Source organism: Jaculus jaculus, chromosome 17 (assembly GCF_020740685.1).
Source record: "Jaculus jaculus isolate mJacJac1 chromosome 17, mJacJac1.mat.Y.cur, whole genome shotgun sequence".
Taxonomy (NCBI): Eukaryota; Metazoa; Chordata; class Mammalia; order Rodentia; family Dipodidae; genus Jaculus; species Jaculus jaculus.
Genome location: NC_059118.1, coordinates 36,525,374 through 36,597,462, shown reverse-complemented (window position 1 = coordinate 36,597,462; position 72,089 = coordinate 36,525,374).

Genomic DNA, 72,089 nt, shown 5'->3' with positions numbered 1-72,089 from the left:
TGGAGGGAACTGGTTTAGGCTTCCATGTGAAGTTGTTCACAGCACTCTATTATTTTCAGTACTTTTGTCAAATGACTCACAGTAAACAAAATAGATTAGTCATCAAAGTTTGATTATGTGGCACATAAAACAAAAAGGATAATCCATCCACAGAGTGGCAGGAGATATTGACCACAGTGTCTATATCCAGGAAAAATAAAATGGTCCATAACTTTCACAAAAGATTTCAAGATGCAAATGGTAATCACCTAAATATAGAACAGATGATGGAGCACAACACATAAATTTGGATATTACTTGCTCACAGCTCAAAATGCTAATATATACACAATCAGTGGAAAGCTCACATCATGTGATGTTGGTCTCACCACATTAAGCATTAATTTGTTCAGTCTGGAAAACTCCTGGAATAACATTGTCAGTTTGAAAAATGCCTATAGATAAACATCATCTGAAACAAGACAATCTCAGCACTCAGAGATTTGGAGAGAGGCATCATGGATTCTGGACAGATCAATTAGACAATAATGGAGAGGCTGTCAGATTTTGAAAATATTTTAAAATTCTTATATTTACCCAGAGGATGAGAATAAAGGAAAATATTCTATGACAAACATTTTGTCTATCAGAAAAAAAACATCTTTAATAGTTAGCATTTTAAAATGAAGTTCATAATGAATGAAGTTTCATAATAGGTGTTCTATAGTTGATAATCATGTAGTAGAGATGGGTCTAAAAATGCCTTTTTCTAAGCTTCATACTTGTTCTTGAAATTTTCTGATAAATGAGCAATATTTCCCTTGATTGTACATTGGCTCTATACTAGCCTGGAATGACCATGATCCCGAATTAGCCCACTTATGGTGTTACTTTTATTTTCACACGGTGTTTTCATTGAGGTATAAACATGTATAGATAAAACCCAGAGGTACATGCTATTTTTTCTTAACAGAGATTGCCATTCAAAGTCACAAAGTGCCTACAGAAGTCCATACAATAGTCAAGAAAGACAGAGGGTGTTATTCCTCCCTCAGTGTTCAGTATTATATGGTCAAATTATGGCTTTACAGTTCTATGTACAAATCTGTGCTCTTTCATCTATCTACCAAGGAGTATTTGAGAAATGAATATTTTCCAGGCATAACCCAAATTGGAAATGCAGAGTGTTCTTTGTTTCTTCAGCTTTTGAAGGAAGGGCCTATTTTAAAATCCTGTAGCTTCTCATCCTTCAGTTTGCACACTTGAGAAAAGCTTTTCATTTTGCTGCAAAATGTCACCAGTGTTGATAAGGCCAGCTGTTGCTTCCTGAATTGCTTATCCTTTTGCTCCAAAGAGCAACAGGTTATAAAAGTAATGGAACTTTTAATAGGCTTTAAATATTTATATTTTATAGGGATTTTTTAAAACTCTATCTATAGTGAATAGATCTAACTGTATGACATTTTATAAACACCTAGACACCAATCCATTCATACCAATGATAGTTTTGCTTGCTTCATCAATGTTAAGCCACACAGGCTATGTCAAAAGTATATTTAAATGTATGAGGTTACACTATTTAGATTAGTGGATGCTTTGTATTCTTTTAATTTTCTAGAGCATATATCTTTTTAAAAATCATATATACTCATGATCATACATTCTTTATTTTTTTTCTGGAAATGAAAGCAATGCTACTGAATACAGTGCTAATTTTTGTATATTGCATTTTTTTATATTTGCATCTAATTTTATATTTGTTAATCATGAATATTGTGGGTCTAGAGTGAGATGAAAACAAGCAGAAACTATCCAGGGATTGTTATCATTCAGAGCCAGCTCCACCATAACATGCATTTGTCAGAAACCCAAGGCAAGTTAGGAAGTGAGAAAGCTCTGTGGTGGGATAAAGAAATGATGTTTCAGGTGTGCTGAGATTGAACGTTTGGCAGAAAGAAGCCAGGGCAGCCAAATAGCACCAGGGCTCCCAGCTGGTTACTTGTGGTTCAGAGTCTAAGGCCAGGAAACAGTAGTTAAGCCAGTTAAGTGATCAAATGTGAATGGTTCAAATTGATTTATATAGACACTATGGTTGGGTTTCTAGGTCTGCTTGTCATAAGTTTGTATGTCAGAACCCATTTTAAGGGGGTTCCTGGGGTGATGGCTCCGTCAGTAAAGTATTTGTCACACAGCATGAGGACCTGAGTTTGATCCTCAGAGCCCACATTAAAAGCTAGGTGTGGTAGCATGCACTTGTGCACTGGCAAGTGACAGCTGGATCCCCAGCGCTTGCCGGCCTGCCAGTATAGCTTAACTGGGCAAGATACAGGCCTGTTTGAGACACTGTCAGAAAATGCAGACAATGATCTGAGAAATAATACAAGATCCTCTGACCCCCACAGGCCTGTGCCCCCCACACACATACACACATGCCATCATACACATACACACATGATCCATGTGTGAACTTAGTCTCAATATTGCATCAGAGTAAAGTTGTCTTGATAAAGGACATTTTAGTTTAGTAAGGGCCAGGAAATACATCTGAATAATGTACTACTGAGAGACAGTGTTCCTGGGTCTACTTAGATTTCTGCTCATTTTATGGACAAAAGCAGTTTTATTTATTTTTTTTTAATTTCAGACTATTTTCTAAGGATGTATACATGGGTAATTACTTTGTAAGGTAGAAATGGCAGCTTTTTCTGGGTTCACTGTATAATATAATAAAGATATGTCACTACTGGGCAGCTATTAGAGAGGTCAGCTTTTAAAAACATTCAAACAACTTAAGTTTATGGATATTTAGCTATGATATAAAACCCCTGGGCTTGGTAAGTGTATAACACTGAGCTAGACCCCCAGCCCAATAACACTGCTGTGGATACAACATTACACTGGGCATTGCATATGTCCTCATTGGACTGTGAGTCATGGTGCAGAGGTCAGCAAGAGTCTCTTGCATACATGTTGTAAGAAATAAAGTCTGGCATTTCTGACTTTGAAGCATCTCCCTCTATCAATATCTTTAACATGATGGCAAGATAATTTGCTAGCTCAAAGTGGATAAAATTCCAGATTCTCCAATTCTTTACAATTAATTTAAATGTAAAAAAAAAGTTAATTATGTGAGGCTGCCTGTTTCTACTTCTGATTTTGGTAAATAACAGATTACAAGAGTTTTGAATAAAGAAGTTAAAGGCACTCTAGAAAACACATAAATTAGTTCAGATTGTTTATGTAAATGTAAAGTAATAGTGTCCTCAAAGACAGGAGGGGCCAGTAAAATAAGGTCTCTGATGTTTGTAATCCTTTTCCCCAGGTGGCTTATATCTAAAGACAGCCAATCGTCAACACTGAGAAGAATGTAAAAAGATCACAGAAAATGCTGAGGCTTAGTGTATGTTTAAGGCTTATTCTCCATCTTTCTTGAGATGTCATAAAACACAACTACAGCAAAGACAGCATCTCACTTGGTGATATAATGTCAGTGCCCCTGGCATTGTCAGATAGCTTCCTTATAATTTGCCAACATTTTATCCCAATGAAAATATGTCTGACTAGAAAAAAAAATATGCTCGATATATATATATAGCAATAGATTTGAAAAAAATAGGTTATCCCATTTAAAATGAACTAACTAGGTAAACACCTTTCAAGTCTCTGTGGTATGGCTAGAACAGATGAGCACAGCCACATTTGCAGTCTCATGACACACAGCCAGGGATCCTTACCACAGACAGGTTCAGATTATTACTGGAAAATAGTTTAGGAATCTACTGTTTTATTCATTAAGAATTTGTAGATAAATTCTTTTAACTTATTCAATAATAAAGTAAGATAAGAGATATATTACATGTCTTTGGAAGAATGACCTATAGTTCAGATAAGAACACTCAGCTTCAAGAGTTTATAGTGCGTGCTAAGCCCCAGAGGCAAGGGCATTTCTAAATCTGCCAGGGCTGCATGTGCCTTGTGAGAAGTAGGGCCATTATGCTTTAAACTTCAAGGCAGGCCACTTTTCAAACTAAGAACTCAGGGTATGAAAAATAAGTGAATTACCTTAAAAACAGCCATTACATACCATGTTTCTTCCTTGAGAGTGTGAAATGGGGTATATCAATGCTCATCTTTAGGAATTAGAGACAACTTCAGACAATAGGTCTTATTGAAAGTAGAAAAGGCAGTAATCACATTTCCAAAGGCAAGATGTGCAATTGTGTTTTGGACCCAAATGTCAAGGAACTTATCAAGAAGTCAGGTGACATTGCAAAGTCCTGTCCATATTCTTAAGGAAATGCATTGCTTATGATCCAGGCTGTTTTAACATATGTGGCATACTGCAAATGGACTCTAGAATGAGAAAGTGAAATATATTCATTCTGAGGATTGTTCTGGGAGAAAGCATACAGGCATACTCAACCTGCAGCCTGTGAGCCACATGTGCCCCAGAATAGATATTAGTGAGGCTTACCACGTTTGAAGATGGCACCTTTCATAATGGCTCCCCCCCTACAAACACTTTCATTTAATTTGGCATAAACACCTCCGATATGAATCAACAATTCCATGTCCCATAATGTGATGAAAAACTTTGAGCATCTATTGTATCTTATAGTTACCCCTCTGATATGTGCATTAGACTCTTAAAGAGCAGAAGGAGTGACCTTCATGGTCTCTCTAGCTTGTGCCAAGCAATCTAAAGTGTGTCTGTTTCATCTCTTACCTCACTATATATTTACCTTGCAGAATCTGAAAACCTTTAAATATTATTAGCATTTTCTCATCCAAAAAGTTGAGCAACAGATCCTTAGGAGTGGTGATTGTTATGCCCAGTTCTTGGCACCCCCAGTGACCACCAAGGAGAACCAAACATGTATTCAAGGGCAAGGAGCTTTAATTGAGGCTTAAGCTCAGTCTCTTGACTTCACCAATGCAGTGGGTCTGTACAAGAGCCCCGAGCAGTGGCAGGGTAGGAATTTTATAGGGATTTGAACATAGAAGAAGGGGATGGGTACATGGATTTGAACATGGAAGAAGAGGATGGGTACATGATTGGTTGATTTAAATAGTATACTCTTCTAGTTGGCTTAGGATTTTGGCGGGCAAAGTTGGTGTGCTGGAGCTAGGGAAATTGAGCTCATCCATGACTAGGGGAATGTCTCATGACTTCAGGAATGTATGGGATAATCAGTTTAACTGCTATGCCTACCCTTACGACAAGGTCTGTGGGCTGGAGCTAGGGGAATTGAACTTTATGACTTCAGGAATGTATGGCATAATCAGTTTCCAGTAACTGTTAAGTCCATCCTTACTGGAAAATCAAAACTTAGACCTTGCCAGAAAACAGAAACTTAGGCCTACTGAGGACTCTGAAGCCTGTCATGGTGTCCATCTGGTTCCTGAGCCTTCGGTGACCCTACTCAATTCCTGCTGGGAGACTGGCTTAGTCAGCCCATGTGTTCATAGTTACAGGCACTTACAGGTGAAGTGTTGTATAAAACATCTTCTGTACTTTGGCTTAAAACACAGAAAAGGAAGTTAGAAGTATAAAGAAAGCTCTAAACGAAAATCTAACCCTTCTTCTCACTAGGCCTAAAGGAGAATAATGACCTACAAACTTGAAGGCCTGATATAGAGAGAGACTATGTCCTGGGAAAACCATGAGGAAAGGCTGGGGAAGCCGTGTCCACCTCTAGTCAAGGAGTGAAGGAAAAGCCCTGCCAAGTCATTGAGCAATTAGGATGCCCAAGGTAGTAAATTGTTGCCTTGAGTCAGATTCAACTGTAGTCAAATGAGTTAGGAAGGGCACCCTCTAGCAAGAATATAGTAAAGATGTAAGTAAAGCTTGCTGTTTCCAGAAAATTCCAATAAATTGGAAATGGTTGTCATCAAAGACAGTTACTGCAGATAATTATTTGGGAAATAGGGTGGGTATAATTTCACAGGAGTAAAACATTGAGTGGAACTGTTTTTACAGCCCTGTAGGATGCTCAGTTTAAAAGAGGTGAGACATGACAAGACCCTCGGTTTGATCCCCAGTACTGAAAAAAAAAAAGTTATTGAAGTGAATCCATCAGTATTCTGTTCTAATACTTGGAGTATGACCTTCATGTTTATATATGTCCTTTGTTTCCACTGTACAATGGTAAATCCAGGAAATGTTTTCTTTTTTGATGAAAACAATTTTTTATTTGTAAAATGTTTGTAATAATGTAAAAGTGGATCTTATACATGTCCAATAAAAAGTAATATCTCAAAAAAAAATAAAAATAAATAAATAAATAAATAAATAAATAAATAAATAAAAGAGGTGAGACATGAATTCTAAGCAAGGCTCACACTATGATGTCACAAAACCTAGTTAATGCTTTTTAATACAGCCAAAGAAATCAGATGAAACAGGCATTTCCTTCTACACATTTGCTGCCTTATAATTGATTATTCAGTTTTATTTATTGTCTTTTCTGTTTTCCAACCTGTTTTATACTCAGACTGTAGTCTCCCTTGACTTCAACTTTATTTTGACTTGTGAACTGAATTTTTATATTCTGATTACTACAGCTTCTTCTGAGCCTATGGAATCTGCTGTCATATTCTGCATTTCAGTTCCTGATTCCTCTGCATTTAATAGTTGTGCCTCATGATACCTGATCCCAAATCTGCTTCAAGTGCTGCTCCCATTGCAAAGAAGCAGGGTTACACAGACCACTAACAAAGATTACATACAGGAAGAAAACAGAGGCCTTGTTTCTAGAATTATAAATCTAAAGTAAATGAGTTATTTACCATGATATACATAATAGTCTTGATGGTTCATAAACCTCATCTGGTACATGACAAGATTCCTCTGCATTATTTCCTATTTTTTGTATTTCTAAGAATGCTGTTCTCATTGTTGGTTAGAGAAACTATTTTTACAGGGGACCCAAGACTCATCAAAATGACAAAAGAAAGCTAAGTGCCCAATCATCTCCATATTATATATCCATGGCTGTGAATTATGGAAATTGAAAATAGACCATGAAAACACAAATAATATTTTGATAAGTTATCATGAAAATGGATTTATAGATTGATGAAAGTTGCTTAAAATATAAAATTGCGTGCATATATATATATATATATATATATATATATATATATATAAAATATATATGGAGAGAGAGAGAGAGAGAGAACTAAAATCTAAGTAGCTGTGACTTTGAAATATATATTTTATGATTTCAAACTATGAAGTAACTATATGCAAATCTCTGTATAATTTTACATTTCAAACAATATTTGTTTTTTAAAATCATTTATTTTTTGGGCTGGAGAGATGGCTTAGCGGTTGAGCGCTTGCCTGTGAAGCCTAAGGACCCCGGTTCGAGGCTCGGTTCCCCAGGTCCCACGTTAGCCAGATGCACAAGGGGGCGCACGCGTCTGGAGTTCGTTTGCAGAGGCTGGAAGCCCTGGTGCGCCCATTCTCTCTCTTTCCCACTATCTGTCTTTCTCTCTGTGTCTGTCGCTCTCAAATAAATAAATAAATAATTTTAAAAAAATCATTTATTTTTTATTTGCAAGCATGGAGAGCTAGAAGGCAGACAGAGAGAATGGGCATACTAGGGCCTCAAGCAGCTATGAATGAACTCCAAATGCATGCCCCACCCTGCGCATCTGGCTTTACATGGGTACTGGGGAATCGAACCTGGGTCCTTTGGTTTTGCAGGCAAATGTCTTAACTACTGAGCCATCTCTCCAGCCCTATTTGTTTTTAATAGTTCTTTAAAATTAGTATGTGAAATAATGGACACACTATGAAATTTTATATACACACTGTTCTTGCTTATCCACTCTTCTCCAATACCTATTCCCTCTTCTGATTCCTCCAACAGTCTTCTTTCTGTTTTCTGCTTTTATGTCAGATGCTTTCTGTTACCCTTCTTCTTCCTCTACTCCTCTAACTACTCCCTCTATATCTTCCTCATCTCCATCTTCTCCCCTCTAAAACCATCCCTTAGAATTTCTTTTCCCCTCTCATTGTTCCCTTCTAGTTTTGTGATCTATACCCCCATGTATAACAATTAAAATGAAGGGTCCACATATGGAAAAAAAAGCAGGTAGTATTTTTCTTTCTGAATCTTGGTATTTCACCTGAGGTAATCTTCCATTGCATCCATTTTCATGCACATATCATAATTTAATTTTTCTTTCTACCCAAGGCAAATTACACTGTACATATATACCACATTTTCATTATCCATTCATCTTTTGAGTGCATCTAATCTGGTTCCATGGATCAGCAATGAACATGAATGTACAAGTGTCTCTGAGATAGGACTTAGAATCCAGTTGGTATATACTCAAGAGTGGTAAAGCTGGGTCACATGGCATCTTTTAGTTCTTTTAAGACCTCTAAACTGATTTCCTTAGTACTTAGCATAATTTAAACCTCCACTAGTAACTTACAAGTATCACTGTCCCTAATTCCCTGCTACACTTTTATCTTTCAGCTTCTTGATGTTAAGCATTCTGATTGGGATCAGATGAAATCTAAGTAGTTTAATTTCTATTTCTTTGATGGATAAAGATGTCAAACACCTTTAAATGTTTATTTGTCTTTCTTTTTTCATTTTTGGAGAACCATCTTTTCAGATCCTTGGACTATTTGTGATAATGAAATGGGAGAAAACTTTTGTTAGCTACATGATAGACAAGGGGTTTTTGAATCTAAAAAAAACTAAATACACAATATGTGGGCTAATGAATTCAAACTACTATGTTTAAAAGCATCTAAAACTTTTCATTAGCTAAGATATAACTGCCATTTTCATTATAATTTCAATATTCCATGTGTTTTTATATTCAAAGTACATATTAGCACAATCAGATTGCAAGTCTGCTTTATGTGATTACAACTAAAGAAGAGGCACAATGAGTTCATACATTTTTTAAAATTACATAGCAAATAAATATTGATCTGAGATGGGATGTAGCTAAGCTTCATTCATGTCCAAAGTCCACGTGCTTTCTATAGTGCTGCACTGTGTTCCTGTAACAGTTTTCTGCTAAGAAATTTATTTACTTAATATCAAATTTAAAAATGCAGAAATGACCTTAAAACTTGAGTTGTGGATTCTCCCTCTATTGTGAATTGCATCTGTAATAATGGCTCCTAAGGGACATAATATCTGAAAATGTTCAGAGCATGTTACCATATTACATATTCATGGCTGTGAATTATGGAATTTGAAAGTAGATCACAAAAATACAAACAAGAGTTTGGTAATTCATCGTGAAAAATGGCTTTTAGATTGATGAAAAGTTGCTTAGAATATAAAACTGTATACATAAAACAGTGTGACCTTGCATTGCTGATTACATTAATTCTTTCTGATGGGCTGAGAAAAAAATGTAAGCAGACAGGCATCTTTGTGACACAGAGCACATCATAAGAATTTAACTGAATTTTTCACTTGATTTGGCCTGCATAAATTTCTATCTCAGATTTTCCTTGGAGACACCACAGTGAAGACCCCACAGACTCCCAATTACCCAAACAGGAGCTCAGCCAGAGCATGGCTTTGGTGGGCATGTCACGAAGGAAGGTGTCCACTGGTGATATCGGTGCTTGTGCACAGGTAGCTTCTCAGTTCCTGTCTTCCCATCTTCTCTTAGGAGCAAGTTGCTGCCTTCATTCTAGTTAGTAATTTGCATTGCTAAATTCCCAGTCCTCTCTGCAGCATAACAAGTAAAAACTACAGGGAAGCTTAGGAGAAAGAGCTTTCACAACCAGAGGCAGACAGAGCATGTAGATGCCTGCTGCCTAACTCTATCTCCTATCTGAAACACAGGAATGGTGGTTGTGATCCTATTAGACACACAGATCTAAAGACTATTCTAAATGTGGACTTATGCAAAAACTGACAAAATAAGCAGATGAAACCTAAATCCTTCATTAAAATAATGCTAACGCAGTGCAAATGGCTCTGGATTGTGTGTTTATAATCTTTCTGTATGAAAGAATTAAATTTCTACCACATTTAACTATTATTCTGGTCCTTATTTCTTGTAACCAGATGAAATTCTAAGCCAATATAGTTGCCCGTTTTTCCATAGACAACTGTTAATTCAATAGAAAAATATTACCTAAGTAGACATTTCCTGAGAACTTGACTTCATCATTTTAACATCTAATTTTTGATCTATCTTATGACATTCCTGGTTACTTGAAATTTGCATAATTATTTCAAACTGAATTACATTAATATGGAAATTAATTTGAGATGAAATTAGCAGTCAACAAAGTATAATGGGGAGACCCTGAGATTTGAATTCAGTGAGTTTTGCTTTTAAATTCCAACTTTGAAGCTAATCAATCACAAGCCTTTTTCCATTCAACATGGTTTCCTTAATAATAAAATGGGAATAATAAGCAACTCAAACAACGTATGTTTAACATAATGCTGTAAAATACAGTGATGTCCAATAGTAGTGTATATCATTTCATTATTTAATAGCAATTATAAATTCTATGTACATCTTAGTGAGAGATTATTGTGGCTTCAATAAAGTTCTGTAACATTATTAGTTTTAATAAACCATTATTTGATCATTCATAAGAACTAACTGCAATACATGTTGTAATATGTGTTTAACCTGTAAATTCTAAGTTGACTATATATATAGGAATTACAGGGCTCAGGAGATGGCTTAGCTGTTAAAGGCAATGTCTTGAAAAGCCTGCTGGCCTGTCTTCATTCCCCAGTACTCACATAAAGCCAGATGCACGTAAAGTAGGAGTTACAATGTACTTTGAAAATAACCTTAAGTTGGGTTGACTGGGAGGAGTGGCCACCATATTTAAAATATTGGTTCACAATAAAGGAAATAAAGGAAGCAATTATCCTTTGGTGAATTCATCAATTTTCTTAAGTTAATAAATGAAAATTATATATAGATAGATAGATATAGATACATATATATATATTTATATATATATGCCATTATATATAATATATATGCTTATATAAATTATTTTATGAAAAATTATGTGTATATATATATATATATGCATATATATATATATATTAGAAAAACAATAAAATAAAATCAAGTCAGCACTATATCCCTCATGTTGGTAAAGATTTGGGCTGTACACATCATTTAAAAGCGACTTCTACAATGTGTATCCAACATGTGTTTGTTTATTTATTTATTGGTTTTTTGAGGTAGGGTCTTGATCTAGGCTGATCTGGAATTCACTATGTAGCTTCAGGCTGGCCTCGAATTCACAGCAGTCCTCCTACTTCTACCTCCCAAGTGTTCAGATGAAAGGCATAAAGACATGTGCCACTGCACCCAGCCAACATGTGTTTATGTGTTTTGTTTTCTTTCTTTCTTTTTTTTTTTTTTTCTTCTTTCCAGATAGGGTTAGCTCAGGTTGTCCTGGAATTCACTCTGCATTCTCAGGGTGGCCCCTGAACTCACAGCAATTCTTCTACCTCTGCCTCCCAAGTGCTGGGATTAAAGCCGTGTGCCACAGCACCTAGTCAACATGTGATTTAATGCAAGTATCCTTTAGCTAATCTTCAACTGTAGGTGAAATTTCAACTAACACAACAGGTAGAGTAGACAGTCTCATGTCACTGAGATGAACTTCCAGACCAGGCAGTTATGGAGGAAGGGATTTATAGCATGTAGAGGGGAAATTCCAAAATGGCAAAAGAAGTTGGCCGGCCACTAGCAAACAAACACCCTTCAGAAACTCCAGGCAGAGCTCAAGCACTTTGCATATTTTTAGCCTGGAATTCCAAATCCACTACCACAACTTAGGGCTGGACCCTAAGATCTGCCCACTGATCTTCTAGTCAGGTGGTTACAGATCCAATTTACAAACTTTAAGAAAATCCTGAATATATTGGGGGCCATCTATTTAAACTACCACGACAGGGTAAGGTACAAAAGAAGTCAAGTTTTCAACCAAATGTGGGACTTTCTTAACAACACCATACTCCACCCAGAAAAGGTGCAAAAGGAGGAAAACAGACACATATTTTTGGCAATATATATAGATTTCAAATATTGCTTTGAGTTAAATAGGTTAATGTCAGCCTAATCAAGAAATAGAAGTGAAGTTAATTTTTTGAAATATGCTTCCTATGAAATTCTTTCCAGTAAGATAAACATTTAGGAAACCATGAGATTCTTATTCTGGACTCATCATAACTCTGAGCTAGTTTGATATCTTAAATACATTATCATGAAGATATGCAACATCCTCAATGATTGAACACCGGGTAGCAAAACATTTCTGCAGAATGTCACTGTTATGCAGGACCGTGCTCAGAGCAAAGGACCTAACACGGTGGCCATGCCCGCCAATAACCCTATCACCCACATTCCTGAGCATGATGAGGACCAGCAGTTTCAAGACTCCCTGCCGGCCAACTGCTGCCCCCCTCCCTAGTTGGACCCTGATAAGGAGACCTCTGCTTTCCTCCATCCTTGAAATAGTTACTTTCCTCATACTGCCCTCGGTTTGTGGCTAACTCGTCATCTCTCCCCGCCCTCCCGTTTAAAAGACCTGCACCTTCCACCTTGGTCCGGATGTGACTCCCGGCCTCACTTAGTGGGACCAGTGAACCTCGCCGGAGAGCGTGCCAATAAGCCTGGACTAGCTTTGCTGATCTGGTCTGACCTGGTTCCTTTCTTCAGGTGCTGAAAGCCGGGGTGGAGCTGAGCCCCCAGCCCAGGGGCCAGCCTCCGGGTGACTGTTGGTGGCGGTGGACCTGAAGCAATCAGTCGCCTTCTGATTCACGCTAAGTTGCCTCTTTTAGCCTCCGCCCCCAGGGGCCCTGTCGAAGTCACCGCACGCCGGGACAAGCCCTCCCGCTTCTCGCCGCTGCCAGGCAGCCGGGCACCCAAGGCGCGGAGACTCTCCTCCTAGGCCTTCGTCCCTCTCTCACTTCTGGGCCCAGGCCACAGTGAGGGACGGCTCGCTCTGCTGTCTGGACCAGCTCAGCGCCTCGGGCCTCGGCTTTAAAATGGGCAACTCTGAATAAAAACTGGACCCCAGCCGCCTCTGGGTTGTCTGTTACAAAACATATCCAAGTTAGAGCTCTCCCAATCCATAAAACCTAAACACCTGATTTTTTTACTCTCAGAAAAACTGGCCTTTTTATGAACTCAACAACCACTAACACTGGCCTCCAGATGGCAGTCTAGATTTCAATGTCCTCTGTGATTTGGAAAACATTTGTCATCACACCAGCAAATGGGCTGAACTCCCTTATGTTCAGGCTTTTTGGGAACTGCTTTCTTTTCCTCCCCTCCGCAGCCAGTGTTCCTCAACTGACAGTTCAGGTAACGAACAAGCAGCCTATGCTGTGGTCACACTTACTGATGTCGCCTTACTGCTGCTCGCCTGCCGATAGGTGCCACCTCCCAAAGGCTGAATTGATTGCACTAACTTGGGTCCTACATAGCTCAAAAGGTGTAAGAACTAATATCTATCCAGATTCTAAATATGCGTTCTCTATAGCTCACACTCATTGGTCTGCAAGCAGAAAGGATTCCTCACTATTAAAAGTACCCCAATTATTAATGGGCCCCTCATAGGCAAGCTTCTGGAGGCTCTCCAACTCCCAGCAGAGGTGGCCATTACCCACTGCCGAGGACACCAGACCTCTAAAGACCCAAGAGCCCAAGGCAACGCCAGGGCTGACTCTGTAGCACGAAAACCAGCCCTGTCTTCTGGCCCCAACACACGCCTATCTGTTTCCTGTCCCTGACATACCAACCCAATTACTTGCCAGACAAAGAAAATGAACTCCTCAAAAAGGGGGCCACCTGAAATAGGGATGGCTGGATTTTTTAAAGCAATTGGCTAATTCTCCCCCCAAAAACAGGCCACCACAATTATCTCTGACATTCACCAAACTTTACATATTGTCCCTAAAGCCCTTTACAGGTACCTGGAACCCCTGCTGGACACAAATGGCCTCCGAACACACATCTCACAGGTCTAGTCCACCTACTGGGTATGCGCTCAAGACAATCCACAAGGGATCCTGCACCTCAGTCAGCCCCTGAACCAGTTATGGAAACAGCAGCAGGCGAAGATTGGCAGATAGACTTTGTCCTTATGCCACCCCACAAGAACTCTGTTATCTCCTTACTCTACTTGATACTCTTACAGGCTGGATCAAGGCTTTCCCATCTTCTGAGGAGACTGCTGATGTCATGGCCCGGATACTTCTAGAACACATCATACCAAGATTTGGGGTCCTGTTGACCATCCAGACATTGTCCCACCCTTCACTTCTAAGATTGTCTCACAGTTATCAGAGGCACTCACCATGTCCTGGAAACTACACACCCCTTATCATCCTCAGTCATCAGGTAAAGTAGATTGGGCCAACAGTCTTACTAAACAGCAGCTCACCAACCACTCTATTGAATGAACTTAAGCTGTCCTGGCCCTCCCTTTTCCCAGTTGCTCTAACCTGCTTAGAGCTGCCCCTTGCTCCCCCACCGGGCTTAGCTCTTTTGAGTTACAGGAGACCATTTCTGCTCTCTAATCAACTTCCTACCCACTGGATAACTAACTCCCCTATCTCTCCCTTCCGGGCTCCCTTCTCCGTTCACATGTAGATTGATCCCTACCTGCTCCACTGACCAGGACACATCAGGGACTACCCTTGCTACCTCAGACCCTATCTCACTTGGGGATCAAGTCTTTCTTAAGCAGCTCGACTCCAGACCTCTAGAACCCAGGTGGGATGGACCCTACACTGTGTTCCTCACCACTCCCTTGGCAGCTAAACTTCTGGCAAACTCCTGATGGTACCACATCTCCAGGCTTAAATGAGCTTCAGGATGAAATGGCTGGTCTGTGCCACAAACAGGCCTACCTCCCTTAAATTCTCTCACCATCCTGCCCTTACTTAGCCTAGCTCCCACCCCCTGGGCTACTGACTGCACTTCACCTCCTTGTGAGTTCCAATTTCAGGTCTGGTCCTTAGGTGACAGACCACCCTACTCAACTCATGCCCTTTTGGTTCCTGCAATACAGTTCACTTAACTTTTAATGCTGTTTCTATGTGCTGTCTCTAATACTCCAATCCCGAGCACCTGGCAGAGCTGATAGCAGCAGTCAGATTTTACTACTTTCTGGGTCACATCGGAGGGCATCAGCTCAGGCCTGGCAGGTGGATGCCTAGGGCACAGCCTGATGACAGCTCAACACTCGTCACAAGAGCTAACTGACCTAACTAAAAGGCTCTCAGAAGCAATGCAGACAGCTCCAGCTGCCATCGCCAGCACAGGTAACTCTACAGAACAGATGGGCTCTAGACCTACTAACCACAGGAAAAAGGGGAAACATCTCTTTCTCAGGAAGGAATGTTGCTACGATATAAATGAATTGGGCCTGATAGAGACCCAAATAAAAACATTCCAGACACTGGGTGAAGACCCCAAATGCTGCTTCTCTTACCAGGCATCCTCCCCAAGGTGGTGGCAATCCATGCCTCTACCCTGGCTTACCCCACTTATGAATCCACTAATCATGATTTGTTTTCTTCTTCTTCTAACAGTCCCTTGCCTCCTCCAGGAGAGCATCTGGAAAGTTTCACCATCAACCAGATGCTTTTACACTCATATGTTCCCTTGAAAATGAACCCACCAACTTCTGACCCCCCCCCCACGTCATCCCCAACCAGCTTGAAGTAGCTAAGACTTGAGTTGGCATCCATATACACAAAAGGTTGAAATGTTAGGCTGGACGGTCCTCAGAACAAAGGACCTCACAAGATGGCCATGCCCACCAATAACCTATCAGCCACATTCCTGAGCATGATCAGGACCAGCAGTTTCAAGACTCCCCTGCAGGCCAACCTCCCTAGATGAAACCTTATATACCTCTGCTTTCCCCCATCCTTGAAATAGTTACTTTCCTCAGCCTGCCCTTGGGTTGTAGCTAATTTATCATCTCTCCCTGCCCTCTCCTTTAAAAGACCTACACCTTAGGTCTTGGATGTGACTTCCCTGGCCTTACATCTTGGGCCCAGTGAATCTTGCCCAAGAGCTGTGCCAAAAATCCTAAACTAGCTTTACTAATCTGTTCTGATATGGTTCCTTATGTCGGTCAAGCCTTCCAGTCACCATTAAAGGAGCTAATCTTTAATTATTATCCTTACCCCTACCACAAAGCACGTGAAGGCATAGATTTTGGGAAGTTATACCCATCAGTTCTACCCTGTCCACTAGTCCCTATAAGTTCAGCACCCTTGTGAGGACATGCCACTATAGCCACAGGTTACTGTGACTTCATTCCCATATGTGAAGGATCCATCTTTCACCGCCAGTCACTATGAGCTTGCTTTCTGTGGAAGGAGGCACTAACTCTGCCAAACGCACACTGAGTTTATCTGACCTAGGAGACTCTGCCTTTGTTCCCTAGGAACTATTAGCCTGCCACTCTCATGAGGAGGTTCTGCCTCCGCCCAGCAGTCACAGGGAGTATAGCAGCCCAGGACAAGGCTCTGCATCTGCCTACTGGTGGCCATGAGCTCAGCATCCTCTCTGGGTTCCAATCTTTCCATGAATCACCTTTAATCCTTGAAGGCTGCTCTTAATCGAGATACAGCCCAGGAAATTTCTCCTGACTCTATTAAAAAAAAGAAAAGAAAGAAATAAAGATACAACAACATGGTTATCCCTCCCTCCCCCCACTTTTTTTCTTGATTGTTATTGGCTTGTTTGTTGGTTGGTGGGTTCTGTATGTATGTTTCTATATATGTTTTTAAATTTTAAATTTTAATTTTTTTTTATTTTGTAGTCAGTGAATACAGTCAAGTTGCTACCATTGCCAGCCTCCTCCCTGTCCTCCCTCTCCACAGGGGCCCTCCCTATTGGGGTATGTGGAGAGTGCATTGTGGGGTTAGCATTTAGTTTTGGGTAGGAGGAAATGTCTCTGCATGTGTTTTTAGGTTTTTGAGTTTCTTGTAGGTTCTTGAAATTAGGCCTCTGTCAGTTGGATATTCAGCAAATATTTTCTCCCATTCTTTGGGTAGTCTATTGGCTCTGCTTATTGTATGTCTGTGAAGAAACTTTTCAGTTTCATAAGATCCCACTGATTGAGTGATTGTTTAAGGTCCTGTGCTACTGGGGTTTTGTTCAGGAAGTCTTCCCATTCCTAAATCATGAAATGTTCCTCCTAACTTTTCTTCCTATATTAGCCGAGTTTCTGGTGTTATAGTGAGGTCTTTGATCCATTTGGACTAGATTGTTGTGCATGGCAAGATGTGTGGATCAAGTTTCAATTTCATGCATATGGTTATCCAGTTTGTCCAACACCATTTGTTGAAGATGCTATCTTTTTTCCAGCCTATATTGTTAGGGCCTTTGCCTAATATCAAGTAGCTGTAGTTACTTGACCCAAAGCCTGGGTCCTCAATTCTATTCTATTGGTCTATACTCCTGTTTTCATGCTAGTACCATGCTGTTTTTATTACCATGGCTTTTTTTTTTTTTTTTTTTTTTTTTTTTTGGTTTTTCGAGGTAGGGTCTCACCCATGGCTTTTCAATATAGCTTACATCAGGTATGGTGATACCTCCAGAGGTGTTTCTTTTGCTGAGGATATGCTTGGATATACAAGACCTTCTTCTTTACCATATGAATTTTGAGATCAATTTTTCTATCTCTGTGAAGAACAATGTTGGGATTTTGATGGGAATTGCATTAAATCTGTAGATTGCCTTTAGAAGGATTAGCATTTTCACAATGTTTATTCTACCTATCCAGAAGCATGGGAGGCCTTTACATTATCTTTATTCCTCCTCAATTTCTTACTTGAGGTTTATTTTAATGTTTTCATTGCATAGATCTTCCGCTTCTTTGGTTAATATTATTCCAAGGTACTTTTGTTGTTGTTGCTATTGAAAATGGGATAATGCCACTTATTTCTTTCTCTGTATCTTTGTCATTTGCATACAGAAAGGCTACTGACTTTTTTGCATTGATTTTGTATCCTGCTACTTTGCTGAAGGAGTTTATCACATTTAAGAGTTTTGCAATGGAGGCTTTTGGGTCTCTTACATATAGAATCATGTCATCTACAAATAGTGTTAACTTTACTTCTTCCTTTCCAAATTGTATCCATTTATTTCTTTCCCCTATCTTATTGCTTGAGCTAGGACTTCCAGTACTATATGAAAGAATAGTGGTGAGAATGGACACCCCTGTCTTGTTCTTGATGTCAATTGTAATTCTTTCAGTCTCTCTCCATTAAGTTTTATTTGGGCTTTAGGAGCTTTGTATATAGCCTTTATTGTGTTAAGATATACACAAACAATGTCAATTCTTTCCAATATTTTGATCATGAAGTGATGTTGTATTTTGTCAAAGGCCTTTTCTGCATCTATCTAAATGACCATGTGGTTTTTGTGTTTAACCTTGTTTATATGGTGAATTACATTGACAGATTTCCATATGTTGAATCACCCCTGCTTTCCTCGATGAAGCCCATTTGATCAAGATGGATAATGGATTTGATGTGTTGTTGAATTTGGTTTTATTACTGAGTAGGTTTTGCTTTATGAATTGTGGTGTTCCTGTGTTTGTTGCATAAAGATTGATGATTGTAATATCCTCTTGCTGGATTGTTCCCTTGATTAGTAGGAAGTTGCCTTATTTGTCTCTTTTTTATTATTTTTGGTTTAAAGTCTATTTTATCTGATATTAGTATAGCTACACCTGCTTGTTTCTTATTCCTATTTGCTTGGAATATTTTTTCTTACCCTTTCACCCTGAGCAGGTGTCTGTCTTTAGTGATGAGGTGGGTTTCTTGAAGACAACAGATTGCGGAGTTTATTTTTCTGATCCACCCTGTTAGCTTGTGTCTCTTGATGAGTGAATAAGACCATTGATATTTAGGATAATGACTGTGAGGTTTGATTTGATTCCTGCCATAATATGTTGGTTTATGTAGTTTGGTGTTTTCATGGATGTTGAAGTGTGCCTTCTCTGAGTTAGGTTATTGTGATCTGCTTCTTGTAGGTACTTGAGGTTGATTATTTAATTTTTATGTGTGGAGAATTTCCTGTACTGCTCTCTGTATGTTTGGCTTTGCATTCATATAGTTGTAAAGCTGAGATTGGTCATGGAAGGTTTTTCTTTCACCATCTAATATGAGGGATACTTTTGCTGGGTAGAGTAGTTTGGGTTGGAAGCCATAGGTTCCTAGACTTTGCAGTGTTTCATTCCAGGCCCTTTTGGCTTTCAGGGTTTCCATTGAGAAGTCTGAAGTGATTCTGATGGGGTTGCCTTTAAATGTGATGTGTTGTTTTTCCCTACCTGCTTTTACGACTTTTTCTTTGATGTCAATATTTAGAGTCTTTTTTATGAATATGCATAATTTTATTATAATTTTTAAAAAAATGTTTAGAGTCTTAATGACAATGTGTCTTAGAGAATTTCTCCTTTGGTCCAATCTGTTTGGAGTTCTGTTAGCTTCCTGTATCTTGATGGGCCTTTCTTTTGAAAGAGTGGGAAAGTTTTCTTCAATTATTTTGTTGAATAAGTTCTCCATGCCTTTGGTCTGAATTTCTTCCCCTTCTGGTATTCCCATGATCTGAATGTTAGGATATTTTAGGGTATTCCACATTTCCCTCATGTTCTGTTCAAAGAAAATTTTGAACTTATTGAAACTTTTGTACTCCTGAACTATCTCTTCTGTTTTTCTTCCAGATCTGAGCTTCTATCCTCCACATGGCTGACTCTACACTTGAGAGCCTCTAAGGAGTTTTGGGCTTATTCAATTAGCTTTACTTTAGTTTTTTTTTTTTTTAATTTTTTTTGTTTATTTTTATTTATTTATTTGAGAGTGACAGAGAGAGAAAGAGGGAGAGAGAAAGAGAGAGAGAGAATGGGCACACCAGGGCTTCCAGCCACTGCAAACAAACTCCAGACAGGTGTGTACCCTCGTGCATCTGGCTAACATGGGTCCTGGTGAATCAATCCTTGAACCAGGGTCTTTAGGCTTCACAGGCTAACGCTTGACCACTAAGCCATCTCTCAAGACCAATTTCTTACTACTTTTCTATGCATGGTTTTCTTCTATCAAGTTCCCTTTTCACATCATTTTCTGATTTTTTGCTGCTTCTTAGAATTCATTCTTACATTTCTTTATGCCTTCATTTGTAGGGAGCCAATGCAGACGCCATTACAAAATGGCACTGGCTTCCTGCCAGTCTTGAGGTAAACAATTCCTGTAGGGAGCTAATGCAGAGGCCATTACAAAATGGCGCTAGCTTCCTGCCAGTCTTGAGGTAAACAATTCCTTATTTGGGCAGCACCTTGTCCTGAGCCTATCCCGTGGCTCCTGTTGGGCGGGTGAGCCTATGGCAGCCAATCAGCAGGCGCCCCATAGTATTCTGCCCTATAAAAGCAGCTACACTCCTGCGCCCCTCCCCATCAGCTTTCCTGTTAACCAAGAGGCTCTCCAATAAAGTGTGATCAAGAAGGATCTTCGTTTGCTGGTCGTTCTTCTCCTGCTGGTCAGGGGGTTCCCGGCATTCATTTAGCATCACAAGCAGGTTTTTTAGGTATTCTCCCCCCCCCCCCATGCTTTCCTTTATATCCATTAACTGTGTTTGGAGCCCTTCTATTTTCTTATCTATTTGGTTTAGTCTAGTGATGACAGCATCCACATGATTATAAGTCCTTTGTTGCTTCTGTGCAAGTTCTACCAATAGGATGGTAAGGGTTGCACTGATCCTAACTTCATTTTGTGTTTCTAATCCTATTGTCTCTTCTATATTTTGATTAGAGAATTCCATGGTAGGACTGGGAGATCTTATTGGATTTACCTGCATTTGATTTATGTTACTTCTTTTGCATTGTGGTCTGCCCATCACCGTGTGGGAACAGTGAGAATGTGACTGTGGTCCAGATGGGCAGGGAAAGTGGTGCAACTTTGCAAGGGAGGAGGGGGCGGGAAGGGAGTGGGGGCAAAGGTGGACCATGGGGGCACCTTGTCTAGACAGAGTGGGGAGGGTCAAGACTTGCTTGGTCAGGGGTGGAGCAGAGGAAGTCTGAATTTGCAGGGGGCTGGGGCAGAGCAGAGCAGAGCAGGTCTGAAGTACTGGGCATTGGGGGTGGAGCAGAGGGATGGGGGTCAGAATTCGCGTGGGGTCAGGGCTGAGTGATTCGGGTCTGAAGTCCCAGGGTCAGGTGTGGGGCCTCGGAGCAGGTCAAAGGAAGTCACAGGGGGCGGGGCTCTGTGGGTGTAAGTCGAGGGAGGGCTTGGGTAGACTGGGAGCAATTCCAAAGTCGCCATGGTCATGGGTGGAGCCCAGGAGCTTGTCTCATGGGGACAGAGTGGAGAAGGTCAGGACTCACCTGGGAGAAGGGTGTGAATTCGCAAGGGTAGGGCTGAGCAAAGAAGGGCGTGTCAGAACTCGTGTAGGCCAGAGCCAAGTTGGTTGGATCGGAAGTCCTGGGGTGGGGACGGGCCCAAGACGAATGGATGGAAGGAAGTCACAGGGCCGGTGGAGTGGGTGGAAGCAGAGGGGCATCTGGGCTGATTGGAACGATTCCAAATCCGCAGCGGGCAGGAGTGGGTCGTGGAAGCCTGTGGCAAGGGGACACAGTGGGGAGGGTCAAGACTCACCTGGGGACCGGGCAGGGGGAGGAGCGCAGAGCAGGTCTGAAGTCGCCGGTGACAGAAGCTGAGCAGAGCCGAGGTGGTGATCTCGTGGGGCAGGGCCTAGCAGGTTGAATCAGAAGTCCCCGGGCGGACCGGAGCAAGCCGGGCAGGTCAAAGGACGTCAGTGGGATGGGGCAGCGTGGAGTGATTCTGAAGACAAGGTGGGCGGGGGAAGAGGCGGGCGGAGAGGGAACAAAGTGGGGGGGTCTGAAGACACGCAGGGGCTCTGTGACCATGCAGGGAGGGGTGTGGATCCCAGCAACGGGCAGTCACCTGTGCGTGGGGGCGCAGGTGGGACTTCTGGTCTGGGTCTCCTGCGTACGGTTACTGCAGGAGTAGCCTGAGTGTGGGACTCTGGTTAGGATAGCCGCTTGGGGTGATTGGGGGACTGTTTGGTGGGGATCAGCCGATTCCCTTTTCTGCCCCCCTGCACCCTCCTACTGGTGATCTATTAGAGATTCCTCTCCCCTAAAAGTCCCAATGACCCCCTGATTCCTTGCCTTTCTTTGCCGGGAGTTGTGGTGCAGTTAGTTAACCGGAAGCCAAATTTTTATTGTTTTTTTTTTAAGTATGTGGTATCTGTTTCTATTTTCATCTTTATCTCTAATATTTTTGTAGTTTAATTTCTCTTGCCTTTTTTTGAGGTAGGGTCTGAATGTTACTATTTATATCATCTGATATTTTTTATTAATTATGGACATATTTAATATGGAAAGATCATATATTGGTATCATCCTTTCCCTTATCCCCGCCCCCTTCCTAAAGGGAGCTGTCATCATTGGGTTAGAAGGCTATCTCATGGACATTGTAGGAGCAGCAGTCAGTTATTGTGGAGAGACAGTGCCTCTAGGCAAGATGTCTCAACTTGTGACTCTCATAATCTTTTTGCTCCCACTTCTGTAAAATTCCCTGATCCATGTTGAGTGTATTCTATCAGTGATGAGCCCTTAAGGGCCTCTGCTTTGGTAGGTATTGAGTGTCCTCAGTGTCTGTCTCCTTGTGGTGCTTATCAGGTTCACCATGGAAGCAGCACTCTTGCTCATCTCTCCAATTCCTCTGTGGTATCGGCTGGGACTTGGCTGAAATGTGAAAGGTAGTTTATCTCCTATCTGGAAAAGAGAAGCAGGATAAACAAAAAGATAGAAGCAACATAAAGTGAACTCCACTCAAGTTAAATGGGATAAGCACTAGTAATTTAAAGAAAAATTGATGAATGTAGTCTCTCTTTTAGCCTAATATCAGTGGGAGCTTGACATTGGTGAACAAAATTATTGCCTGGCTGATTATTCTGACCTGTTCTCAGTTCCACATATGAGTTTCTTTCCACTGAGTGGATCTCTTAGCCAATCAGAAAGCTATTAGTTACCCACCAAGTTTATGTGCCACTATTGCACATGTGTGTACATTGCATTAGGATGTTTGTTTCTGAGTAACTTAGACCTCAAGTTGCTTGGATAGTTTTGGCAACTTTCCCACAGTAGTTTATCTAGCACCTTCCACCACTAGACAGGCTAAGTGTCTGGGGTCTGTCTTTCTATCAGATTCCAGCTAGGTCTCTCTGTGTTCCAAGCAGACAGCATATAATGTCTTCAGCAATAGGGTCTTACCATTTACCTCAGGAAATAATCAAGACTTCTATCTTTGATAGAAGTCTGTCTTGTTTTGGGGACCAACTATTTCTCTCTGATCAACAACTCATTATTTGTGTAACTGCATCCTGGTACTAGGAGTTACAGGCCAGAGCAAAGGATAGAGGAGGGGGGGAATTTTAAGGTTGGGTTTCACCCCACACTCTCCAGGGACCTTCTTTCAGGTATTCCTCATATGCTACAGTTGAGGGTTCAAACATTTAGTCTGTCTTCAAGAATAAAGGTTTCTATAATACCAGTTAGTTTTGGGTTCAGTTTTGTGGTTTTTATCCCTGCTTTTCCCTTCCTCCCCACCAAGCCCTTTCCTCCTTATTGTCAAGGCCTTGAGTGGCCTATCAGGTATGTCAGCAACTTGGGCTGATACAGGTTAGGAGCCACAGTGAGTGAGATCATGGAGCAGTTGTCTTTCTGTGTTTATGTGCATTCACTGAGTATGATCTATTCCAAGTCCAACAATTTTCCTACAAATTTCACTGTGTCATTTTTTTCCTTACTACTGAGTAGAATTCCATCGTCTAAATGTACCACTGCTTGGTTATCCATTTGTCCAGTGATGGGCACCTGGTTTGATTGAGGCCTATAGTTTTCTTTGTTTGCATCTCTGTCTGATTATTTTTTAGGGTGATACTAGCTTCATAAAAGGAGTTGGGGAGCATTACCTGTTCTCTGAGTCTGTGGAACAGTTTGAGAAAAATGGTTTTAGTTCTTTCATGAAGTTTTGATAGAATTTAGCTGAGATCACCTCTCATCCTTAGACTCTTCCTTTTGAGGTAGTTTTTGATTTGATTACCTTTTCAATCTCAATGGGTGTGATAGGTTTGTTTAGGGGATTGATCTGCTCTGAGTATAGTTTTTTTTTTTTAGGTGTTATGTGTCTTGGAATTCATCCATTTCTTCCAGATTTTCCAAATTTGTGGGGTAGTTTTGGAAATAGGTCCTGGTGAGTCTTCCAATTTCATTTATGTCTGTTGTGATCTCTCCTTTTTCATTTCTATTTTTGTTAATTTGAAGCATCTGTATCTTCCACTACCCATTTATTGTTTAAAAGTGTGTTGTTCTGTCTTCAGGAGAAGATGGAGCATCTCTCATTGTTAATGTCTAGTTTTATGGTATTGTAATTTGAAATTATGTCATTTTTTTCTGAACATATGGAGACAGGCTTTATGTTCTAATATATGATCTGTTTTGGAGAAGGTTCCATAGGCTGCTGAGAAGAATGTGGATTATGTAGAGTTTGAGTAGAATGTTGGAGTTCCTTCCATTTGATGTTTTGTGTTGCTTCTGTTGTGTTGTGGTCTGCCCATCACAGTCTGGGAATCTTATTGAATCAAGGAGGCAGCAGGAGCTTTCCCTTGTAGTGACTTCAGTGATGTGTTCAATGATGTTATATTCATGTTATGTTTGACTAGACTTGGCTATTAATGGTTTTGTATTCTGAGATGCATAGACTGTGAAGGGCATAAGTAAACTACCCACTGTGTGCTTGTGCTTACTGCCAAAGTTGGGATTGGAGGTCTGGGAACCCTTTGATCTGGCCTCAGCTTTGGCTCTGGCATTGCAGAACTTGCCCTTGCTCTCTGATTGAATTTACATAGGCAGGTTATGGAGGACTCATTTGTTCCTCCAGGGAGGAGAGCTTCTGGTTTTTCTGTGTTACTCTTTTTGGGCTGATGCAATGCCACACGTAGTTACTGGGAGTGGGGTGGGACCTTGGAGAAATGGTGGTCATCACTGGGTTCCAAAGACCAGGTGGTATCAGGATGTTGGCTGGTGTGGGGGAGACAGGGGTAGTGGTTAAGCAGCACACTCAAGGGCTCCTGTAGGCACCATTTGGTGTGGAAGTTCTGCAAGCAGTGGGAGACAACGTGCAAGACAGGAAAGAAAGGCAGGATATTGAAGCACAAGAGGACTGTAGACTTAATCTTTAGAGCCTGCATACAGCTGGCATGGGCTGGACACAGTGGGGGGAGAACTCTGGGAGACAAGGGAAATGTGTGCAGGCCAATGCAGACTTAGTGGAGAGAACTCTGGAGGCAGTCAAGTAGGGATGGGCACACACAGCACAGCACCAGAACCACAGACTGGTGAATTGGGAGGGCCTCTGGGAGTAAGGGGTAGGCCCAAGGTCAGGCAGTGCAGGCAGGAGGAACGGATGGCACTCAGGCTTCAGTCTGTAGAGTCTTCAGGTAGTGTAGCAGTGACTCTGGTCAGGGGTGCTATGGCTGGGACAGGTGGGTGCTTCAGCTCTCGAGATAAGATCAGGCAATGTCTGTGGGGCTTCAGTGTGAGTAGGTCATAGCAGATCTCCAATGGGAAGGTAAGGAGGGGTATAGAAGGGAATTTGTTAATTCCCATGCTCTTGGGTATCCCACTGGACCCCAAGACCCCATCAACATCTCCTCCCAGCCACCACACTCCTGACCAGCTTCTCTGCTGTGCTATCATCAGTCTCTGCTGACTCGGGCCTGTGTGCCACCCCCTCCCTCCTTCACAAGTTGACAGGCCTGTGACACCCCTTCTCTCCGGAGACAACCATCCAGCACTGAACCCTCTTTCCTGAGCTGACCAGCCTATATTGGCCCCTCCCTCTGCAGGCCACTCCACTTCATTGGTCTGTGGCCCTCACACACTGCTGTCTGTGCCTATTCATATTACTCTGCCTCCCAGAGCTCCTGTCCCCCGCCCACACACACACAGAGTACAGTGACCCACATGCACTTCCCCTCTCTCCCAGAGGCCAGACAAAATACAACACCACTTCATGATCAAAACACTGGAGAGAATAGGCATGGGTGACTTCTACCTCAACATAATAAAGGCTATAAACAAAGCACCTAAAGTCCAATTAATACTTAGTGGAGAAAGCCTAAAGGAGTTCAGGGTCATGATCAAGGAACAAGATCAGGAACAAGACTGGAGTGCCTACTCTCAGCACTGCTCTTCAACATAGTACCATAGTACCAGAAGTACTAACCCAAGGAATAAGACAGAAGAAAGTGATTAAAGGAATACAAATTGGAAAGGAAGAAGACAGGTTAACCCTATTTGCAGACAACATGATCCTATACATAAGTGGACCAAAAGCCTCCATCTCAAAACTCCTAAAGGTGATTATTTCCTTTAGCAAAGTAGCATGATGAAAAATCAACACTTAAAAATCAGTAGCCTTTCTACATGCAAAGGATAAATATACAGAAACAGAAATTAGCAAGGCTGTCCAATTTTCAATAGCAACAAAAAAATCAAACAGGGCTGCAGAGATAGCTTAGTGGTTAAAGTGCTTGCCTGTGAAGTCTAAGAACACATGCTTGAATCTCCAGGTCCCACATAAGCCTGATGCAAAATGAAGCATACAATGACATACCTGCATCACAAATTCACAATGGCTGAAATGCCCTAGCATGCCCATTCTTTCCCACTTTCTCTCCTCTCTCACCCTCTCTTTCTCTCTTTCTCTGCCTCTCTCAAAAATAAAATAATATAAATATTAAAAAGTAAACAAAAATTAAATACCTTGGAATAACACTAATTGAGGATATAAAAGACCTATAGAATAAAAACACTCAAAAAAAAGAATTGAGGAGGACTTGAGAAAATGCAATGACTTGCCATGATCCTCAATAGGTAGAATTAATGTGAGAATGGCAATTCTACCAAAAGCACTATACGGACTTAATACAATAACAATTTAAATTCCAGCATTATTCTTCACAGCGATAGAAAAATTGATCAAAATTCATATGAAATGGCAGCAGGCCTCAGATATCCAAGTATATCCTCAACAAAAGAAACACCTCTGGAGGTATCATCATACCGGATTCAAAGCTGTAATACAAAGCCATACTAAGAAAAACAGCATAGTACTGGCACAAAACAGAAATATAAACCAGTGGAACACAATTGAACACTCAGAATTAAGGTCAAGTAACTACAGCTACTTGGTCTTTGACAAAGGTGTCAATAACAACAAATGGTGCTAGAAAAATTGATAACCATATTCAGAAAAATGAAAATAGACCCACTCATCTCACCATACACAAAAATCAAGTCCTAAAGGATTAGAGACCTCAATATAAGACCAGAAACTCTTCTCTTACTGGAAGAAAAGTAGGATGTACTCTCCATGATATAGGAGTGGGGAAAGACTTCATGAACAAACTCCAGTAGCCCAGGAACTTTAACAATCACTCAACCAGTGTTATCTCATGAAGCTCAAAAGGATTTTGCACAAACATGCCATAACAGAGCCAAAAGATTACTCACAATATGGGAGGGAATTTTTGCTGGCTATTCTACTGACCAAGGCCTACAAAGAATCTAGAGAACTCAAAAATAGAAACAATAACAATCAAACAAACCACTCAAGAAAATGGGGCAGATTACTGAAAAGGGAGTTCTCAGAGGAAGAAATACAAATGGCCATCATGCACCTAAGAAAATGTTCAATATCCCTAGCCATGAGGGAAATGCAAATTAAAACAACTATGTGATCCCACCTTACTCCTGCAAGGATGACAGTCATTAAAAAATCAAATGTTGGTGAGGATGTGGAGAAATAGGAACCCTCATTCATTGCTGGTGGGACTGTAAGCTTGTAGAGCCATTATGGAAATTAATATGGAGATTCCTGAAAAGGATGAATATATGGCTGCCAACAAAACCTGTTATTCCCTTGCTGGGCATTTACCATAAATGCTCCATGCTTCACTAAGGAGATATTTGTTCAACCATGTTTATAGCTGCTCAATTCATAATAGGTAAGCACTGGAAGCAACCCTGGTACCCATCATGGGTGAATGGATAACTAAGATGTGGTACATTTATGAGGCTGAATTCTGCTCAGCAGAAGGAAAAAAAATGACACAATGAAATTTATAGAAAAATGGTCAGACTTGGAACAGATCATACTCAGAGAACTCATGCAATCACAGAAAGACAATCACTACCTGGTCTCACTCATCTCTGGTTCCTAACCTGGGTTAGCCTGAGTTGCTGACACACCTGAAAGGCAACTAGACGCTGGGCTGGGACAATAGGGAGGAAAGGGCTTGAGATGAGGGGTGAGGGGAAGGGTAGGGATAAAAAACTTAAAGCTGAACCCAAAATGAACTGGTAACATAGAAACCTTTATCCTTGAAGATAGACTATAAGGTTCAACACTCAACAGGGTCATGGGAGGAGTACCTACAATTAAGGGACCTGGAGAGGGTACAATGAAGCCTTACTCTAAATTTCTATCTCTCTCTGTCTGTCTCTCTCTATTAATTTATTTATTTATTTTTGCTCTGGCCTGTAATTTCCAATACCAGGATACAATTACCACTCACAATGAACAGTTGATCAGAGAAACAAGACAGACTTCTGTCAAAGCACTTAATTACCTGCCTGAGGGAAATGGTAAGACCTTACTTATAAAGACACCATAGGCTATTAGCACTGCATATGGAGATACCAGGTTGAAATCTGGAAAAGAGCGAGATCCCAGACACTTATCCCATCTAGTGCTGGAAGGCACCACATGAGCTACTGGGGCAAAGTGGCCAACAACTATCTGAGCAACCCAGGTTTAAACTATTCAGAACTAAAGACTCTGATGTGATGTACACACAAGTACAAAAGTGAAGAAGAGGGTGCAGAAAGATTGCTACAGCCACAAGTTGGGACATCATGTCCATAGGCACTGCCTCTCCCCAGTAACTGACTGTTTCTCCCACAATGCATAACCCACAGCCCCCACAGGGCAAAACTGCAACCCCAATGAAACAAAGAGTGGTACCAACACATATTAAGTATATCTGTAATTAATAAAAAAGCTTTAAAAAGTATATTCAGAAACTGTACATCTTCTGGTTAAGATGGCAGCATAGGTACCACAGCCTAGAGGGGAAAAAGCTAAAAAAAAAAAAAAAAAAAAACAACCTCAGCAAAATACACACTTTAGTAAAAAGTGAGGTGTATAGGAAACTGAAATGGCAGCAGAGAAGTAGGAGAGATCCAGAGCATCCAGAGCCCACACAGGCTGGCAGAAGCAGTTCCGGCAGGTTTGCCAACCGAGGCAGCAGCCACGGCATACCAGAAAGCCTCCAGGCTCAGCTTGAGTTGCAGGAAAAGACAGGTGAGGAGATTTTCCACTCAAACTGGAGCTCTACACAAACACAAGAAAAGAAAAGGGAGAGCAGTAGTGAACAACGGAGGAGCAGATCACAAGGTAGAAGAACACATGGAATAGCAAGAGAACTAGAGCAGCATCGGCAGTCTCCCCACCCCCACAGCCAGTGCCCAGCTCCAGCCAACAGAGCAGTGGTCCAGGGACCCAACCACACCAACTTGAATCGACAGTGGGACCCAAGCAGGAGCAGAGGTAACTGGTATTACACCAGGGAAGGGTCTCATCTGGTCAAAAGCTGACTTGGAACCCTCAACAGATCAGAAAGCTTAACCTACTTGTCAGGATTAAGGGTGTGGGTGGGGCACCAAACACCCTAAAGGACAGTTAGATGATCTAGTTGTCATAATACCTGCTCTTGGATAAATACTGAGCTGTTTTTCCTTCCAAGTTTACATTGTTTAGGTAAATTTTAGAATCTGCCTGTATTTTGTTCCACTCAGCCTACTCAGCAGGCAAACCCAACACCAAGGGTCACTTTTATAGATACTCTGAGAGTCTTGAGAGCCAAACCTAACGCCTTAAGCTCCTACCCTGAAGTTATATAACATCAGATTGTCTGATATATCTAATAATACCCAGCTAACTAGAAAATCCAATCATTAAATAATCCAGGATGCAAAAATATATACATTATAACACAAGAAACACTAAAAAGCAAGACAATATAAATCCACCAAAAGTATTAATGCATCAGAAATGACCTCCAGTGAGAATGAGTTAGAGGAAATGCATGAGAAAGATTTCAAAAGAATGATTATAAATATGTTCAAAGAAGTCAAAGAAGAAATCCAAGGAATGAAAGAGGAAATCAAAGGAATCAAAGAAAACACAGGACACCAACTTAATGAAATAAAGAGGTCAATACTAGACAGAAATAAGGAAATAGAAATAATAAAGGAAAACCAGTCAGAATTACTAGCAATGAAGAACACAGTTAATGGAACAAAAAACTCTGTAGAAAATCTCACCAGTAGAATTGATGAAGGAAAGGACAGAATATCTAAGCTAGAAGACCAAGTGGCAGATCTAATACAGTCCAATAAAGAAAAAGACAAACTAATAGAAAAGTATGAGTGGGAATTTCAAGATATTCAGGACACAATGAAAAGGTCAAACATAAGAATTCAGGGCATAGTAGAAGGAGAAGAATTTCACTCCAAAGGCATAGTATGCATCTTCAACAAAATCATAGAAGAAAACATCCCCCAAATTGGGAAAGAGGTGCCAATGCAGATACAGGAATACTTTAGAACACCACCCAGACACAACCTGGAAAGAACCTCTCCTCGCCATATTATAATCAAACTACCAAACACACAAACCAAAAGAAAAAATATTGAAAGCAGTCGGAGTAATATCAAGTTATCTACAAAGGCAAGCCTATCAGGATTACAGCAGATTACTCAACACAAACATTAAAACCCAGAAGGGCATGGAATGATGTATTCTAAGTCCTGAAAGAAAGCAACTGTCAACCAAGGTTACTTTATCCTGCAAAACTATCCATTCACATAGACAGAGAAATAAGGACATTCCATGACAAAAGCAAGCTAAAGGAGTATTTGAAAACAAAAACAGCTCTACAGAAAATAGTTGAAATAATCTTCCATACTATAGAAAAAGAAAAGCACACATAATGAACCGGGGAAAAACAAGCAATACTCAAATACTACTTAACACAAGAGAGCAAAGTTAAAACTGGAAGAACTACAAAAAAAAGGCAAAAATTAATACACACATTTCAATATCATTTCTTAATATCAATGGGCTCAATGCAAAAACAATAAGGCATAGGTTTTCAGACTGGGTTAAAAAGAAGTATTCTTCAATTTGTTGCCTCCAAGAAACCCACCTTTCTACAAATGCTGGACACTATCTTACAGTGAAAGGTTGGAAAAGAAGGAATCCTACCAAAATCCTTCTATGAAGCCAGCATCACCCTCATACAAAAAACAGGCAAAAATAGAACAAAAAAAAAGAAAGAAAGAAAGAAAGAAAGAAAGAAAGAAAGAAAGAAAGAAAGAAAGAAATTACAGACCAATCTCCCTCATGAACATACAGGCAAAAATTTTCAACAAAATATTGGCAAACAGAATACAAGAATATATCAGAAAGATCACTCACCCTGACCAAGTAGGCTTTATCCCAGAGATGCAGGGATGGTTCAACATACACAAATCAATAAATGTAATACATTATATAAACGGACTTAAGGACAAAAATCATGTGATCATCTCTTTAGATGTAGAGGAAACGTTTTTCAAAATGCAACATCCCTTCATGATAAAAGTCCTACAGAGACTGGGAATAGAAGGCACATATCTCAATACAATAAAGACTATTTGTGGTAAGACTACAGCCAACATATTACTAAGTGGGGAAAAACTGGAAACTTTTCCACTATAATCAGGAAAAACACAAGGGTCTCCCCTGTCCCCACGTTTATTTAATATAGTACTGGAAGTCTTAGCCAAGCAATAAGGCAAGAGATGCACATAAAAAGGATATAAATTGGAAAGGAAGAAATCAATTTCTCATAAATTGTATATGATATGATTCTATATATAAAGGACTTTAAAGACTCTAATAGCAAACTTTAGAGCTGACAAACACCTACAACCATGTAACAGGATACAAAATAAAAACACAGAAATCAGTAGCATTCCTATATGCTAACAACAAACATACAGAGGATGAAGTCAGAGAATCATTCACATCCACAATTGCATCAAAGAAAATAAAGTACCTTGGAAAAAACCTAACCAAGGAAGTAAAGGATCTCTCCCATGAAAACTATAAAATACTCAAGCAAAACATTGCAGAAGATACTAGGAAATGGTAAAACATCCCTTGTTCCTAGATTAGAAGAATCAATATTGTGAAAATGGCAATCTTACCAAAAGCAATCTACACTCTTAATGCAATCCCCATCAAAATTCTAAAGGCATTCTTCATGGAAATAGAATAAACAATCCAAAAATTCATTTGGAATCACAAAGTCCTCGAATATCTAAAATAATACCAAGCAACAAAAATAACGTGGGAGGGATCACCATACCTGATATTAACCTAACAGAGCCATAGTAACAAAACAGCATTGTACTGACACAAAAGCAGATACGTAGACCAATGGAACAAAATAGAGGACGCAGATATAAGTCAAGGTAGCTATAGCCACCTGATATTTGATAAAAATGCCAAAAACACTCATTGTAGAAAAGACAGCCTGTTCAACAAATGCTACTAGGAAAACTGGATATCTATCTGTAGAAGGATGAAAATAGATTCTTCTCTCTCTCTCCATGCACAAGAATTAAATCCAAACGGAGTAAAGACCTTAACATCAGACCTGAAAATCTGAAATTGCTAAAGAAAAAAGTAGGGGAAATCCTTTAACATATTGGTGTTGGCAAAGACTTTCTGAATGTAATCCCAGTTGCTCAGGCAATAAAACCACAGATTAATCACTGGGACCTCATGAAATTACAAAGATTTTGTATTGCAAAGGACATGGTAAATAAATCAAAGAGGCAACCTACAAATGGGGGAAAAAAATCTTCGCCAGCTATATATCTGAGAGAGGAGTAATATCTAAGATATATAAAGAACTCAAAAAGTTAAATAATTAGGAATCAAACAAGCCAATTAAAAATGGGCTATGTAGCTAAATAGAGAGTTCCCAAAGAATAAAGACAGATGGTATGTAAGAATCTAACAAAAAAAAAGTTTTATAACCCTAGTCATCAGGGAAAGGCAGATTAAAACCACATTGAGATTCCATCTCATTCCTGTCAGATTGGCTACCATCATGAAAACAAATGATCATAAATGCTGGCAGGGATGTGACAAAAGAGGAACCCTTTTACACTGTTGGTGGGAATGCAATCTGGTCCATCCATTGTGGAAATCAGTGTAGAGGTTGCTAAGACAGCTAAAAATTGATCTACCATATGACCCAGCTTTAGCACTGCTAGGCATATATTCTAAGGACTCATCCCATTCCCTTAGAAGTACGTGCTCAACCATGTTTATTGCTGCTCATTTCATTATAGCTGGGGAATAGATCCAGCCTAGATGTCCCTCAAATTATGAGTGGATAATGAAGATGTGGCACATTTATACAATGGAGTTCTACCCAGCAATAAAGCAAAATGAAGTTATCAAATTTGCAGGATAAAGGATGGATCTGAAAAGGATTATACTAAGTGAGGTAACCCAGGCCCAGAAAGCCAAGCACTGCATGTTCTCCTTCATATGTGGATCCTAGCTACAGATGATTGGGCTTCTATGTCAGAAGGAAAAAACTTAATAGCAGAGACCAGTAAGTCAAAAAGGAGATATAAAGTGAAGAGAAAGGAAGGGAGAAGGATACTTAATATGTTTGTATTGTATTTATGTAAGGAGAAGAATAGATTAATGGGGGTGAAAAGGCCAAAAGTAAGGTGAGGGGAAGAGATTAAGTAAAGGAAAGGTGGAGTGAGGGCTAATCAAAATCTAAGAGTATGCAAATAAATCATATGGAATCCTCCGGTTTTGGACAATGGAACACTCAGGAGCCATAGATTGTTGTTAGAAAAATTTCAATGCCAGGGATGGGATACCTCCAGTGAGTTGTTGTCCAGAGAAGTCTCTGATGCCCCCAAAACATTATAAGCCATTGCCGAGGCCCTTGTTTCCCACAAAGAATTGATGGTAAGATCCTATTGCTGAGGACTCCAAATATGTGGGCTGCAAGGCCACTGGAAATCCTGCTGGAACTGAGTAGATAACCTCCACCATGCAAACCAGCTGACAGAATGCTGGAAGAAGCCATTCTACTTGTAGTTCAATGGGAGAAAGAGATGAAGATACTCAACAGTTGAGACTGAAAGCTTTATAATTGGCCAGCCAGGCCAAATGAGCCAATGGGTGCAATAGTGGCAGATCTGCCATGGTGGAAACCAACTGCCCTCCAATTGGAGTAGAGGCCTGCTCCATGGGGAGGGGAGATATATCCCTGATACTGAAAACTTAAAATACAAGTAGTCATGAGCCCTAGGGGTGTAAAATCTGCTGATGTCTAGGTAAGTGTATATACTATGCTTATCAAAATGCCCAGTAAGGGGCTGGAGAGATGGCTTAGCAGTTAAGCGCTTGCCTGTGAAGCCTAAGGACCCCGGTTCGAGGCTCGGTTCCCCAGGTCCCACGTTAGCCAGATGCACAAGGGGGCGCATGCGTCTGGAGTTCGTTTGGAGAGGCTGGAAGCCCTGGCGCGCCCATTCTCTCTCTCCTCCTCTATCTGTCTTTCTCTCTAAGTCTGTCACTCTCAAATAAATAAATAAAAATATTTTAAAAAAATGCCCAGTAAGCACTTCTGTTAATATTTATACCCTTATATTAACACTACTCTCACTTTCAGAAAGAATGTAAGAGCCAAAGGAAGGGTAAGACTCCTTACAACAAGCTCCACCAAACACAAAATGGTTTGCATATCCATGACCTCATAGTGCCTGACACTACCTACACAAGACCATCATAAGAGGAAGAAAAGATCATGACATCAACATAAAAGAGAGGCTGATGGAATTTCAAAAGGGAAAGTGGGGGAGAAGTAGGGTATTACCATGGTATATTTTTTATAATCATGGAAAATGTTCGTAAAAATTGAAAGGAAAAATAAAAGAAAAAGAAACTGCACAAGTACTTAGTGGCTGAAGAAGAAACTTATAATGAATAGTGAGAAGTTGAAGAAATCAGGGAGGAATTTCAAAGAATTATAAGTAAATAAAAATGGTAGCACAACCCAACTGATTTGTTGGGATACAGCTAAAGTAGCCTCATAAAAGTTTATAACTACAAGTGTTCCCATTAAAACATGAGAGATATCTTAAGTTAACTGTAGCAGACAGCTTCAGCTTCACTGAGATGAACTTCCAGACCAGGCACAGTTATGGAGGATGGGATATTTATTGAAGCTTACAGATCCAGGGGAAGTTTCATGATGGCAGAAGAAACTGGTCTGCATTCACAGGTCCAAGCAGAGAGAGAGAAGTACAAGCCTAAAGGTCAAAAAAACCACAGCACACTTCAGGAACTCCAGCTAGGCACACTTTGCATATCTTTAGATTGAAATCTGAAACTCACCACCACACCTTAAGTGCCACCACATGATATTGCCTCCATCCAGGTGGATGCAGATGTAATCTGCAAACAAATAAACAACTGAATATATTGGGGGCCATCTATTCAAACCATCACATTCTGCCCCTGCCCCCCAATAGATTTATAACCATCACACATTGTAAATTTTATGCAGTTCACTTTCAAAGGTCCCCACAGTCTTGACCAATTTAAGATATTAAGACCTGTAAAATCAAACAAGTTAAACATTTCTTACATATAAAGGGACAAAGTAAACATTTTCCACTGGTATAAGGCATAGCAAGGAGAGACTAAAACAATGCAAACTCAACCACCATCAAACAAACATCAAACTTTATCAGTTCAAGTCCAATACAACAAGAGACTGTCTCCAGATTTTCCAATTCCACCCCTCAAGCTGGGCAGAGTAGCCAGGGAACACTTCCATCTCAGGCCAACAGTGCTCTCTATGGTAGCACTTGCATAGTCCTGATATATCCAAATAATCTTGAGGTCTTCATGCAAACCAAGGGTCCATCTTCCAAATCCTCTTTCAGCCTACCAGGGCATCATGCCCTACCTGATGCTGCATCTCAGCAGCAGCTACTGGAACAATGTACAATTCATGACCACTCCTCACACTTTCCAAAGGCTCTTTCAGCCTATCAGAGCATCAGGCCCTACCTCCTGCCACATCTCAGTGGCAGCTCCTGGAAGCATGCACAATTCACGACCACTCCTTGCATTTTTCATGCTTCTAAAACCAATACCAGGTGTGCAGGACACAACCATATTCTTAATTCACAGGCAAAATAAATCATAACCTTGAAAAACAGGTTCCTTCTCCAGTCAACTCTTTCCAAAAGTGTTTGCATTTCTATGATAGTCTTTCCTCAGGCATCCTTTCCATGGTAAAGCAATTGGGCTATCTTCCTTTAAGATCGCTAATATGTTTGACAATAGCAGATTCAGTAACCTAAAACCAGTCTCACTGCCCATAATTTTAACTTGCTTGAGGTTTTCCAGCTTAAAATCATAAACTTCTCAGTCCAGTATCTTGAGCAAAGTACATCAGTCCATTACAGATTTAACCTTGATCAAACTCTCTGGGCCTGGACAGCAAGATATAGCCAGCCATTATGCCAGTAACCCAGTTCCATCAAAGTCCTCTGTAGTCTTCCCTTCCCCTTAGAAAGCTCATAAGCCAAGCCTCGAGGTTCAATGCTGTCTGTACTTAGCATTCTCCAACTCTGATTAGAATAGTCCATAAAACTTGGCTTATCACTCAGAAGACATCTTCATTTGCAAGCACCAAGTCCATGCCTATTCCTCCAAAACAAAGGTTCCAAAAGATCAACATCTACATGTTCAGGTTCTTCTCAGTCCACTCCTAGGTACCAAATTCTGTAGCAGACAGCTTCAGTTTCACTGAGATGAACTTCCAGACTAGGCACAGTTATGGAGGAAGGGATATTTATTGAAGCTTACAGATCCAGGAGAAGTTCCATAATGGCAGAAGACACTGGCCTGCCAACCAGAGAGAGAGAGAAGTACAAGCCTAAAGGTCAAAAGACAACAGCACACTTCAGGAATTCCAGCTAGGCACACTTTTCATATCTTTAGATTGAAATCTGAAACCTACCACCACACCTTAAGAGCCACCCAGTAACATTGCCTCCAGTCATGTGGCTGTAGATGCAATCTACAAACAAATAAATGGCTAAATGTATTGGGGGCCATCTATTCAAACCACCACATTAACAATCTAATGAAGTACCTTAAGACTCTTGAGAAAGAAAAATAAACCAATCCCAAATACAGTAGATAGCAAGAAATAATAAATAATACAGTAGAAATTGATGAAGTAGAGACTAAATGAACAATATACAAAATAAAGAGTTACTTCTTAGAAAAGATTAACAAGCCTGACAAAGAAACCTTTATTCAGACTAACCAGAAGAGAGAGGGAGAGAGATAAGTAAATAAATTAGGGATGAAATATAATTGTTACAACAGACATAAATGAAATCTCAAAAGTGGTGGTATACTATGAAAAGCTATATTCCACAAAGCAGAAAAACCTAGATAAACTTGGTAAACTTCTAACTACATATGACCTACTTAAACTAAGAAAGAAGCTCTAAATATCCTCATAACAAATAATGAGATTGAGGCAGTAATTAAAAGTGTCCCATAAAGAAAAGCCCAAGTACCAAGAAATTCACTTCTGAATTCCATGAAACATTTAAGAAAGAACTAATACCAAAAGTTTACAAGCCATTGCAAAAAAAATTATAAAGGGAAAGAACACTGATGATTAATTCTGTGAGGCCATGATTTTCCTGATATAAAAAATGTGATAAAGATGGAAAAAAGAAAACTTTCATAATTTTTTAATAATTTCTCTGATGAGTACAGATGTAAAAATTTTCAACAAATACTTGCAAACAGAATGCAAAGCACATTACAATAAAATTATTCATTCTATAAAGATACAGAAAGAATGGAAGCTCGAGGCCCGTTAGCCACTGCAAACTCCAGACACATGTACCACCTTGTGCATCTGGCTTATGTGAATGCTGGGGAACTGAACCTGAGTTGTTTGACTTTGCAGTAAAGTGCCTTAACCACTAAGCAATTTCTGCAGCACCTTGTACATAATTTAAAGGCCAAAAATTACCTACCATTGTGATACGTACAGAAGGATATTTGACAATCTTCAACATACTTTCATGAGGAAAGTCCTAGAATTTAGGATTAGTTAGAAGATACCAAAACAATAAAGAATATGTATATATACATACATATGCTAGGCTGTCCCGGCGGGTAGTGCTGAGGAATGACCAGGCCCATTGGTTCTTCCCAAGGGGTTGAGGAGGAGCATGAGTGTCAGATGACTCAGAAGCTGTCCTAGTCACTGGAGAAAAACCACACTGAGTCAGGAGTCTTGTCGAAGCAGGAATTCACTTTACTGTCACAGGGAATTGCCTATATAATGTTGAGAACGAGGGCAGGGATTCTAGGATGGGGGGAGAGGTAAGGGCCAATAGTAAACTGTGACTATTGAAATGATAATTCCAAGTCCTACGTGGAAGTAGCAGGCAAGAAGCCATTATGCATCTTGCTGAGTCCTAGCTGGCCAGAAACAGGTCACCAAACTTTAGCTAGGCTCAGGAAGTTCCACTAGGCTTTGTGTCTGGGCCTCTCAAGGCCCAGCATCTCCCCCTTTTGTTTTTGTAAGCACGGTGGAAAACATGCCCCTGTCTTGGGTTGTTCCCCTCTGGGGATCTTACCTGTGACTGGGTACCATGTATCCAGCTCATTGAGAATCCACTCCATGACCTCTTAGGTTGTCCCAGCTTGTCTGAGATCTTACCCATCATTGGTCAGATGGAGGGTGGAGGATGTATGTTCATATGAGGATAGCCAGTCATATGAGGAGCTTGACTCCTGAGTAGTGAGCCTATGATATCATATTTTGACCTGATGAAATTTTATTGCCTCTAGCCATTGGTGAATAAATTGTGTAATATTATTAATTATACAAGGCCCAGCAATGAGGAGAAAGAGAAGGAAAAGGAGGGTCCCAAGTAGAGGGAGAAGGTAGGGTAAGAAGTCATGTAAGCTCGTCTGCAGCAGGTTGTCCTGAAGGTCCCGCCGCCTCCTCTCAAAGTCTTCCTGGAACTTCTTAATCTTATCTTTTACGATTCCTGATTTATTGGCATAAAAGCAGCATTTTTCCTGTAAAAGCAAGCATATGCCTCCCTTTTTGGCCATTAGTAGGTCTAGTCCCCTCCTGTTCTGTAGGACTATCTCAGCCAGGGAATTTAGCTGTTTTTGGAGATAGGTATCCCTCCGATATAATCAAAAGAGGGCATAGGGAGGACCTCATTTCCAGGAATGATATCTACATCTGGGATTAAGGTGGCTGGGGAAAAAAGGCCCATCCAATTTGTGGGCAGAAAGTCATAGGCCATCCCGTCTCCACAAACATAAACCATTCCAGAAGGCAGGCAGCACTGAGCACTGGGCTCAGTTGTATTAAAAGTGCAGAAGGAAGGATGAATGTACCCCACATGTATACTGGAATTATTAGGGGAAGGTGGGGCCCAAATGCAAGTTCCAGAGAAAACATTGGGAAAAGCTGGATGGGGATGGGGAAGGTGGCTGAGCAATTTTTTAAGGTCATATGGGCAACTATATAGTAAATATCTGGGAGGCCCAGATCAGAGGCAAAGTGAGAACAGGGTGAAGACGAGTTTAGGAACAGTCCTCAGGAGTGGGACACTCCCTGGAGAAGCGATTGTCAGTGTCCCCTTGTTGGGACAAATATTTCACGTCTGTTGCTGGTACCCAAATTGGTCTGTTTTCATCTTGAGGGAAGACACATCTAAACCCTCTCCCTGCTGTGAGGAGTGGGTTTGGTCCTCTCCACGTCCCAGTCAATGGGTCCCTCCATCTTACCCCAATAGAACTGTAGGTAATGGATGAGGACCAATGTTTGTGAAAAGGGGATAATTGTTTATTTTCTCTAGAAAAATTTTAAATATTTAGGGTAAATAATTCCTTTTTTAGTTGGTTGTGTGGGGGTAAGGATTCCCCCTTTTGTTTTTGTAATTGAGACTTGAGAGTCTGATTATCTTATCTGTAACATTTTAGTTGTACTATGGTAGTATAAGCCTTATATATGAGGTATAGAAAGTAGACATATCTCATATTTTAAATATCTAACACATATAAATATCTCACATTTTAAATATTTAACATTTATAAACACAGGCGGAACCTGTCACCAGTCTTGAAAACAGTACCAATTGATTTATAGATTAACTCACTTAACCTAGAAATTTTTAGTACCTGTGTTTGAAAACATCTCTGATTAGTTTAGATACCTGTGTTGGTACAAATTTCCCAGAGAACATTGAAAACAGAACCATAGAGTTTAATAAAAAATTTTAAACCGGGCTGGAGAGATGGCTTAGCGGTTAAGCGCTTGCCTGGGAAGCCTAAGGACCCCGGTTCAAGGCTCGGTTCCCCAGGTCCCACGTTAGCCAGATGCAAAAGGGGGCACACACGTCTGGAGTTCGTTTGCAGAGGCTGGAAGCCCTGGCGCGCCCATTCTCTCTCTCTCCCTCTATCTGTCTTTCTCTCTGTGTCTGTCACTCTCAAATAAATAAATAAAAATTAAAAAAAAATTAAACCAAAACAGCTAGCTAAATTTTAATATAACCCTTGATAAATCTTTTTGAAAGAAAAAGTATTTGATAACCCATGATTTTGGTTTAAACTTGATAGCTATTGATTTTATGTACCACAGAAACTTTTATTAACACTAAACAATTTTATGTTTTACCCATGGCTCAATTTGATAAAGCTTAAGCAAGCTATCCTAACATATCCCAGGAAGATGAAAGTTATCATTACTGACATTAAGTCACTTAAACCTAAGTGGTTAAACCTAGTTATGACCATTCAATAGAATTAGCATAAATAAGACAGAAGCTATTTTTAAAGTTACAATGTCTTTAGGTATGAGTATTTCACCTTTGGAAAATAACCACTTCTATGTGAGCCTTTATCTTAAGGATAGTTAAAACCTTGATGAAAAGAAAAACCTACTTTACTGAGAGAGTCTTAAAGCCAGTTTTATAACCCTTAAATCATAACAAATTAGCATCAGTGACCTGTTAATGAGTGAGATCTTATCATACGACTCAGTTTCTCCATTGATTAAAACCTTGGCATCAGGTAAATATTAGATTTAATCCAATTAAATGTTTGAATGAAGGGGCACTTTCCTGATATACACATTAGGTAAGTCTGATGCTTATCTTATGTAAGGAATTTGTAACCTGGTCAAATACCTTGATTCAGTAGACCTATTTAACATTTTGTCTAATGAGAAATTTTATCTAACAGATGTGACTTTAGGTGTTCAAAAGAGAACTAAAGAGAACCACAGTTATATGTTGTACTTTTTATTTTTTCTTTGTCAGAGACATTTGGCCATTTTGTCTCTAGTCAGAATCTGGAGGACACATGGCTTAAACTTGTATGTGGTCTGAGATAAAGGGCGTGTTATCCATTTTTGTAGAGTCCAGCTTTCCATGAATTTAAGTAGCGTATGTTGGAAAGCAAGAGCAAAATGAAATTACAGAGCAGAGAGATAAGCATCCTGACATTTTTTATCCTATTTTGAAGTTGTTTGTTTTTACATAGCAAATTTATCCATTTGCAAAACACAAGGTGATATATTCTTGTCTATATTTAACCTGGTTAAACCTCCAATTACATCTGTAATTATAACTTTGTGACCCACCTAGAATAGGCATCACCTGTGTCTAATATAAGATGAATTTAGATTAAGATGATGTCCCTATATAAAACTTTCGAGTATCCTTAAGAGTCTGTAAACTGTTGAAAAATCTCTAACATTAGGCATGGCATTTATGTTTATCCTGAAAATTCTTTCCTACATAGGCATATCAGTCCATTACAAATTTAACCTTGATTAAACTCTGGGCCTGGGCAGCAGGATGCAGTCAGCCCTTATGCCAGTAGCCCAGTTCCAACAAATTGATATGCAGTCTTTCCTTCCCCTTATAAAGCTCATAAGCCAAGCTTCAAAGTTCAATGCTGTTTGCACTTAGCATTTTTAGACTCTCATTAGAATAGTCCATAAAATTTGTCTTAACATTCCAGAAGACACCTTCCATTGTAAGCACCAAGTCCATGCCTATTCCTCCAAAACAAAGGTTCCAAATGATCAACATCCACATGGTCAGGTTTATCTCAGTCCACTTCTTGGTACCAAGTTCTGTATCAGACAGTTTCAGGTTCACTGAGATAAACTTTCAGACCAGGTACAGTTATGGAGGAATGGATATTTATTGAAGCTTACAGATCCAGGGGAAGTTCCATAATGGCAGAAAAAGATTGCCTGCCTTCACAGGCCCAAGCAGAGAAAGAGAGAGAAGCCTAAGCGTAAAGGTCAAAAGCCACACAGTGTGTCCACTAGGGTCATATGACCTGTTCAGAAATACAAAAGCCGCAGATGCAGCCTGCCAGGGAACCAAAAGAGAAAGGAAAAAGAAAGAGAACGAAGAGATGTTGACAAGCAAGCACAGGTTATAGAAGTAAAGTTTAGCACATTAAATATGAAGACTGCCTCATAACTTATGAGAGTACACTCACTCACACACATACACCAACTGACCTCCTCAATGAGAATGCCTCTCACAGGGCACTAGCCTGTCAGGTTCCTGTTTCCCCACGTTGGGCGCCAGATGCCAGGATTCCCTGGCAGGTAGTGCTGAGGAAGGACCAGGCCCGTTGGTTCCTTCCAGGGGGTTGAGGAGGAGTATGAATGTCAGATGACTCAGAACCACTCCTAATCACTGGAGAAAAACCACACTGAGTTAGGAGTCTTCTCGAAGCAAGAACTCACTTTATTGTTACAGGTGGTTACCTATATAATGTTGAGAACGAGGGCAGGGATTCTAGGATGAGGGGAGAGGTAAGTGCCAATATTACATTGTGACTATTGAAATGATAATTCCAAGTCCTACGTGGAAGTAGCAGGCAAGAAGCCATTAGGCATCTTGCTGAGTCCTATCTGGCCAGAGACAGGTCGCCAAACTTTATCTAGGCTTAGGAAGTTCCACTAGGCCTCGAGTCTGGGCCTCTCAAGGCCCAACACATATTTTCATGATCATACTAAACTGAAAACTTCCTCTACCATTGAATAAAGCAAGTGTGCCAACTATCTCTACTCTTACTTAGTATAGTGCTCTAAGTCTTAGCTACAGTGATAAGACAAGAGACATATTTAAAAGGTATAAAAACAGGAAAGAAAGAAGTAAATTTTTTGTTTATTTATTTATTTGAGAGTGACAGACAGACAAAGAGAGAAAGAAGGAAGAGAGAGAGAGAGAAGAGAAGAGACAATGGGTGCACCAAGGCCACCAGCCACTGAAAATGAACTCCAGATGCATGTAGCCCCTTGTGTATCAGGCTTATGTGGGTCCTGGAGAATCAAGCCTCGAACTGGGCTACTTAGGCTTCACAGACAAATGCTTAATTGCTAAGCCCTCTCTCCAGCCCCAGAAGTAAAATTTTTATATACAGAGGAAATAATTCTATACTTGAGACTGTACAATCCCTATCAGGAAACTCATAGATTTAATAAAAAAATTGATTAAAGTTTAAGAACACAAAATCAGTATACAAAAATAGTACTCATAATGGAGTTTTCAAATTAAGCATAATAAAATTACTCAAAAAGAAATTAGGAAAATATTCCATTCACAATAGCTCCCTGAATTCTAAAGCACTTAGGATAAACTTGATCAAGGTTATAAAGCAACTTTATAATAAAAGCATGAAGTCAGAAAGAAAAAATGAAATCAAATTAGATATTAGATCATCAAGACCTTCCATGACCCCAGCTTTGAAGAATTAATGTTGAGTGAATAGCGATATTACTGAAAGCCATCAACAGATTCACAGCAGTTCCAATCAAGAATCAGAGAAACGTACAAGGTTTTCTAAAAGAATGACGGATTTCTGTCAGAGTACTTGATGACCCACCAAAGGTTAGTGGTAAGACCCTATTGCTGAAGACACCATATGCAGCTGACACATAAAATGGAACGGCATGGCTGGAAGCCAGGAGAGAGTCAGTCCCCAGACAGTCAGCACATCTAGTGCCAGAAGGTGCTACATGGGCGACTGGGGGAAATGACCAATATCTGTCCAAACAAGTCATGGTCCAACCTACTTAGCAGCAAATAACCTGTTACATGCCCACACAAGTGCAATAGTGGCACACAGCCATGGTGGGGACCCAACTGCTCTTGATTCAGCTAACTGATCCCCTCCATGGTACCAGACCCATAGCTGGAGCCGGGAAAAAAGTCAGAACCATATCCAAACATAAGCCCACTCTCCAATATCAAGCTACCATCAATCATGGGGTACAAGAGGGCCTACACCTATTAAACTCTCTATTAAAAAAAGTAAGGGCTATCTCATTTGTCCTGGTGCTAACTTACTCTCCATTGCAGAATCTGCTTCTCTTTTTCAGATAGTTGCAGATCCTAAGGAGAGAGCCACCCCATTATACCTCAAGAGGTCCCTGGCTGAAACTAAGGAAAATTGACAAATCAAGCATGGATGCTGTTTTCCCGATGAACCGGATACCAGCACAAGGGGGAAGGAGACCAACACAGAGAAAAATCAACGCCTACCAAATCAGAGAGCCAGAGCCCCCAACACTACATCACTGAAGCAGACCAAAAATGAACCCAACATGGCTCAGGGAAATTTTGCAGAAGACAGGGTGGAAAGAATGTCAGAGCCACATGTTGGGTCATGATATACAGAGACATTTATCGTACCAATAACTGTGGGCTAACTCCACAATGCACGACCCATATACCTCAATAAGGATGGGCCTTTGGAGAGGGGGTAGGTCATGGATGAGCCTAATTATGGTACCAAACTGCCTGTACTTGCAGAATAGAAGACTAATAAAAATAAATAAAAAAATAATTAAAGCAAAAAAATAAAAAATAATCCAATTACATCCTTCACTGAATTAGAAAAAAGTATACAAAAATTCATAGGGAAATAGAGGACCCAGAAATAAATATACAACTAATTTTTTTTAATAGTGGCTACAAAATTTCAACAAGAAAGAAATGGCCCATTCAACAAATAGTACTGGCAAAGTTGATACCTACCTGTAGAGGAATGAAATTTTATCAACCTTTCCCTGCAAAAAATTCAATTCAACATAGATCAAAGAATTTAATTTAAAATTTATTTTAATTTAAAATGCTAACACTATTAGTGGAGAACATAAATAATACACTTCAAGTTGTAGGTATAGGCAAAACCTTCTGAATAGGACTCCATAGCACAGGAATGTGAGTATGTGAAATTAAAAGATTTCTTCACAACATAGGAAATGGCAGAGCAAAAAGGCAGCCTGCAGAAGGGGAGAAAATCTTTATCAGTTATACTGCATATAGGGTGGTGTTATCAAGAATATATAAATAACTCCAAAAATTAAACTTAAAAACCTACTAAATAATAAAAGGGCTAATGAAATGAACAGATATTTCCCCCAAATGAAATAAAATGGCAACAAATTTTTAAAAAAATTAACACCCTTAGGCAAAATGGATATTCAAATTAAAACCAATTTGAAATAACATTTAACTCCACTTAGAATAGACATGATCAAGAAGACAAATCAAAAACATATGCTGCCAATAATATGGGAATAAAAGATCCTTATTCATTGTTGGGGGTGGGAATGTGAACTACTACAGAAATCAGTCTGGAAGTCAAATGTTAATAGAGCTACAACATGATTGAGCTAACCAATGCTGGGCACACACTCAACAGACCCTATGTCCCACCACAGAGGTGGCTGCACTTCCACAATTGCTGCTGAATATTGACAGTCTCTGAGGAATCACAGCTGACATGCCTATTCACAGAAGAGATAATGAAAATGTGGTACACACACACACACACACACTCATACAGGCACACAGTAGAATTTTATGAATATTCAAAGAAAAACACAGTTATGAAAATTGATAGATCTAGTAATATACTGCTATAGGCTATGAAACTAATTAGAGGGTAAGAAAGAAATAGTTGTGAAGAAAGGGAGGAAGGCAAAAGGATACATGTGAAAGTGGAAAGGGGCTACTTGGGGAAAGACAAACTGAAGGGAAAGAGGAGGGTAAAGAGTGAGGAAGGGAAGCACACACTTTAAAAAATACTATTGTGAAACTGTATTCTCTATATGGTAAAATACACTTATTACACTTATTATTAAAACATGAAATATATATTTAAGTATCTAATCAACTATAAAAATTATATAACATTAATCCCTATGATGCCAATAATATATGTTTATAATTTTGTCAAAATATCAATTAGGTAACATATTCTAAATCCAAAATGCTGATTGTTGAATGTGTTTCTATGTTTCTTCACCTCCATTCCATTTCATTCAATTATGGCCTCCTGCTGAAGTGTTTGCTACCCAAACAATATCTTGCTCATAATCCCTAAGAGGCCATTTCAATTCAGTTCTGTAGTTGCAGAAAGTTTTCTGTGTCTTATAGTTGAATCAGATACCTTCCTTCTGCTTCAGTAACAAAATGATTCCACTCATGTCCTGTGTGATAAAACAGAAACCCATTACCATCACCCCCATTACACCAAATAGGTGCCATTTTTCTCTTATTCAGATGGAAATGCTACAAACCAAAATCATCACAAAATTGTCACAATGCATCATACTTAATACTTCTTCAGGGCTATGAAATGTTTTGTTCTGAATTCCTATGAAAAACACTTCAAAGAACAACATGATGGAGTATATTAATTTTGTGTAAATTAGTTGGAATACCCTAGACATTGATCTGGTGATTTTAACAAAGAAGACAAAGTCTCTGCTTAATTGTAACTCTGGTCACATATGCAACATGAAGACTGAGAACAAAATAAGATGTGCAATGGAATAATAATTTGAAGGCATATTTACCTAGTAAAGAAATAAATAAAATCCTGACTAAACTATGTGGCCTATAATAAAAATGTGTTTCATAATGTGTTCTTTTTTTCCTTTCTAAAACACTCCTTAAAATGGTTATGTTCCTAGCCCCATGGAGTGAGTGAATTCTTTCAATTTTAACCAAAATCCTCATTTGTTGATGTTATTTGTGGTGATAACTTAAAAATATAATTATTAAATTCTGCAATATCATTGAGACATGATAAAATATAAGTTAAATGAATAAATTAACTACAATAGAATCAATCTTAATAATATTTATAAAATCTGATTGCCACAATTCTCACATTATATCTTTTAAAATAAACAGGCTTTGTAAACTAATAATAAACTTATTTGGGGTTAAAAATGACTTGAGTCCTGTGGTCTTTAGTTATTTCAAGAGTAAAATTTTCCATATTTATTGCTTTCTGAATATGCATTAATTTATGATATATTATTTTGCTAACTGCTAGAGTTTACAGATAATATACATGGTGCGCACCTTCTTGCATTCCCCCAATCAAAATCATTTTATTGTTTATTATGAGTACAATGCATTGGCCTTCATTATTATATTTTCTAGGTGTTTATCATTGTTCTTTGCACATATGCACTCTCATGCCATGATTCCATTACCACTACACATATGTAATATGATTAGTGAGTGAGAACATGAGATATTTATCTTTTTCCCCTACATTTCTTGTTCTGATCATTTCCTATCACATTAGAACCATTCCTTCTCCACAGTATCCTTCATAGGTGTGTAGGTAGTTATATAGATGATGATATATAGATATAAGATAGATGAAAGACAGAGTCATAATTACTGAGAATTCACTTATGAGAGCAAACATATTTGTATATTTGTATATTTGTCTTTCTTACTTTCTTCCTTTTCTTTTCTTTCTTTCTTTTTTTTCTTTCTTTCTTTCTTCCTTCCTTCCTTCCTTCCTTCCTTCCTTCCTTCCTTCCTTCCTTCCTTCCTTTCTTTCTTTCTTTCTTTCTTTCTTTTTTTTTTTTTTGAGGTAGGGTCTCACTCTAGCCCAGGCTGACCTGGAATTCATTATGTAGTCTTAGGGTGGCCTTGAACTCAAGGCAATCCTCCTACCTATACCTTCCGAGTGCTGGGATTAAAGGCATGTGCCACCACGCCCAGCTTTATTTGTCTTTCTTAATTTGGCTTGCCACTTAATATGATGATTTCCAGTTCCCTCCATTTTCCTATAAAGGGTACAGCTGCATTCTCCTTTACTGGCAAATAAAAGTTCATCTTTTTTAGGAATTAAAATTTCCTTTTCCTCTTTACTGTTGAAGGGCATGTAGGCTGGTTGCTTATTTTGGCAATATCTCTGTGTTGTAATGAATTAAATTCCTTTACATATATATCCAGGAGTGGTGTTGTTAGAACATAGTTTATTTATTTTTATTTTTAAAAAATTTTCACATTGATTTCCATTGTAACTTCACTACTATACAGTCCTGAGAGCCATGTGTAAGGATTTCTTTCTCCACATATCCTCATCGTATATTGTTGTCCATTGTGTTCTTGATGCTGCACTCTGTCTGACTAGGGGAAATTGGAATCTTAAATTAGTTTGTATTTGAATTGTCCTGATGGCTAAAGATATTGAATAATTTACAAGTATTTATTGATATTTGTATTTATCCTTTTAAGACCTATCTATTTGATTCAGTAATTTATTTTTTGACTACATGATTCAATTTTTGTTGTTTTTAATTTTGGAGTTCCTTTTAGATTCTGGACATTCAATTCCTTTTGAATGTATAGTTGGTCAGGGTTCTGCAGGCAAGTTCTCTGTCATGCTAATTGGACATTTTGTTTTGCACAAGCTTTTAAAATTCACAGTATCCCACTTGCCAATATTTGCAAACATTTCCAGAGCTGTTATGTCTTAAAATGTTTTTGTTTAACAGTTTCAGTACTTCACATTTCCTATTAATGGCTTTATTCCATTTTGAGATGATTTTTGTGCAGTGTGAGACAGGGATTAATTTTATTCTTCTGTTTGGGGATATTCAGCTTTCTGAGCACCACTTTTTGAAGAGGCCATCCTTCCTCCAATGTATATTTTTGGTGGCTGTGGATACAGGGTTTTAGTTATGAAACCTCTAATGTATTCCATCATGCATGACTTGTAATCCATACTTGCCCCTGTACCATGCTGTTTGTGTTACTATGACTTTATAGTATAACTAGAGAGCAGATGTTGTGATATCTACAACATTGCTTTTTCTGCTTGAGTTTATTTGTGCTGTGAGTCTGCATCAATTAAATTTAGAATTATTTTTTCCAGTTCTGTGAAAAATAACATTAGAATTTGGCTGACGAACTCATTGAATTAGAGACTTCTTTTGAGAACACAACCATTTTAACAGTATAAATGATATGGACACGTGAGTAGGATGAGGTGGCTTTCCTTCTTTAAAAGTGTCTGTCAATTGATTCCTTCAGTGATTAAAGCTTTTATTGTAGAAGCCACTATCATCCATAGTTGCATTTATTCCTCAATATTTTGCTATAAGAACCTTTATTGGAAACTTTAAAATATGAGCATATTGCAAATTGTTCTTATTTCCCTTCTCCTCCCATGCCTATTCCACTCTTCTATGAGGCACTGGCAATCAGTGTGGGGTTAGGAAAGTGCTTATCAGATCTAAGAGCGTCTGGTATACTCTCCAGAATCTTCTAAGAATACGATCATAGTATCTGAAAACAGACATTTTGACTTCTTCCTTTCTTATTTGTATGCCTTATTTTGTTCTCCTGTCTTACTGCTTTACCTAGAATTTTGAGCACTGTACTGAGTAAGAGTGGAAGTGGTAAGCTTCCTTGCTCCTTCCAAATAAAAGAAATGCTTTCCTATTTTCTTATCTTGAATAATTTTGTTATAGGTTTGTTATATATAGCCTTTTTTGTGTTAAAATTTGTTCTTTGTATTCCTAGTTCCTTAAGGCTTTTTACTATAAATGAATTTGAGCCTGTTAGAAGCCATTGTATTAATCTGTTATTATAATGATATTTCTGCCCTTAAGTCTATTTATTTTCTATATTACATTTACTGATTTGTATTTCTTCAACATCCTTTCATCCCTAAAATGAAACAAACTTGATTGAGATGTCTGACTTTGTATTGTTGAATTTGGTTTGCAAAGATTTTATACAGATTTTTGTGTCTATCTTCACCTGAGAAATTGGTCTCTCTCTCCCTCCCTCTCTCTCTCTCTCTCTCTCTCTCTGTGTGTGTGTGGGGGGGGGTGGGTGTGGCAGGGGTGTTTACTTGATTTCATATCAGAGTACAGCTATATTTGAAGAATTAGTTTTGCAGCATTTTTTCCTTTTCTATTTTATTGAACTGTTTAAAGAGCATCAGTGCTAAATCTTCTGTAAAAATCTGATGGAATTCAGTAATGAATCATCCAGTTTTGGACTTAGAAGGGTATTTTTTTTTTTGCATATTTTCGATCTCCTTATGTGGTTATATATACTTGATTTATATTTTTGTCTAGAAATATTTCAACTTGAAACTTAATTTTATTTCTACTGTTGGGGGCTTGAGTTATTCTTTCTTATGACTTTGGTATATAATGTTAAGACACTTGAGATCTCTATGACATTTTGATGAAGTCACACATATCCTAAACTTTCTTGTTAGAATTGCCTTAGCTGTATCAGAAGGATTCTTGTAAGTTGTGACTTGTTATTTTGTCCAATATGAAAAGAAATATCCTTCTTGATTTGTGTGATGGCTAATTGCAATTCAAGAATATATGTTTTAGTCATCATGCAGTTGTATAGTTTCTGAAGTTTTCCTTGTTATTGACTTCTGGTTTTATTCCCATACTACCTCATTACATAGAGGAAATTGTTGTGATTCTTCTGCAACAGGTAAGAATTTCTTTGTGGCTTAGAGCATGGTATACTTTTGCAAAAGTTACAAGGACTATTTAGAAGAGAATGTTCACACTGTGACTGTTGGATGGAATATTTAGCACATGTTGGTTAAGATGATTAAATTTATGGTGCATTTTAGCTCTGAAGCTTATTTATGAAGTTTCATTCTAGATAGCTACTTTTGATGTGAATGAGGTATTACAGACAGTACTACTATGTCAGGCACAATCTACCCTTCTATATCCATTAGTGTTTGTTTTATGAAATAAGGATAGTCAATACTTGGGACATATTATATATATTTTATATATTACATGTTGCTCCCCTTATGCATAGGTAGTGGACTTCTATCTCTTATGATTAATTCTGACTTGAATGTTACTTTTTATGCTATAAGGATAGCTATTCTGTTTGGTTAGTATACTGATATTCATCCATTTACTTTTGGCCTATGTGTCTTTCTCTGGAAGTTGTACTTCTTGGAGACAACAGATAGCTGGATCTTGTTTGATCCATTCAGCCAATCTTCATCATTTACTCAGAGAGTTAAAGTCAGAAACATCTTGTGGTGGAGAGATTGCTTAATGGTTAAGGCATTTGCCTGTGAAGCCAAAGGACCCAAGTTTGACTCCCCAGGACATACATAAGCCAGATGCAAGAGGTGCACGTGTGACTAGAATTCATTTGCAGTGGCTGAAGACCCTGGCATACTCATCATACCTATTTTCTCTCTCTCTCTCTCTCTCTTTTTCTCCCTCTCTCAAGTAAAAATAAGTTAAAAAAAATCAAAACATCTTGATTTTCATTGAGAGAGGTTTGAGTATTTCTGTATTTTTTCTGGTTGGATTTTTCTTATTTTCTTTTCCTTTGTATGTTCATAGTTTCCTCCAGTGGAGCTACACAGACCAAGACTTTGGTGTTTCACTGATTTGCTTAATCCACATGTACTGCCCACAATGGTGCTAGAAGAGCTATGTGCCTGGACTCTAAGTGAAGGAAAATACACATTTTTTTTTTTCTTTAGAATCCTCTGCCATGCTCCTTCCAGCTCTTGTGTTTGTTCTGCCACTTACTTTCTGTAACAAGATACAAACATTCATATACCAATTTCAAGGAAATAGTGAGTCCATTTGTGAATTAGATGTGAGGACTCACAGACTTGTGGCTCATATCACTACCAACAATGATGTTGTATAGGGTCCTCTAAACCTTATGTGGGACTGGGTCCAGGGGAGAGTGTTCAAAAGCCCAGTTGACAGAGCCTCAGAGAAATTAACTTTTCAATGTTTATATAAAGTATGGTGGTATTAAATCTACTTTCATTTTGAGAGAACAGTGATAATTTGCAAGATTTCAGGTTGATTGATTGTCCAGAACACAGTAGTTTATCTTCTATTAAAAAAAAAAAAAAAGTAAGCCTTCTCAACTGTTTGGGGGACTTTCCATATCAATTATTTAATATGCCGGGGTATAGAAATATTATTGTAAGGTCAATAAATACATAAGACTAAATGTCATGGAAAAAGAGCAAAAATTTTAAAATTACTGATTATTTTCCAAATATTGTTCTTTGATTAACATCCACATTTTTTCCTACAAAATTCCCTGAATAGCTTATAAGAACCAATCATTACTCTACTTGTGCAGTTCAGAAATTTAGGATCTGAAAAGTTGAGATAGTTATGTATACTGGCTAATTAAGATTTAGATATTAAATATTATTCACCTAAATTGAGAGACTAAATCTTTGAACTGTGATACTCCACTTCCAGGGGGCAAGTAAATAAAACATCAGAGCACAAGACTTTTGAAATTTCAAGCAGCCTGGCTTTTCTCCACAGCACTGCTTAAACTTCCCCATATCTGTCTTGGTTCAAGCTACTTCCATGGAATGTGAGAGAATGGTATGAATGCACAGACTGACTGGTACAGAATTCATCAGTATAATATAGCTGTACAAATAAGTCAAAACCATGCTATCCCTTCTCTGTTGCTTTATGCTGTCAATCAGTTATCGTAAAATCCTTGAGCCTGAATCTGGGGTTTCTGTCTTTAGGTTAATCTCAGAGCAGAATGGAGACAGCCGTGTCAACAGCAAAATCAGTAGGAAGTATCAAGCAAGAAGAGATTCAACATTAAAACAATGTCCACCTCCGACATCTGGGCATCACAGAGAAATAACATCTGGGCTTCTTTGCTGTAATCATCATCCTTCCAAGTCATTCCCATTTTACATCTTTTCCAATTTATAGTGGATGAGCTACAGTGAAACTGCACCTTGCAAAGGGAAGGTATCAGATAGAGCTGCCCTCCTTCTCATGCAAAGAGGCAGTTACACACAAAACTGCCTTCTTCTTCCTGGCATGAAGGCAGATTTGGAAGAAAAGGTTAGTTGACATCTGAAAATGTGTCTTTTACTTTTCAAATTCACCTTGTAATGTCATGTTACTGATCATACTTTGTATTTGGAAGACAAATTGGAGTTTCAGACAGATTAAAAAAAAAACATGCAGGGAAGCTGGAGACCTCTGGTGTTACTAGGAAAGAAGCAGAAAGAAGAGGAGAAAGGAAAATGTTGCTGTTTTTGAGTTATTAATCAAGAAAGAGGCAGCCTCAGCATTGAAAACTGACAGCAGTTGCATGGAGAAGTAGAGAGAGGAGGGATGAATGGAAGCAAAAAGGGTTATGATTTGGGCAGGGTTGTGGAGAAGGAAAATGAAAAGAAGAGAAAGGGATAAAGTATGCTCTGTACATTAGAATTCAGGAGGCAGGCTTAACAGTAAGAGTCCACATAGTACTGCAAGAGGGAGGGAGGATCTTTCAATGTATTTACATACAGCTCAGCACACAGCTCAAAAAAGAGAGAGATTTTTCCTTTCTTTCTTTCTTTTCTTTTCTTTTTTCTTTTTTTTTTTTTTGAGGTGGGCTCTCACTCTAACTCAGGCTGACCTGGAATTCACTATGTAGTCCCACAGTGGCCTCAAACTCACAGTGATCCTCCTACCTCTGTCTGCCAAATGCTGGGTTTAAAGGTGTGTGCCACCACACTGAGCTTTTTCCTCCCATTTTTATACCTGTGTCTTCTGGCATATCATGTTTCTTTTCACCTTCAGGCTTTAGGTTAGTCTTGTCTAAGTTATACAATAGTTTTTACTCTTTTTTGCAGAACCCCATTGTAATCTGGGGAAAAAGCTCCTGCTATCTATATCAAAAGGATAGTATCAACTAACGATTAAGCCATTTGCCTCTGAGAAATCTTCCATATTGGAAATCATGTTTCTCCAATGATGTCTATGTGGATGCAGAGGGCACCTTCATGCTCTTTCTCCCAGACTTCCATCTTCTAGATCACATGCCTCCAGGAGTAGGAACTCTTGTAATCTTTATAATACAATAAGGAAATATGGAGAAAACTACTTTTTACCAATATCTATTTCCCTCTGAATAGGGAATACAGCCTACTATATAATAGGAGAACTAATCATTGCAGTCTTTAATGCATCCGTAGGTCCTGCATCTAATATTGTTCCTCTAGAGGTAGTTACTGGAATCCCTGAAGGATATCATATGGAAGTGAATTTTGGAAGAAATAATCTTTATTATTAAAAGGAGAACATACATTAATAATAAGATAATGTGACCAATGATTCAAGATGAAATAAGAGCTAATAACGGGGAAAACTCTGAATTATAGGCCCAATACGATTTCTTTAAGACCCTGGATAAACTTATATAGCCAGGCAGACTGATCATAAAGCTCTTAATTGTAATTCTCTGTTTTTCATGACTGGCTGATGTAAGTACAACAAGCTTTCACCTAGTCAAAGAAAAGCTAACCAATTGTCTTATATGCTATGGACTAGTGACTTGAGGGGCCTCAGTCTGCAGGAATTTAAAGTCACCGTTTTTGTATAAAATTTCTTTGACTTCACAATACCTGGAAAGACATGGAAAATTCCTTTACATAAACTGAAGTCTTTACTTTGGTAATACTTTTTCTTGGTAGAGTTGGTAGCATGGGTAATCTGGACCCTTCAGAGCTGTTGTTTAGATACTAGAGGTTTGATGAGGAAATTCTTCAGATTTCTTCCCTGGATATGGAGTTCACTGGTTTTTATTTTTTTTACAGTAGATTCTGTAATGGCTGTCATAGTGTTTAGTATAGTTCTGTTTCTACATTATTATTAATTACTCTTGAACTACAATTTTCTACTGCATGTATATGAAACTATAGGTGACCAAATTTAACTTTACAGTTCTTTTCTGCTTAAATTTTCTTTTTATACATCTGTATCTGTAGATATCTTTCTATTTGTTCTTTCCCTTTTCCTTCCTTCCTTCCTTCCTTCCTTCCTTCCTTCCTTCCTTCCTTCCTTCCTTCCTTCCTTTCTTTCTTTCTTTTGTTCTTTCTTTCTTTCTTTCTTTCTTTCTTTCTTTCTTTCTTTCTTTCTTTCTTTCTTTCTTTTTTTTAGTTATTATGGTCCATTGAATATCCCTAAGTGTTGTCTAAGAAGTTCTCTAAGAAAACGTATCTTATGTGTCATTTTCTGGGTTGTTCAGGGTCACAACCATAATTTTTGAAAACTCCGATTGGCATTTAACTTGTACAAGTCCAACCCAAGACTTCCCAAGAATGTGAAGCATCACATGAAATGTTTCAGTCTCATAACAGTTACTTCCTTGCTGCTGGAACAACACTCAACCAGAAGCAGCTCATGCAAGGAAAGGGTTTCTTTCCCACTTACAGTTTTGAAGGGAAGTGTCATGGTGGTGGGGAAATCATGGCAGAAGCAGATAGCTGGGCATGTCATCTCCAGGGCAGCATGGAGGAAGTAGAGTGAGCTGAAAGCCGGCTGGATTATAAAATCTCAAGCCACCCACCCAAATGCTGCAAAGCCTTCAGAGCAGAGTGACACACTGGTAATTAAGCCATGAGGCACCCTACACTAGAAGGATAGTTTACATTCAAATCATCACACCTCAAAGCACAATTGAACCTGCATAAAGAATGCACTATCCAATAAGCCATGTGCATGCTGACAAGCTGTTTTGGAAGCACTTCCGGTACAATGACAATGCTGATAGCTTCTAAAACCAAGACCAAACTGTGAAAACGGACTTAACAGAGCAAGCTTTACAATCCTTCAGGCAAAGAACTTGCTTCCTTATCTTTATTTGAGGCCTGGTTCTAGGCTTTGTAAACTTTATATGACAAACAATAAGAAAAAGAAAGTGGTGCCTAGAGATGCCCTCAGAATTTACTAAAGTCCACAGCACAAAAACCTAAAATCTTGGGATATAATTTAAGAAAATTACATTCAGCTAATCTCAAATCAAACATTGTGACCCAGCTGGGCGTGGTAGCACACGGCTTTAATTCCAGCCCTCGGGAGGCAGAGGTAGGCGGATCGCCATGAGTTCAAGGCCACTCTGAGACTCCATGTGGAATCCCAGGTCAGCCTTGGCTAGATTGAGACTCTACCTCGAAAAAAACAAAAAACAAAAAACAACAACAAAAAAAAGAAAGAAAGAAAGAAAGAAAGAAAGAAAGAAAGAAAGAAAGAAAGAAAGAAAAGAAAAGAAAAGAAAAGAAAAAACATTGAGACCCATAGGCCTTAAATAAAGTTTTAATTTTACATAGAGAATTAGTGGTGATGAAGACTGCTGGCTCTCCTTACAGTGCATCAGTATATTCACTCTTTATTTTTAAGTTTTTGCTTGTGTGTGTGTGTAATGTGATCCTTGTATGTATGTGTGGTTTGTATGGCCCACATAATGCCCTGCCCATGTGCTCAGCATGTCAGGTGCCCTGCATGACTGTCAGTCTACCAGTTCTGACTTGAGCTGGGGTCTCTTACTGATCCTGGCACTCTTTATTCTTTGGTAGCTCCTTTTTGTTTGATTGGTTGTTTTTTTCAAGCTCTGGTGACTCTGAGGTCTCTTTTCTTCCCTGCAGGACTGGGGTTGAAGACTCACATGGCCACACCCTACACCCTACATGTTAATGTGGGTGATGGTGATCAAACTCTGGCAGTCTCAGTCCCCCTCAGGCTCTCACATTTGTGCAGGAAATGCACTTAACCACTGAACAATCTCCCCAGAACTTGTTCAAGTTTAAATATGTTTGGTTACTTTAAAATTCTACTGAAAATAGTAGCTGATTTTATATGGACATTCAAGATTCCTGGAAATTCATTTCCTGAGACATTACATGGAACCAAAAAAAAAAAAATCAAAATCAAAAACAAAAACAGCATTTCTTATCAAATGACCTAACTAATGTTTAAAGTAGAGGGAAAACATTTAGTACGTACTAATAATAGAATAGGCAAGAGCGAATCTTCACTAATTTCTTCGAGAAAGTGAAAACAAATATTTCTCCCAAAAGATGCTGAGCTTAGAGACAGTGCCTGAGGGAAAACTCATCCTGCATCCTAACTCAAATCCAGAAATCAGATTTGCAGAAGCTCAGCGCCTGTGCTTAATGATAACTAGCCAATGGAGGGACACCACAGAGAATGCCGCATGGTGAGGAGTGTCTGCGACACACCCACAGCCACCGTACTATTAGTTCTCTTCCAAAGATGAGGCCGATGCTAAGTTTGGGAGCATGACAAGTGCATTCCCTCTCAGAAGGTCTATTACACATTGTATTGGAGTTCATAGAGATATAAATCAAGAAGAAAGAGTAAATGTAAAAAAAAAAAAACAAGTTCATGATGCACAAATTATTTTCCTCAGTTGACATGCTTATACATTAGAAAATACAATATCATTTTTTGAAAAGATACAAACTTGTTTAGGAATGCTCTAATATATAATACTCAAAGAAAAAGTAAATTTGGGGTCTATATCCTAGAACTAATTAATCAGAAATTTAGCAAAAACATTTTAAAAATAGCATCACAAATATTAAATAATTATGGGCAGGAAGAGATGAAAAATACGTGTACATATTAAATTCTTTATTTAATGTTTGTACCACGAAGAACTTGGACTTTATCCTGACCCAATTAACTTCTTCCAGTGTAACTTGAGAAAACCCCTGCATTGTAACTCATTTCATAGGGTGTAATTTGGAATCATCTAAGTAGGGAAATCCTCTCAGATAACCTGCCATATAGTACTCATCCTAACACTGTCATGTAGCTCTCATCCTAACAGTGTCATATAGTATGCATCCTAACAGTGTCATATAATACTCATCCTGAGACTGTCATTAGGCACTCATCCTAACACTGGCATATTGCATCATCCTAACACTGTCATATAGCACTCATCTTAACACTGTCATATAGCATTCATCCTAACACTCTCATATAGTACCCATCCTAACACTGTCATACAGCACTCATCCTAACACTGTCATACAGTACTTGTTCAAACACTGTCATATAGTACCCATCCTAAAACAGTCAAATGGCACTCATCCTAACACTGTCATGTAGCACTCATCCTGACACTGTCATGTAGCACTCATCCTAACACTGTCATGTAGCACTCATCCTAACACTGTCATGTAGCACTCATCCTAACACTGTCATGTAGCACTCATCCTAACACTGTCATATAGCACTCATCCTAACACTGTTATATAGTACATTCCTAACACTCTCATATAGTACCCATCCTAACACTGTCATACAGCACTCATCCTAATGCTGTCATACAGTATTTGTTCAAACACTGTCATATAGTACCCATCCTAAAACAGTCAAATGGCAGTCATCCTAACACTGTCATATTGTACTCATCCTGACACTCTCATATAGCTCTCATCTTAACACTGTCATATAGCATTCATCCTAACACTGTCATATAGCACTCATCCTAACACTGTCATATAGAACCCATACTATCACTGTTATGTAGTACTCATCCTAAAACTGTCATGTAGCACTCATCCTAACACTGTCATGTAGCACTCATCCTAACACTGTCATATAGCTCTCATCCTAACACTGTCATGTAGTACTCATCCTAACACTATCATATAGCACTCATCCTAACACTGTCATATAGCTCTCATCCTAACACTGTCATGTAGTACTCATCCTAACACTGTCATGTAGCACTCATCCTAACACTGTCATATAGTACTCATCCTAACACTGTCATGTAGCACTCATCCTAACACTGTCATATAGCTCTCATCCTAACACTGTCATGTAGTACTCATCCTAACACTATCATATAGCACTCATCCTAACACTGTCATATAGCTCTCATCCTAACACTGTCATGTAGTACTCATCCTAACACTATCATATAGCACTCATCCTAACACTGTCATATAGCTCTCATCCTAACACTGTCATGTAGCACTCATCCTAACACTGTCATGTACCACTCATCCTAACACTGTCATGTAGCACTCATCCTAACACTGTCATGTACCACTCATCCTAACACTGTCATGTAGCACTCATCCTAACACTGTCATGTACCACTCATCCTAACACTGTCATGTAGCACTCATCCTAACACTGTCATGTAGTACTCATCCTAACACTGTCATATAGCACTCATCCTAACACTGTCATATAGCACTCATCCTAACACTGTCATATAGTACTCATCCTAACACTGTCATGTAGCACTCATCCTAACACTGTCATATAGCACTCATCCTAACACTGTCATGTAGCACTCATCCTGACACTGTCATGTAGCACTCATCCTAACACTGTCATATAGCACTCATCCTGACACTGTCATATAGCACTCATCCTGACACTGTCATGTAGCACTCATCCTGACACTGTCATGTAGCACTCATCCTAACACTGTCATGTAGCACTCATCCTGACACTGTCATGTAGCACTCATCCTAACACTGTCATATAGTACTCATCCTAACCCTATCATATTGTACTCATCCTCACACTGTCATATAGCACTCATCCTAACCCTGTTGCTCTTGAGGCACTTGAGTGTGAGTGACAAAACAGACACTCTGTCTTTCATAAGCCACACAGTTACTTTTGCTTTTCTTGTTTTTAAAATAAAAAACCCTTTTATTTTATTTGTTTGGTGCAGGGGAGAGAGGGAGGGAGGGAGAGAGAATGGGCACACCAGGGCCTCAGCCACTGCAAACGAGCTCCAGACACACATGTGTCCCCTTGTGCATCTGGCTTACCTGGTACTAGGGAACTGAACTTCTGTCTTTTAGCTTCATAGGAAAGGGCATTACCCACTAATCTATCTCTCTAGCTCAACTTGTATTTTTGATATCAGTATAATATTCTTCTTCTATCATACCTAAGTAGATAGGATAACATAATTATTGCCTTACAAATAATTGAAATATTTATTTATTTATTTTCAAGCAGAGAGAGGGAAACAGAAAGGATGGGCACTCCAGGGCCTCAAGCCTCTGAAAACACACTCCAGGTGCATGGGGCACTTTCTGTGTCTGGTCTTATATGGGCACTAGAGAATAGAACTCCAGTTATTAGACTCTGCTGGCCAGCATCTTAGCTGCTGAGCCATTTCTCCAACCCTACAAAATCTTTTATTTGAGGCAAGCCCTACAGCCTGGCTGTTTTTACATATTTTTTTGCAAACAACAGAATTGCCTTTTTTTTATGACGAAGTAATTATACATATGAGATTTCATTTACTTATATATCCACTGATGGTCACTTGGGTTGGTTCTGCCTTGTGGCTGCACAGTGTGATGCTGCAGTGAACACAGGAGTAGCAATGTCTCTCCAGTACATTGTTTTCATTTGCTCTGCATCTGCCTCAGAAATTTCTGGGACAAATATTTTCTTATTTTTATTTTTGAGCAAGCAGTATAATAAGTTCCTTGTGTATATATAAACCTACATCCCACACATTGTTTACAGGGGCTACACTTGTTCTAACCCTCACTAACACTTATTTCTTGTCTTGTTGATAGCAGTCATTCTAACATTGTGAAGCTATGCCTCATTGGCTTTGCCTTCTCTTTTGTATTTTCAGTCATTATTTGTGCCTGGGCTACATTTTTGTTAGTTCCTCCCCTTGTCTGCCTCATTTGCCTGCCCCTTAACTATTTTCTTCACAGTGACACTGCATATTTTTTCTTATAACTACTTAGGGCTTACTGTCTGCTTTTGAGGAATAGTTATGCAGCTTCCTTACCAGCATTAGGTTTTTGCTGGTTTGTAATGAGGCAAGGGATCATGGTGGAGCTTATGCTGGCCTTGAACTCACTGTGGAACTTAGGCAGAGGGACTCTAAACTCCTGATCTCCCTCTCTCCACATCATAAGTGCTAGTATTATAGTTGGGCTCCACAAAGCCCTACCCTCCTATCCATATCTTAATATGGCCATTACTTCCCTTACTATTGAATTTAATACCTATATATTTGTAGACCTTAGTCCTATGTCAATATGCTTTCTAAATATTCCTCCCTCCCCCTGAATGTGTTCTTTTGTTTTGTTTTGTTTTTCATTTTCTTGCTTCATTTTCTTGTTGTTCAGAAGCTTTGTAGTTCAATGCAATCCCATTGTCTTATCTGACTTTTCTTTCCTTCGGAGGGAAGAGAGGCAGCATGTTAAATGAATATATTGGCCAGATTGATATCAGAGATAGCAGAGAAGGTTTTTAAAAATATTTTCTTCTAGTAGTTTTGGGAATTCAGCTTTCTTGTATAGGTCTTTAATTCATTTTGGTTTGTTTTTTTGTATCCAGGGGTAAGTAGATTCAAAGTTTGCCCTCTGTATATGGACATCTGGCTTTCTCAACACTAGTTGTTGAAAAGAGCTGCCCTTTTCCCACCTTTCATTCTTACCATTAATACTTAAGATGGATACCATGTCTAAGGTATTGTAAGCAATGCTTTGTTGAAAATAAGGCTGTAAGTTTATACTTTGGGGGGAGAGAGGCTCTATATTAAACCCAGACCTCACATTCTCAGCCCTCATGGGTAAGATTTCTCTTATGGTCTGTATTCTGTTCCACTGTCCTCTTTTTAAACCATCGTTATCCTGTTTTTGTCAGTATAGTTTCACAGCTCTATATTGAGATCTTGTAGTGTTGCCTCCAGCTTAACATTGTTTTATCCACTTGTTTTGGTTTGTAGAATCATAAAATATTTTTTTTATTTCTGATAAAAATGTCATTGGAATTTTAATATTGTACTGGCTCTTTAGACCACCTTTGTTATGCCTGAATAATATTATTTGTTTTCTCATTCTGTAATATAGGTATCCTTACATTGGTGTTATTTCAACTTTCATTAATATATATATATATATATATATATGTGTGTGTGTGTGTGTGTATATATATATATACATACATACATATATATATCAGCTTTTTGGTACAGTTTGGTCTGTTATGTTTTTAGCTATCACAATTTTTTATTTCCTTTTCAGATAATTCTCTATTAATGTATAGAAATGCTACAGATTCTTAAATCTTGATTTTGTTTCCCATGATGTTATTGAATTTATGTATTAGTTATAACTATTTTGGGTTAAGTGTTTAATGTTTGAATTAATTTAAATAAGGTTGCTCAATCTGGTGTTCTTGTAGCTTTGTCCTGCACATATGTTAATGTGGTATGGTATACTTATAATTTGGATGTATTAGAACATTACTGCATTCTTAAAACAAATCCATCTTGAGTGGATAGATGACCTTTTGTTGTTTTTAAATTTTTATGTGCTTGTGTTTGCACATGTGTGTGCAGATTGCACACACAGGTGAGGAGGCCATAGGAAAAAGCAGATGTCCCTCTCTGTGCTCTTCTGACCTGTTTCCTTTCACACAGTCTCTCACTGAACCTCCCCCCCCTTTTTTTTCTGATAGACTGCTGATTTGCAAATTACAGTGATTCTCATGTCTCCATGCCTCCTGCTCAACACTAGGGCAGCAGGTGTAGACCATTCCTGGTTTTCATGTGAGTGCTAGAGACCCAGACTCAGGTCTTCATACTTGCACAGAAATCACTCTCTCTCACTGAGTCATCTCCTCTGTCCCAATAAATGAAGCTTTCAATGTGTTACTCAGTTGTGTTTCTTCATATTTTGATGAGAATTTTTCCATCAACATTCATTGGATATATTCTTTTGTAGCTGTCTTTACTTGTGATATCCTTGTCTCATTTAGATATCAATGTAATGGTAGCATAATAACATTGATTTAGAAGTGATTCACCAAATTTAAATTTTCAGAATTTAGGGATATTATTAATTCTTCTTCATATCATAAAAGAATTCAACCATAGGGACATCAGGTTATGGAATCTTCTCAATAATAGTTTGGATGACAGACTTGAGCTCTTGACTCAGTACTAGTCTGTTTAAATTTTCTTTATGACCAGGTTGTACATTTCTAGAAAATAATTTTGAGTGTATCTATTATTTTGGTATATTATTGCTTTTCTAGACTCTTTTATTTCTGTGATATCAGTTTTGTTAATTACTGTTTCACTTCTAGCTTTGTTTTTTAATCTTTCTTTTTATCAGACTTACTAACAGTTTGCATTTTTATATGTTTTTAATTTTTTGTTCATTTTTATTTATTTATATGAGGGTGACAGACAGAGAGAGAAAGAGGGAGGGAGGGAGAGAGAGAGAATGGGCGCTCCAGTGCCTCTAGCCACTACAATCGAACTCCAGACATGTGCACCCTCTTGTGCATCTGGCTAATGTAGGTCCTGGGAACCAAGCCTCAAACCGGGGTTCTTAGGCAAGCGATTAACTGCTAAGCCATCTCTCCAGCCCTGTATTTTTATTTTTATCTTTCCAAAGCTGTCTTTTAATTTGGGTCATCTTTTCTATTGTTTTATAATTTAATCTTTGTTTTTTCCTCTTACTAACTTCAGATATAGGTTTTTTTTTCCCCTTATTCTATAAGCTATGAAATTCTGTTGTTTATTTGAGATCTTCTAGACCTTAGAACTGCATATGCTGCATTATATAATTCACGGTGTGCTATGTTTTCATTTTCATTTATCTCCAGGTGTATTTAAATTTCTTTTTTACTTTTTATTTCATCTCTGGCTGTGTCAGATAGTTTTGCTCAATTTTCAAGTATTTGTGAATATTCTGTCTTCCCCATGTACTTGATTTCTAGTTTTACACCATTGTTTAGAAAGTATGTTGGTTATTCTTGCAATGTTCTTCACAAATTTGTGTTGGCACTGCAACAAAAATTAAAAACAGAGAGCTTCAATCCCTAGCACTAGTAACAGACACATCATCAAGGTGTACTGGGTACTGTGCATCCAGCAGTAGCAGCAGGAGTGTGTCCCCTTCTTCCCAAGCTGGTAGTGAACTTCCCAAGTGCCAAAGGGTAATGTGGTAAAAGACATACAGACCCTTAAACCATCATAACAAATTGAAGCCCTTGATTCCACTTACTTTTTGTGAGTCCATGTGTGCATGTATGTGCGTGTGTGTGTGTGTCTGTGTGTGTGTGTGTGTGAAGAAGATCATGTATAATATGAGTTACATAGAAACCCCATGGTTACATTTACATGATCTCATATTAGAATGTATGGAAACAACTTGTCTTGTCAATGAAGTTTTGAATTCCACTTGGATATTTTAGATGGTGGAAATAATTTTGCCAAAATCCAATTATGAATGGTGTTTAATTCAAATTCTATTTCAGACTTGACACTGTATGAGAAAATAATGCAATTGACAAATGAAAAGCAGCTGACAAAGTTTTACCAATTAATATAGTTTGGAAATGATGGACTATTTTAGAAACACTGTACTATAAATGTAAAGAAACAAACCTGAAATTAAAATTGTGAAAATTAACTATCATAATAGGAAAATAATTTTTACAAAGAAAGAAAATGATAAAAATTAATATCTTAGTGACTAGGGAGTGACTAAGTGGATAATGTCTTTGCTATTTGCGGTGGTTTGATTCAGGTGTCCTCTATCAACTTAGGTATTCTGAAAGCTAGTGTCCCCAGCTGATGGCAATTGGGAATTAACACATCCTGGAGGTAGTTTATTGCTGGGGTGGGCTTATGGGTGTTATAGCCAGTGTCCTCTTGCCAGTGTTCGGCACACTGTCCTGTTGCTACTATCTGCCTTATGTTGGCCAAAGGGTGATGTCTACCCTCTGCTCATGCTATCATTTTCCCTTGCTATCATAAAGCTTTCCCTCGAGTTTTTAAGCCAAAATAAATCTATTTTTCAACAAGTTGCTCTTTGTCAAGAGTTTTCTGGCAGCAATGCAAACCTGACTGCAACAGTATTAAATTGTAAGTACCTGATGTTGGATTCCCAAGCCACTGAAAACTGGAAACTATGGAAGACATCTATAACCCAAGGATGGAGATAGGTAGTACAGAGAATTTCACAGAAGACTGAAAAGCAGCTAGCCTGGTAAATGCAGCAGTGAACAACAATAAGAAATCTTGCCTCAAGGTGAGGTGGAAGATGAAGGAGAACCTGAGAGTTGTCATCTGACCTTCAGTCACAACACTGAAACATACCCCCCCAACAGAAACCATGTTCATACAGCATACACACTGAAAATGAAAAATCATATATCATATTTTAAGGTACTAAAATCATTATTTCATTATTATTCATGTATGCATGCTTGTGTGTTTGTATGTGGTAGTATGTTTCTCCAGACACCCTTCACCTTTTTTTCGATAGGGTCTTTCACTATCCTGGAACTCACCTAGTCAGCTAGACTGGCTGGCCAGTGAACCCCAAATATCTGCCTTTCTCTGCTTATCCAATGCTGAGATTACAGCATGGCCCATCACACCTGACATTCTGTGAATCAAACTCAGATCTTCATGCTGCAATGCAGACACGTGACCAACTGAGTCATCTTCTCAACCCCTTAACCTTAATTAAAATTATTCAAATTCAAACAATTTATTCTGTTTATCTCTGCAGTTTCATTAAGAAAGAACACTCATAATTTGTTTCAGAAGATGGTTTCAGTGAGGTTGCATTAAAACATATGTGGTAGGCTTCCAATTAATGAAATGTTAAGCAACAATGGACTTGTAGTTCACAAATCTTCTTATACTTCACTTTTAATTCTAAAGTAAAATAAAACTTAGGCTATTTCATTTGGTAGATAAAGCATGCTTTAATAAGTGTCTGCCATTTATTTTCATAAGTATGGTTTAGTTTGCAAGTTAGTAGCTTTTCCTTTGAACAAAGACAACTTTTCTTTGTCTTCCTCAAGTACTATCGTGGTATAGATCCACCTAATGTGAGAAAAATGAGTTGCTCTCTAGATAAATTAGACATGTAGTATGTAACAGCAAATAGCTTGTCTGTGATGCTTTGATATGTTTAATGTGCTCTTCATAGGAGGGTTTTCGTCTCTAAAGGAAAGAATTTCAGCATGATTTTGGTATATTTGGAAAGGATAATAATGTAGCGATTTCTGTGAAAATATCAACAGTTGTCAGTAGAAAAAATACCTTGGATGCAAGCACATGCAAACAATATTTTTTAATGTTCCATCCAAAAGTTTGAGGCATAACTTTTGACACATGACTCACAAGTACTAATCGTATGTGAAAACATCTCAGAGTGGAGTTGCATGTTTATTTGTGGAGTATTTGTCAGGAATTGAAGCAATTCTGAGTTATAAGCAGGGATTAATATGGATATTTTCTGCATTTCCAGAGTCACTATCAGAATTTTAAATTATTAACATAAATGTTTTAACTCTCTTCTATATTTGAGTATTCTTTTTGAACTTCTACAACACCACAATTTTATTCCTTTTTAAAAACAAGGTGAAACATTGTACAGCTTTTGACTCTAAGCCTTATTAAAAGTATTATCTGTAGATCATTTCAATGACTCTTTTGAAATTTAATGAAACCAGCCTTTTGATATTTTATGGTTGAGAATTTAAGATAAAATTAAAAAAAAATACTGTGGTAAAGAAATGGCTCAGCAGTTAAAGGCTCAGCATGCACAGCCAGATGGTCTGGGTTCAATTCCCAAAAACCTGTGTAACACCAGACACACACAAAAGTAGTATATGTGTCTGAAGTTCATTTGTAGCACCTGGATGCCTGGTGTTTCCATATTCTCATTCTCTCTTTCTTTCTCATAAGTAAAAATGAAATATTTAAAATACCCAAAAGGTCAACTGGCCAAAATGGCATGAGTAATTTTATTTTTAAGTTTTTCGTAAAATGAAAACTACAACTGACCGAGTAACCACCATTATTCCACTGCTTACATAATTATTTATTTCTCATAGCTAATCATTTCATTTCATCAAAGCTAAGCAAACTGTATTATAAATCTGCACATTTAACCTGGAAGAGTGACACAGATCTCATTACCTGTGATGATAAGTCCTGAATTTCAACTTGATTGGATTGCCACAATCAGGACATTAGTAAAGCACACCTCTGTATATGTCTGAAAGGGCATTTCCAGAGAGGATTATCTAACTGGAAGGAGAACCACATGATTTTGTATGTCATTATCCAAAAGGTTAGATGGCCAGATGCAATAAAAAAGGAAGAATTTGGGCACTCTCTCTGTTAGGTGCCTGCTATAAGGTGAGCTGCTGGGTCTGACATGATGGGCTAAAACCACTAAGATTATGAGTGAAAATAAATCTTTCCACTCTGTAAGTTGGGTTCCTCAGATATTTGGTCACAGGGATGATGATTCTAAGACACTGCCTAAAATGAAGTTGCAGTCAGTGCTGGGAGGGTCGAGGGAAGGATGTGAGGCCCTGTGCATGCAGATTGCTGCTCCTTAATGTTGTGCTGCTGAGGTTCCAGCTTTCTGCATGGCTTTCCAATCAGGACCACGTGAAGCTTCTGAAGTAGCCTCCTTTCCTGCTGTGGCCATTCCTTCCACCTTCAAAACCAGCAACTGTGTGCCTAAACCCTCTCACATTTCAAATCTTTCTGTGTCTCCCACCATCTCTTCTACTCTTAAAAGTCTTGTGATTACAGTGGTTCCAAGGTAATATCCTCTTCATCTCAGTTTTGTGATCTCAAACCTATGTATTTCTAGGCTCCACAGACTGAGAGGTGGGACAGTTGTGCACCAGTATTTTTGGCACCACAGTAATGGTAATAGATAACACCAAGATGGCACTTACTATATGGTAGGTGTTTTGCACATGTGAATGAATTAAATCCCTGGAATAACTCTGAAAAGGTATTATCTCTCTTTTACAGATGATGAAAATATGACTGTGCATAGAGTTAGAAAGTTAAAATATTCTTCAAAAAAAAAATAGGTGATAGTAAGGCTGGCCCAAATGCAGGTATCTGAGTTTACAGATTTGCTTTTCTGTCCTGCCTTATTAGGAATGAATCCACAGTTCTTCTAGGAACAATGACAGACAACAACTCCATTATTGACTCAGCTCAAGATTCTGCCTAAAACAGACACGGGAACAACAAACTTAGAATACTCAAATATGCCCCTTTCCCATAGTAAAAGGTAGGGTTCTGATTTTAATATTTTAGTCAGATGTGCAATCTGCATTTTCCCCAAAACAGATTAACTCTAATTTCAATGATTATTCAAAATCAGGTTCTTTAGATATGTGGGACTAAGTGATATTTTCAGATGCACTTTCCATAACTGTATATACTTTGAAATTATAGATGCTTTCTAGATTTCATGGGTCTTTTAAACATAGGAAGGAAAAATAGCAGAAAGGCTCAAATATTGCACAGGCTTCTTAATTAGAAGATATGACATTGCACTTTGTGGATATGCATGTGAAGAATATAAAACCAATGATGAAACTATAAATTAGGTGTATTTTAGAAAAAGTAAGTAACATTTTATGTTTAAACCACAGTTGTTTCATTTCATTCTAAAAATTCTCTGTAAGTCCTCAATATAGTATGCATAGCATTATCTGCCATACGTTAATAATATTATAACCACACAGGCAAATAATGGATGGTTGAATCATAAGCCAATAAAACCTAATCGGCTCAAGGTTAATGGTGACACATTCCACACCTCAGCTTCTGCAACTACAAACAGCAAACATGCAATAAGCTATTCCATCTCTTTACCTGTAAATTACAATAAAAAGTCCATTACATACAACAGAGTACATCCTTATGAAAATCAATGAAGTCAATACAAGTTTAAAAATAATCTTGTTTACCAATCTGCTTACATTACAGTATATGAAGCTTAGATTCTCAGTGGCATAAAACTAGATTTTAGTTATGTTACCAACAAAATATAAAGAAGATACTCTACAGATGAATAAATTTATAACCATGAAATCTCTCACTATTTTCTAAATTGAAAGAATAGTGCTGTTGCTTGGTTCTTTCCATTTATTTTGGAAATATCAGAGAACATTGTTGAACAATTACTTAATAAGAAAAGGAGGTTGGCTTAAAGGAGGAAGAAAAGAAAGAAGAAAATGAATTAATTTGCATTTTAAGAATACATATAATACACCCACTGCTGGAAAATATACCTCTATTTTCACTTAAACACAGCTTCTATTTTGACTTCTTAGAGTGATACATGAATTGGGGGTGTCTTTGAGAACAATGACTCGGGAGCTAAGGTGTTAGAAGATCAAGGCACACAGAGCTCTCATTGAGTCCCTGCCATGCAGAGTCCTTGCCTCTATGTATTTTGAAGAATGAAATCCACAGAGCAGAGGGTAAGGTTTAGAGAGAGTTTATTATAAGGAAAGCTTAGGAACAGGAAAGCTCATAGAAAAAAACAAATACAGAATTCTTGCCAAATAAGAAGATAACAGAGGGTTTCTGGGAGGCCCACAAAGAAATTAAAGTAAGGATCTTTAATGGGGCACCCCCAGGAATCTTACTCTTCCATAAAGAACCTTCTTAGAAGGGAGTAAATACTCCTAGGTAAGGAGAACTGTTCTAGGGAGACGAGATAAGGGACAAACAGACCCTTCTGACCACTGGTAAAGTGGAAAAGCCTAGATTCTCCACCTATTGGCTCAAAGACATCCCTCACTTCTGCTTTCAGGGGAGCTGTTACCCTTCAACTGACTCGAGAGGGGTAATCTTACATATAAGTTGAGGTATATCTTCTTCTTTAGAGATTCCCTCTTTTCAAGGTTTTGGCACACATTTTAATGGTTTAAATGCTAGGGTGAATTATTTTTAAGAAATACCTCATTATTAACAAAATACTTTATTATTATTTATTGTGAGATCTATCAACAATAGACATTGTGTGAATTTATAGCTATATTCTTAAATTCTATTCTGAAAACTTTTCCAACAATCTGCCCTTTGCCTCACTACCTTAAATGTCTGTTTGCTTTTAACAATTATTTTTAATCTTTTAACATGTGGCCATTATGTTCTTGAGAAAATGCTCTGTAGTTCTGTGTAGAAAAAGGAAAAAAAAAAGGTTTTTTTTTTTTTTTTTTACAGTATATCATGGTAATAAACTGGATGTAATTCCTAGTTAGTGAGAGAACATAAACTTCTGGATATTTTCTTTTCACTTTTTTTCTTCTGAACAACAGTAAATTGAAAGGTCAGTTATTAGCAAGAGCTTTACACTGTAATGTTACTTTGTCTCTGAAGGTAAGTGAAATGGGGGGGGGGGCATGGTGTTACTCTGAAGGGAATATGGCACATTACAGAGAGCGAGGGGAGTGAAATTAAATGTCAGAATGTCTTTAGGGATTGTGTGAAAGCAATGTGGTATGATCGGGTCAAGCTGCTCCTCACTGCTCAACCTGTTTATAAATGCAATTGCTAAGGGAAAAGCTAACATCCTCAGAGTAAAAAAGGACCTTTGAAAAGTCAAGACCAAGGCTGGAAGGATGGCTTAGCAGTTAAGGCACTTGCTTACAAAGCAAAAGGACTAAAGTTCTATTCCCCAGTACCAACATAAGGTAAATGCACAAGGTGGTGTATGCTTCTGGAGTTCATTTGCAGTGGCTAAAGGCCCTGGCATACCTATTGTTTCTCTCTATCTGCACCTATATCTCTATCAAATAAATTTTAAAAAATAATTCAAAAAGTCAATATCGAGGTAAAAGTGAGAGCATCTGGCCAAGCTGGCAATCGCCTATCTGCACCGCAGATCCCAGGGAAAAAAAGGCAAGACACTAAGGGTTCACTGGTTCTTTTAGGGGAGAGAAATCTCCAATACATTGCAAATGGGAGGGCACAGAGGAGGAAAAACAGGGAATCACTGATTCCTTGTGGGCGGGTAGCCCACCACTCCCCCCAAGCAGTGGCTGGACTCACAGTTACAGCTTCAGGAAACTCCTGAAATTACTGTAGGAAAAGGGTCCCAGGCCAATATAGTTCCAATTGCCTCACTGCACAGGGGTGATCACACTGCTAACCCTGCCACAAGTGACCTTGACCAGGCTACGCCTGCTGGCCCATTGGAGCTTATGCTCCTTTGATCAATTTGCCCACCAAACGGCACCACACCAATTGATCCATGAGTGTGGAAGATTAGACTGCTCCACCCACTTGCTCACTTACAGCTCTGGATGCTGCACATTCTCACAAACCCAGGCATAGCAACTCCCCACCCCCATGTGAGCTCAGACTGTGTCTGTCACTTGTACCACCTCAGGTGCCATCCTCTACCTGTCTGCTGTGTCTGCCATCCACCATTGTCCTGTTTCAAGGGAGCACAGACTGCTTCTGGGACCCAGTGTTCCTCACCAGAGTTTGGGCTGCTTCAGTGTTTGGTGCCTCAGTGTCCCTCCTAGCATGAGCACAGGCAGCTTTGACATCACTGTGTGAGAGCTCAAGCAACTTTGGTGCCCAGGCCAAGCAGGAACTTAGGTGGCTTTGGTAAGTGAGAGCCAAAGCCCAGGCTGCTTGGCAACTGTCTCAGGCTGCCTCAGATTCCCATTGTGCTTGAGACCAGGCTGATCTACCCACCTAAGTGCCCATACACTGTGATAGGCAGACCACAGTACAAAAGAAATAGCATGAAAAATCTAATACAAGAAAATCCAGTTAGATTGCCCAGTCCTACAATGAACATCTCTAATCAAAACATAGA